General features: G+C 45.8%; 1 protein-coding gene and 1 long non-coding RNA gene across 4 annotated transcripts; one reads left to right on the top strand and one right to left on the bottom strand.

The window, feature by feature from the left end:
• Positions 1-16,223: 16,223 nt before the first annotated feature.
• On the bottom strand, positions 16,224-69,073 carry BOD1L1 (biorientation of chromosomes in cell division 1 like 1). 3 transcript variants are annotated; one of them, XM_053217562.1, is made up of 28 exons: positions 68,713-69,073; positions 62,343-62,467; positions 57,440-57,630; positions 56,343-56,957; positions 56,010-56,159; positions 53,732-53,898; positions 51,832-51,943; positions 51,029-51,167; positions 50,271-50,343; positions 42,301-48,286; positions 39,970-40,034; positions 39,014-39,098; positions 35,102-35,145; positions 33,547-33,607; positions 32,165-32,235; positions 31,462-31,534; positions 30,147-30,220; positions 28,430-28,514; positions 27,992-28,065; positions 26,951-27,026; positions 26,717-26,751; positions 25,610-25,655; positions 23,778-23,827; positions 23,596-23,680; positions 23,029-23,182; positions 20,273-20,413; positions 16,691-17,514; positions 16,224-16,627 (listed from the first exon to the last, which is right to left on the bottom strand). In XM_053217562.1, the coding sequence occupies exons 1-27, from the start codon at positions 68,941-68,943 to the stop codon at positions 17,397-17,399; spliced, it is 9,126 nt and encodes a 3,041-aa protein (XP_053073537.1). In that variant the 5' UTR covers positions 68,944-69,073; the 3' UTR covers positions 16,224-16,627; positions 16,691-17,396. The 3 variants fall into 3 exon arrangements, with proteins under 3 accessions (XP_053073537.1, XP_053073539.1, XP_053073538.1); XM_053217564.1 differs by lacking the exon at positions 68,713-69,073 and adding an exon at positions 63,229-64,894; XM_053217563.1 differs by lacking the exon at positions 20,273-20,413.
• LOC106975648 (uncharacterized) lies at positions 63,454-65,582 on the top strand. Its single transcript, XR_001430339.3, has 3 exons — positions 63,454-63,542; positions 64,538-64,632; positions 65,271-65,582. It is a non-coding gene; the product is annotated as an uncharacterized LOC106975648 (long non-coding RNA).
• Positions 69,074-71,215: the final 2,142 nt, after the last annotated feature.

The raw sequence follows: 71,215 nt of genomic DNA, 5'->3' as shown, positions 1-71,215 counted from the left end.
AGCCTGGGCGTGTGGTTAGTAGAAAACATTGTTATCCCCATTTTATAGGTTAGTAAACTGAGACGGGGTTTAAAAGTGGCGAAATCAGGATTCAGTTCTGACTTTGTCAAAAGCCAATCTGGTTGGGTTTTCTACCCTAACCGTTGTCTTCTCAAACCTTCACATTTATTCTCATTAAACGTTTTCCATGGCATTCCCTACGCATTTCTGTGCTACTCATTCATCAGAAAAGGAGCTCAGAACTTAAGGAAATCACAGAAAGAATCCAGGCAGGCAAGTCTAACGATTTTTTCTGTCCCGGGCATTTGGAAATAAAGGACGCTAAGGCCTGCACATCTGAACCTAAACCTTGTTGTATACAAAGAAAGAAACACAGCATTATCATTATAATCAACAAACTAAACCGTGCGTAGAGGGAGACAGCCAGGTGATGGAAGTTGGTTGGGTTCAGAAATAGGGGACCTGTGTTTGCTCGCCGCTCTGGGATGCAGTGATACGACCTCACGAAAGACACTTCGGAACTTCGTTTTCCTACCTGTAAAAAGTCAGGACTGGAGATCACCTCTCCTGTTGAAAAAGCCCTGGGCGGACTCCCGAACCCGCCCGGGTACAGTGGAGGACGGGCGCCACCTAGCGGGCGCCCCTGAGGGATGTGTGGCGTACCCGTGTAGAGACGGGCCGGGATAAGCAGCTTAGGCAGGAAGAAAATGTTGGCTTCACAAAACGGGATGTCTTTGCTCCTAGTTTTCTGTTTCCAGAGCCTCACGTTGTCCGTGATGTAGTAGCGGGGGTGTTCCATTTTAAAAACTCACGCAGACGCGTTCGGGACCCCCCACTGAAGACTTTGCCACTCCAGGCCAGGGGAAGATTGGAGTCTGGAGGGACGTACACGGGCCAGTTTCAGAATCGAAGTGGTTGCAGTGGGGAGAGTCCAGACACCTCCTGGCCTAACAGCCCCTCCATCCTCTGTGCTGGCTCCGCAGGCTGCCTCTCCAGAGTGCTGGCTCCAGGCTCCTGATGGATGGTCATATAGAGCACACGCTCTCAGTGTGTTTAAATGGTGCGGTAGGAAGGTTTTTCTGTTTCTTCGGAAACTTCTTCAGGACACTAATTGGGGATATTTCGCCCTAAACATCGGAAAGTTCAGGCATTAAAACGAACCCATCTTGTCCCTCAGGTTGTATTTTCTCATTTGGGTTGTCGGTTGGGCGGTGGATGATGATGGTGATAATCTGAGGAGTGGGGAGGTTAAGTCACAGGAGCAGGTTTGAGTAGATAAAGAGGAAGATGTTATGTGCTGCTGCTTGGTCGAGTCTGAGATGCTTGTAAAATACAAAGTCTTCTGGGGGCGCCGGGGTGGCTCAGTCTGTTAAGCATCCAACTTCGGCTCAGGTCACCATCTCACGAACCTCTTTGTGGGTTCGAGCCCCGCGTCTTGCTCTGTGCTGACAGCTGGAGCCTGGATCCTGCTTCGGATTCTGTGTCTCCCTCTCTCTCTGCCCCTTCCCGCTCATGCTCTATCTGTGTCTCTCAAAAAATAAATAAATGTTTAAAAAATTAAAAAATACAAAATCTTCGGGGCCGCCTGGGTGGCTCAGTTGGTTGGGCATCCGACTTCAGCTCAGTCATTGGGTGTGAGATTCGAAGCCAAAAGAGATATGGAGGAAGAGATTTTTAGAGGGAAAAACTAGTGCCCAGGGCACATGGTGGGGAGAGTCGGTGAGCTCAAGGCCCCGGACACGACACTCCTGTGGCCAGAGTGAGGGGGGAGGGGCAGGGTGGTCAGAGACCAGACAGCACAGAACTTTATAAGCCACAGTCAAGGGGGTGACCTTTATTCTAAGCATGATTGGAAGCCACAGGAAGATCGGAGGCCCAGAGCTAACTGAATATGAGTTGCATCTGGCTGTTCTGCAACGAAAAGATCCAGGCGGTGGCGAGTGGAGAATTGGGGAGAACAGCTAGAAGCTAGTGAGTCCCTTAGGAGGTGCTAGAGATAGAAGAAGAGGTGGAGGGAAAAGCCAGATTTGGCATCTGTCCTGGTGGTATGGTTTTTCATGGGTTTTATTTTTAAGTAACCTCTACCTCCAATGTGGGGCTCGAACTTACGACCCCAAGATCTAGAGTCACCTGCTCCACTGACTGAACCAGCCAAGTACCACAGGAGTGTGTTCCTTTCACTGATTTCTTTTAAAAAGTCATGGTAAAATGATTATAACATACAATTTACCACCTTCACCATTTTGACGTTGGCAGCTCAGTGGCATTTCCGTACATTTACGTGGCCGTGGGACCATGACCCCCGCCCATCTGCAGAATGCATTCTTCTTGCAGAACTGAAGCTCCTTGAACCGTACTCGTGAAATAAGCTCCCATTCCTCGGTAGCCTCCATTCTACTTTCTGTCTCTACGCATTTGACTACGTTAATTTCTTCCTGTAAACGGAATCCTTCCCTATTTGTCCTTTGGCGACTGGCTTATTTCACTAGCGTATTTCACTGGCTTATTTCATTAGCATAATGGCCTCATGTTTCATCCATGTTGTAGCATATGTCAGAATTTCTTTTCTTTTTTAAGACTGAATAATACCCCATTGTATGCATATATACCCCATATTAAACAATTCATTCATCCCTCAGTGGACACTTGGGTTGCTTCTATACATTGGCACCATTGTGAATACTGCTGATATAAACATGGGCTTACAAACGTCTCTTCAAGACCCTGGTTTCAGTTCTTTTGGGTATACACCCAAAAGATCATATGGTAACTGGATCATATGGTAACTTGTGTTTAATTTTTTTGAGGAATCCCAATGCTGTTTTCCATAATGGCCGCACCATTTTACATTCCCATCCACAGTGGCCACGGTTCCAGTTTTTCCACATTGTTGGCAACACTTTTGTTTCTTGTTGTGTTGTTTTTGCTAGTAGCCATGCTAATGGGCAAGAAGTGGCATTTCACTGTGGTTTTGATTCTCATTTCCCCAGTGATTAGGGACATTGAGCTTGTTTTCATATGCTTATTAGCCGTCTGAGTATCTTCTTTGGAGATGGTCTGTTCTCGTCCTTTGCCCATCATTGAAGTGGTTGGTTTTGTTTTGTTTTTTTCGTTATTTTTTTTAATGTTTATTTATTTTTGAGAGAGAGAGGGACTGAGTGTGAGCAGGGGAGAGAAGGTGAGAGATAGTCATTTTGGACAACGGGGAAGGAAGATTCCAGGGTAAGGTAGAACAGCTGGGCAGGATTGAGGGAGTCTTTGAGACTCACATGCCTACACCAAAATTGTGACCGGTTAGCACAGATGTGTCCTTCTGTCCAGCTACATTCCCCGGTTCTGGGTAAAACAAAACAAAACAAAACAAACCCAAAAGCCAAAGAATGAAAAGAAAAAAGAACAAACAGGTAGACTGGTAAACAGTTGGGCTTCCCGAGGTCGGGGTGTTGCGGGGCCGTGAACAGAGAACAAGACAGCTGGGGATTTCAGGCTCGGAGCCACGGAGTCGAAGCTGGATCAGGGCAAAATGACGACACGAGGAAGGTGATGGATAGATTTAAGATCGACGGCTTAGAAGTTCTGGAAGAGTAAGACGCATGCTGGAGCATGCGTATCAGGGATATGAGTTGGAAAGAGCCATAGTCACAGATTGGGGAAATTAGTCAAGACTTCAGAGGTACTCAAGTTGTCAGTGACACCGAAGTCAAGGGTGACGGCGTCCGGTGGAGGCGTTGATCACTGAGGGTGCTCTCCGGCCTTATTTCCCCCAATATTTCTTATTTCTTATGTCTGCCGTGATGTTCCCATGAAACCCTCCAACCTTGGCTCCTGTTTCTTCCACCTACCCGCCATCTGCCCTGTTCCTCATGGTGGAGATCCCACTGACCCACAAAGTTGGCAAAGAACACGGAAGCAGGAAAATGTACTTTTTTTTTTTTTTCAAAGATACTGTCCTCCACCTGCCAAGCTCAGCTCACGTATTGCTTTAGTTCGGAGTCCTTCTGCTCCCCTCCCACCCGTACCTGTTGTGACCTTTCCCTCCCGGAAACGAGGAAACCCAGTGCTTTGGAATGATTTGCTGGGACACCTGACCTGAGCACTTTGTCTTTACTTAGAGCAACTCGTCTGGGCAAATTGCCGCCCAGCGATGATTAACAAAGATACTTCATTCGAAAGTGTGGCTTTTTTAGAATAGCGTTTCCTACATTACAGTATTTGATACCCTTTTCACATTTTTTTTTACCATCTGTAGCCACCTGTCATCATTAGTTGCTTAATAGATTTATTTAAGTGACTACTTTTAAAAACTCTTTTTTTTTGGTTTATGTATTTATTTTAAGAGAGAGAGCTGGGGAGGGGCAAAGAGAGGGAGAAAGAATCCCAAGCAGGCTCCATGCTACAGGTGCAGAGCCTATCAGGGGACTCAAACTCACAAACCGTGAGATCATGACGTGAACCCAAGTCAAGAATCAGATGATTAACCGACTGAGCCACCCAGGTGCCCCTAAATGACTACTTTTTAAACTTGAAACGGGGTGCCTGGGTGGCTCAGTCAGCAAGCGTCCGACTTCAGCTCAGGTCATGATCTCACGGTTCGTGAGTCCGAGCCCTGTACCGGGCTCTGTGCTGACAGCTCACAGCCTGGAGCCTGCTTCGGGTTCTGTGACTCCCTCTCTCTTTGCCCCTCCCCCACTCATGCTCTGTCTCTCTCTCAAAAATAAATAAACATTTAAAAAAATTAAAAAAAATAAACTTGAAAAAGATTTATTTTCAAAAGAACCTTTGTAGAAAGAGCATGTATTTGGATATAAGTATGTAAATAAATGGGGCACTGGGAACCTCTTGCCAAGTATAATCTGAAAAAACATGGAATGCCAATAAAACAGCATTAGTAAACTAGCTGGGTAGAATGGGATGCCGAAGACTGGGGGCCTGAGGTTGGCTCTCTTACAGGAGCAGCTCGTCGTGTGCTGGAGAGACAATACAACGTACAGGCGTCAACCTGAGACTCTCTCTGACCTAATGAAAAAGACTGAAAGGGAGTTGACCCAACAGAAATGTGCAGGTACGTTCTCCAAAGACACGTACCAGAATGTCCATAGCCTCGTGTTCTAGTTTCCAAAAACCTGGAAACCACGCAAATGCCCATTCAGAATATCATGGATAAATCACGTATGATGTAATCCCAGAATAGGATTCTATGCAGCAATGAAAACCACCAGTCTACAGCCACAGGCAGCCATGGGGATGAATCTCATAAACACAATGTTTGTTTGTTTGTTTGTTTGTTTTTCTTTCCTTTCCTTTTTTTTTAAATTTAAATTTTAGTTATCATACAATGCAATATTGCGTTTAGGAGGAGAATTCAGTGATTCATCACTCCCATACAACACCCAGTGCTCATCCCAACAAGTGCCCTCCTGAATGCCCATCACCCATCTAGACCATCCTCCACCCATGTCCCTCCATCAAATCTGGGTTTGTTCTCTATAGTTAAGAGTCTTGTGATTTGTTTCCCTCTTCTTTCCCCCCACTTTCCGTATGTTCATCTGTTTGTTTCTTAAATTCCACATATGAGTGAAATCATGTGGAATTTACCTTTCTCTGGCTTATTTTGCTTAGCATAATACATTCTAGCTCTATCCATGTCATTGCAAATGGCAAAATTTCATTCTCTTTGATGGCTGAGTAATATTCATATATACGTGTGTGTGTGTATATATATATATATATATATATATATATATATATATATATTCATGTCTTCTGCCCATTTTTTTACTGGGTTGTTTGTGTTTTGGGTGCTGAGTTAGATAAGTTCTTTATAGATTTTGGATACTAACCCTTTATCGGATGTGTCATTTGGGAATATCTTCTCCCATCCCATAGGCTGCCTTTTCGTTTTGTTGATTGTTTCCTTTACTGTGCAGAAGCTTTTTATCTTGATGAAGTCCCGATAGTTCCCTTACCTTCAGTGACTTAAACACAGTGTTTCAAATGACTCCCTGTCGCATCCCCAGTGCCTGGAGGCGGGGGTGGGGTGGGGTGGGTGGGGTGGGGTGGGGTGGGGTGTCTGGCACATCATAGGCCCTTGGCAAATATTTATTGAGTGTATGGTCTCATTTGATCCTCATACAACACAATGAGACTGGTGGGACAGGAATCAGAATTTCTAGTTACAGATGAGGAACCTGAGACTCAGAGGAGCCAAGTGGTTTATTCAAGGTCATCCAGAGCATGGCCACTGCATTGGGATGCCTGCTCTGTAAACGGGTTAGTTCTCCATCATCCTCAGTTACATAGCTCTTCCCCTAGCTTTTTAACACAAATAACATATTTCAGTTTCTTTTGTTGTTGTTAAATCATCTTCTGAGGCCCAACTTGGAGATGTTTATTTCCATTATGAGATATTTTGGACCGGGCTTTGAAAGGGAAAGGGCCAGAAGGCTGTGCTTTCAGAGAAAGGGGTGTAGGGTGGGGGAGAAAGCTCACTGGGGAGATTTATGTCAAAGAATTACAGCGAACTGTCATTCTGTCTGAGTAAGTGTGGCGAGGAACAGGAAGGGCGAAAACAGGATGTCGTGGTAGCACGTGGACTTCATGGAATGTCAGATGAACAGATGGGCCTGAGCTGTCCTGGGAACTGTCAAAGGAATAAGCTCGAGGAGGCTTTGGAGAAATCCCTGCACAAGTGCAGGTGACCTGGGCTGGAGACACGTGCTTCTTGTAGGTCAGAAAGGATTCTTAGCGAAGTACACAAAGGCAAAGCAGTGGTATCTTCTGTCTAAGCTACGACTCTGCAGTCAGTCCAGATTCAGGCCGGAAGGAAGTAGGGTTCCGGGGATTGGAGGGGGGACACATTTATTGAGACATGGATTTCACTTAAAGGTTAGATTTGCTTTTTTTTAATTTCAAGAACCCGAAACAACTAAGTGTATCCTTTTAAACGCCAGTCGTGTTTACTGGGGAAAGAATTTTTTAAAGGACCAGAGGGCCCCCACAATGACAGGGGTGAAATGAACAACGGTGTCTGAGGGCAAACAGGGACGCGTGAGCCAAAAATAGGAAAAGGCAGGTCTTGTTGAATACTTCTTTTCGGTTGAAAAACTGTTGACTATTTCAAGTAAGGCTTGCGGAAGACTGACAAATTGGTTTCCGCAAATAAAAACAACTCTGAGTTTTGATGATAAACTCATTTTGAAAAGATGACAAAAAAAAAAAGCATTGCATGGATTCCGCGAGTGGTCATAGGAAACACATTTATTAAAAGCGAGCGGAGAGGCTGATCCGTCAGGAGATATAAACTGAGTCAATGAGGACACAGACTTCTGCAGAGGCTTTGAAAAATGTATTTGGAGTTTCCGCTTTAGGAACCATGGCACAGAAGGAATTTAGCAAGGCCCTACTGCAACGAAACGCCCAGATGCTAGATGAATTACATACCGGGATTGCAGACGTCAAGTGCAAGCAGACGTCAAGTGCATTGCTGAGCTTGCTGGAGAACGAGGGAAATGTACAAGCCGCCCGTTGTTCCTGGGTGCAGAGCAAGGTGTGGGGGGGTGAGTCGTCAGGAGTGTGACGTGTGCCAATTACTAAGCTACTGTTTCTTCATCGCGGAGCCACGCCTCTCGATGCTGCTTCGTGGCATCGGGACCGGCCATCTGCAGCCCCGGTTTCTCCCTGGGCGGCTGGCTCTCCACCGTCTGTCAGCTGGAGGCACTAAAAAGAGACTGAGGCCGAAGCCGGGGAAGGGATTTGCTGCTTCCTGTTGGCTCCCTCTACCCTTGCAACGTTTCTTCGCCGCAGCGGTGGCAGCTGATGGGTCACCGTTGGCTTCAGTGTCCGATTTTTCCTCAGTCTCCTGGAACGAGCCCCCCCTGTCCTGTGTCGGGCATGCCAGCACCACCCGGACAGCCTTGCTGCTGAGTCTGAGTCCCTGAGCTCTGCAGGGCTTCCCCTCCGTCTTCTGCCACACTCAGTCTTGTCTTTGCGTTCCCCCAAGCCACGCTGGGGTGACGGTTGCTTTCTGAAGTTACTCTGTATTACGTCTGTGTGTCCCCCTTGAGCTTGTTAGTCAAAGCCAGTTCCCTATATTAAATGATTTATTACAATAACTGATGTGGGTTCTCATATCTGACTGGACCGTGATGAAACAGGTCTAAAATGATTTGCTGTACTGCTGGTGGGAATGCAAACTGGTGCAGCCACTCTGGAAAACAGTATGGAGGTTCCTCAAAAAATTAAAAATAGAACTACCCGGGGACCCAGCAATTGCACTACTGGGTATTTATCCAAAGGATACCAAAATGCTGACTCAAAGAGGCACATGCACCCCAATGTTTATAGCAGCGCTATCGACTGTTGCCAAATTATGGAAAGAGCCCAAATGTCCATCGACTGATGTGGTATCGGGACCCCCCTCCCTCCCCCCACCCCCGGTGGCTCAGTCGGCTAAGTGTCTAACTCTTGATTTCGACTCAGGTCATGACCTCACAGTTCATGAGTTCGTCTCATGCTGATAGCGTAGAGCCTACTTGGGATTCTCTCTCTAAAAAAGAAAAAAAAAAAAAAAGAAGATGTGGTCTATATACACAATGGAATATTACTTGGCGATCAAAAAGAATGGAATCTTGCCATTTGCAACAATGTTGATGGAACTAGAGTGTATTATGCTAAGCGAAATAAGTCAGAAAGAGGTAAATATAGTATGATTTCACTCATGTAGAATTTAAGAAACAAATCAGGTGAACACAGATGAATAGAAGGAAACAATAAGGTAAAAACAGAGGGAGGCAAACCATAAGAGCCTCTTCAATACAGAGAACAAACTGAGGGTTAATGGGGGTGGGGGTGGGTGGGGAATGAGCTGGATGGGGGATGGGCATTCGAAGGGCACTTGGGATGAGCACAGGGTGTTATATGTCAGTGATGAACCACTGAATTCTACTCCTGAGACCAATATTTCACGGTATGTTAACTAACTTAAATTTATAAATAAAATCAAAAAATAAAATGATTTGCTATAATGTAATACGAAGAATATGATTACCATCAGGCCTTTAGTCCGATACTGAGAGATGCCCTGAGAAAGGGATTAGGTGACCTGGAGCTAGAAATTTCCAGGCAAACAAGTGATGGCTTTTGCTAGAGACTTGATACTCACAGAATGCTTTTAGCGGGATGTAGCTGGGCCCTCCAGGATCGCTTGTAGCAACAACACAGCAAACAAACGACCCCCACCCCTTGGAATCTGTGATTTATGGGCATAGCTCCCTGGAAAATGTCACACAGGCTGTGTCGCCATCTGGGGAGGGATGTGCCATGACTGAAGCGTCTTCCTTCTGTGTAAGCAATGGAGCTGCAGGTGGTTTTTAGAGACCTTATCTGCCAACGTGGGTACGTGCATGTCCTGGCCCAGACCTCCATGCTTGAGTTGTGCCCAGCAGCTATGCGTGTGCTTGACGTTGTTACAACCCTTGACGCTGGGCGAGAGCTCCCATTTATGATGAGTCTGACCTGACAGTTGGTCCTTTGTGTTCTTACAGAAGAACTTTCTCAGAATGTTACCGGGGCTTTGTCAAAATATGATGAAGGTGTGTGATACAGGTCTTAGGGGATCCGAGGGACGAGAGCGGTGAAGGGCATCCCCAGGGCAGTGGTTACAGGACCCCAGGACGTGAGGGCTGCCAGTCCACACTGGAGAAGTGGAACTCAAAAGACTGATGGGTAGAGAGCTGTTTTCAGCAAGATACCTTCCGGCTTTAGACTGGGAGAACTTGGCCAGATTTCTTTGGGTACTTGGCTTGCCTGGATCTCACACGAACACAGCCCTTGCTTTCCTCTCTGCACCCCCAATGTGAGACGCAAAACATAAAACTTGTAGAAGAATAGCTATTTGATCTCGAATCTCAAGACAATAGTTAACTACAAAATGAAACTTATACTCAGTGACGTTAAAATTAAAAACCGTTCACCGAAAGGAGCGCAAAGAAATGAAAAGATAATCTACACGATATGTGCACATGCGTGTGTGTGTGTGTTTGAGAGTGTGGTATTTGTGACACATATACACAAAGATTATTGCCCCCAGTACTAGAACTATATATTTACATCTTAAAAAAATTTTTTAATGTTCACTTATTTTTGAGAGAGAGAGACAGAACACGAGCAGAAGAAGGGCAGAGAGAGAGAGACAGAGACAGAGAGAGCAAGAGGGAGACACAGAATCCGAAGCAGGCGCCAGGCTCTGAGCAGTCAGCACAGAGTCCGACGTGGGGCTCGAACTCATGAACCGTGAGATCATGACCTGAGCTGAAGTCGGATGCTTAACTGACTGAGCCACCCAGGTATCCTATGTTTGTATCTTTATATAAAAATATATGAAGAACTCTCACAAATCAATAAGCAAAACACAAAGATCTGAATGGGAAGATGGACAAAAGGCATGAACAGGCATTTCTCAGAAGAGGAAATGAGATGGAAAATAAACCCATGGAAAGATACTCCTTCCACCTTCTGGAAACCAGTGCAAATAAAAACCCCGGTGAGATATTTTACCTCCACCAAATAGGCAAAAATCACGAAGTCCTCAACTAAAAGGTCAAGAGAGGGAAGCGTACAACCGGAGGACAGGTGGTAAACCCGTTTGGGAAACACTTGGACCTTACCTCGCAAAGCTGAAAACATGCTTACCTTAGAGGTTAGTGGCTGTGCCCCTGGGGCCGAAAGCTGGGCATGTCTTGAAGTGGAAAATGGGGGTACGCTCATCTTCTGGCCGTCAAAGTTGTCGGTCTGAGCTGGTCCTCTGGTTCGCAGGCTGATGGTCTCCCCAGGCAGCAACCAGCCTCGTCCTTCTTCAGAATTCTGCCCCTGCAGTAAATGTAATTTTTCTATGCGTACAACGATATGAGTAACTTTGGGAAGGTCTGCCCACAAAATATTCATAGAATGCTCATGGAAGCATTGTTTAACCCAGGAATGACACAAAGACCAGTAACAGGCAACTAAATGGCTTTAGTACATTGTGGTAAAGTCTTTCACTGGAATCCTACACAGTGGTGAAAATGAGCCAACTGGAGCCACTGGAGATGACTTTTATTTATTTATTTATTTATTTTTTTCTTTCTTTATTTTTAAAAAAATTTTTTTAACGTTTATTTATTTTTGAGACAGAGAGAGACAGAGCATGAACGGGGGAGGGTCAGAGAGAGAGGGAGACACAGAATCCGAAGCACGCTCCAGGCTCCGAGCTGTCAGCACAGAGCCTGACATGGGGCTCGAACTCACGGACCATGAGATCATGACCTGAGCCTAAGTCCGACGCTTAACCGACTGAGCCACCCAGGCGCCCCTGGAGATGACTTTTAAAACACGGTGTGAGGGGCACCTGGGTGGCTCAGTCGGTTGAGCGGCCGACCTCAGTTCAGGTCATGATCTCGCGGTCCGTGGGTTCGAGCCCCGCGTCGGGCTCTGTGCTGACAGCTCAGAGCCTGGAGCCTGCTTCGGATTCGTGTCTCCCTCTCTCTCTGCCCCTCCCCCCGCTGACACACCGTCTCTCTCTCCCCCTCAAAAATAAATAAACATTAAAAAAATTAAAAAAAAATTCTCTTTATGTAAAGTGTAAAAATGTTCACAACTTGCAATGTTGTTTAGGGTCGTATGCGCATGTAGTAAAATGATAAACTTGTATTTATAATGGTCGTGGTAACCTTGTGGGCATGCTGGGAACTTCCAGGAGGTGTTGGTATTTATGATTCTGTGTCTCAAGCTGAAGGGTGAGTAAATGAGATTTTAAAGAACAATTCTGTCAATGGAGTCTGCTTAAGATTCTCTCTCTCCTTCTCTCTGCCCCTCCTTCACTTGTGCACACTCTCTCTCGTTCGAAAATACATACATACATACATACATACATAGATACATACATAAATGCATAAACAAACCCATTCATGGGGCGCCTGGGTGGCTTAGTCGGTTGAGTGTCTGACTTCGGCTCAGGTCATGGTCTTGCAGTCTGTGAGTTCGAGACCCACATTGGGCTCATTGCTGTCAGCATGGAGCCCACTTTGGATCCTCTGTCCCCCTCTCTCTCCTCCTTCCCAATTGTGCTTTCTCTCTCTCTCAAAAATAAATAAACATTAAAAAAATTAAAAAAAATTCTTTATAGCATATGTACATACATCATATATATGTATATACACACATATACATTATATATATAATCTTATAGCATATGTATATACATATATCCATACTTATGTACTATGTATATTATCTAAGACATATGATATTCTTATTATATACTTGTATATATCATATGTATGTACATATATTTTATATATGTATATATAAAAGCTCTCTATCCTTTTGATTGTAAGAAATATTCCATAAATACGTAATATTTTAAGAGTATAAAAATGTAGATATGTAAAATCTCATTTTCGTAAAAAATCTACCTATTTCATTAATTCAAAGGCACACTTTTGCCTCCCATGTTTTAACACCTCTGGAATTAGAAAGTATCTTTTTTTTTCAAGTGTATTTATTTATTTTGAGAGAGAGAGAGACAGAGCGAGAGAAAGAAAGAGAATCCCAAGCAGGCTCCACACTGTCAGTGCGGAGCCCGACTCGAGGCTCCATCTCCCAAACTGTGAGATCGTGACCTGAGCCGAAATCAAGAGTCAGCTGCTTAACCTGTTGAGTCACGCTGGCACCCCAGAAAGTATCTTAAAATTGCTACTGATCAAGTGGCAGTTAGGCTACAGTTATCGTCATGTGTTCTCGTTTCTAACTACTGATACTGCTGTGAATGATGTGCATCATGGATTCTGTGTGCTTTGATTTGAAACATCATTTAAAGTGTCTTTTCAAAGATTGCATCATGATTTGGCAATAAAACAGAGGTAGTGTGTATTCAGAAAGTCCCAGAAACCTGGCAGCAAGGAATACCTGACGTATCAGGGAGGCAGATACTGTGTTGGAGGAAAAATACCTGTGATTTCATCTTTTCTTGCAAAGTAACCACCAAGTTCTGTGTGAGACAAGAAAGGAAGGTATCCCAGAGCAGGTGAGGCTGTTCCATCTTGTTCCTGAGCTATTTTTCAAAAGATTATGTGGTGGATTCCCAGGCACACAGCTAACGGTGGGAGGAAATCATCAATCCCTTTCATTTCAAAGCAACAAGTGGATATGATGGATTCATGCCTCTAGTGAGACTATGATGAGTGTCATACTCTCAGTTTTTTCTTTCTTAGTATATAAAGTAATGATGATGCATTTTATAGTCAATAGCATCTTAGATTTCATGAAATATGGCATATGAGTTTTATATGTACGTAAAAAGAAAAGTCTGGAGGAATTGTGTATCAATCAAAGTAATAACATATCTGACTTGTGGGCTTACGAGTGGTTTTTTTTTTTTCTATCTTTGCCTCCTGTTTTTTAAAATGTTTATTTTTTGAGAGGCGTGGGAGAGAGAGAGAGAGAGAGAGAGAGAAAGTGCAAGTGGAGAGAGGCAGAGAAAGAGGGAGAGAATCCCAAGCAGGCTCCGTTTGAGGGGATCGATGCCACAAACCATGAGATCATGACCTTAGCTGAAATTAAGAGTTGGAGACTTAACTGAGCCACCCAGGTGCCCCTGCTTGGTTTCGTTTTTAATTTTTTCCACAACCAAGACATTACTTTTAGAACAAAAATGCTACTATTTAACAAAATTCAGGTTTTATATCATTTGTTTAAAAAGGTCAAGCATACAACTAAGAGGGAGCGAGGATGCTCCAGCCTACGTGTGTCCGCGGGTCACCTGGCTCCTGCCACAGCAGACACTGTCACAGCCACACTTGTGGACGCTGACGAGGCTCACGGCATCTTGGTTCCAGTCCCAGCAACACGTAGTGTGTGTGTCCTTAGAAGTCAGTGATGCAACCTGAGTGTCGCCTCTCCTTGCCATAGAACAGGGGGGGCCGATATCCTTCACAGGGCTAAGAACCGAGTGGAGTTTTCAGTTTTGAACCTCATCAGTTTCCGTGGACGTTGAATTACGTTTCTGGGTGTGCAGGTGTATGTGTGTGCGTTGCGGTGCGGAAACAGGGGTTTTAGGTTTAGTAACTTCCGGGTTAAATAAACTAACCTAATTTCTTGGAAATTTATGTGCACTGCTGATACATCCAGTGAACTTTCCAGAAGGGCCGCAGGGTGAGGAAGCCTCTCTTGGAACTAGTGCTTTGTGTGATGTGAAGCTATTGAAACAGTTATCGCTTCCAGGAACTTTCTGGAAAGCTGACCTGGCGGTAAAGATGGCATCCATCATGGCCTCCAGTTCACCCTGCTCGTCAGCTTCTAGAATGCTCTCTTCTCTAGGTTCTAACCTTGCTGAAAACTCGCCTTATACTTAAAAGAAAGCAAATAACAACCTCTTCCTCTGGTCTGTCAGGAGTTAGTCCTTCATCTGGCTTCCCTCTTCCCCCTTCCGGGTCCTGTGCCTGGACAGCAATCTCTGTGCAGCACAGCTGTTTCACTGATGTCACCCTTCAACACCTGGGTTCAGACTCGAATCCCTGGTGCCAGGCCTGGTGCAGGAGCTTGTCAGATACATATTCCCCAGCACGGTGGCTTCGATGGGAAGACAGGCCCTCGATTTCCTTCGCCTCAGGGAGGTGTCAGTGGATGGCGAAGAACGCCTTATTCTTGACTTCATCATAATGATGGCTAAGCAGTAATTCGGGGAAACGTAAAGTGCTCTTGCACATAGGATGAATAGAAGACACGAAAATCACAGAAAGCAAGCAAACCTTTCGGCATTTGAGTTCGAATCGTCAACCGCCAGTCTCAAATCGGTTAGTAGGTTGACCAGTCGCTCGATGTCTGGGCTCCACTACAGGATGGTCCTGAGGTCGGTGGGCCTGCTGTTGAATTCCATCAGTGGCCCCCTCCCACGGGGCCTGGCACGGAGAACCCCGACCTGGGGGTTAGGAGAGTTGAGTCCCAACTTTGCCACCAACCCACTTTGAGATCTTGCCGGGAAGAGGAACACTAGATGGCCATTCCTAATTGGGGTGCTTAGGGCAGGACATCGTTAGTAGGTTGTAGTCTTTAAAAAGCCTAGGTGGTGGTGGTGGGGGTGGGGGCATAAACGTGCAGAGGCCTCAGGCAGGGAAGGACTGTGGTCGTGCACGATCAGCTTTAGCTCAAGAGGAATTAGCCACATCACTTTCCACCAGGGGATTTTTCTGCCCCTTCGGGAAGTCTTGCTGGCTTATTCCAGCCCTGTCTCAGCTCCGCGATGTGCTGGTGTTCATGTTGCTCGCGGAGGGGCAGAGAGTGGTGGGGACAGTGGTAGCTGGGCGGAGACCAGGGGATGGCAAACACGGAGATGGTCTGTGCGGGTCTCCAGGGGAAGCTACAGGCATTTGGCGCAGACGTTTCTGTGGAGGCGAGGGCGGTCTCGTCCCCCTGCAGAACGTTCAGCGTTCTGACCTCCTCCCTTCTACTAAACGCCAGCAGGACTGAATCATCGTGATGACCGAGAACTGCTCCCCTGTAGTTCCGGTGCCCCATGGGACGGTGTCCCCTCCCTACCTGGCTTTTAGAACAACTGGAAGCCACAATGGCCTAGCTGAGTTCCCACCAGAAAACTGCATTTCCCAGTGCCGATATTTAGCTCCAACTTTATAAAGAGGCAGCACTTCCTCCTGGTCCGACGACTCTGTCGCTGTCAGGCCATGCCCAGAACGGCTGTGACCCAACCGCATACGCAGGTTTCGCACTGAGAATGCAGTTTGAGGTGTTTCTGGTAATCCAATCTAAACCCCACAGTGCAGAGACTGTGGCTCCAGGACTTTGGGGCCTTGGAATCAACTCTGGCTTCTTCCCTTGACTAAGAAAAGCCACTTTCCATTTCTGAGCTTTGGTTAAATTCATCCACTTAAATGAAAACGTGTAACTCTCTTGTTCTTGTGTCCAAGGTCCCTTCCAGATCCAACATTCAGTTCTACCAAGGGGCCACCACGGACTCATATTTGAAAGTGAAAATGGAACAGTATCTCCAACACCAAGTATTTGAAGAGAAGAAGTGTTTTTCACAGGAAGAACATTTAAAATACGGAAAAAAAAAAAATCTTACCGCTCAAGTTTTGGAAACATCTTATAATTTATATATAAAATCTTGTAAGAAACCATGTAAAATGACAGAAATATCCACCTTACATTAAGAGTCAAAAAAAAAATTCACACACACTGAATGTAAATTTTAATTATAAAACAATATGAACAAAACATTTTAAAATAATCTCAATTATTTGGCAACTCATCACATCCATTGCTAGAGACAAATTTGATCTTAAGAAAAATTTAATCTTATGAAAAAACTTAGGTTGGACAGTTTGTTCATATGGGAGTTAAAACATGTTTAAAAAAGAACCCGGCGATAAAGCCAGTTTCTATCTTGAAATCACCGTGTATAAAACAACATAAAATCCTGAAGCTCGATAGACAGGAGTGACCTAATCTCAATGCATTTCTCGTCACCGAGAAAGGACAATATGGAAAGAAAATGGGTAGAAGCCTCGGAGTAGCACAGAGGGGAGGAACGAACACCGACAGAGAGGTTTTTGCTGCAGGTGACGGGATGTAGGACCTCACACGCCAGTCGGGCTGGAAGGAGAGCCACAGAGGCGAGCATAATCTAAAAACAAGGTACATTCTTAAAAAACAGTCACAGCTGTGAACAGAAAAGCAATGCAGACCCTTTCTGGAGCTAAACTACTTTACTGGGATACATGCGAGAAGATTCTGTATTTCCTGCCGGGTCATATTCATATAGTTACAAGGCAGGCAGCATCCTAAAACATCTCTACTGATGACTGCATAGCATTGAAACCCACCCCACCCCCTTTTTTTTATAAAAAAAAATAATAAAATAAAATAAACAGATATATAGTAAAGTTCACAGATAAGTTTTCTCTGTAAAATAAATAAAGTGTTCATTGATTAGCATCATACATAGAGTAAAATACAACCTATTTTTACATGTTTATATACTGTACACAGATTACCAGTAGGCAGCCTGGTGTCTGATGGCTGGAAGGGTTCGCATTAGTGACGTGTCCCATCGGGAAATCCCAATTTCACATGTTAAAATATACAACTACTTTGTTTTGAGTTCAGATACAAAGTAAACTTATTTTCCTTTATCTGAAATAAATGTACATAATATCTTCTATGAACAGTAGTTTATAAAGCTGTTTAAAACAGAACAAGAAAAAGCTTGCACCTAGAAACTCAGAGCACATGCATGTCCTTTCCCTGGTTTAAAAAAAAAAAAAAAAAAAAAGCTTATGGCCCCGAGGCTCGTCCCTCCTCTCTCCGCGGTGTCCTCCACAAGCCAGGGGCGGCGGCGGCCAGGATCACCGCTTGGCCTTCTTCGAAGGGGCTTCTTCCACCCTCTGCTGGCCTCTAGTTCGGGCTCCGGGGGGGCTGGCCTCCCTCTTGCGCTTGCTAGGAGGGGAGAGCTGGGCCTTCGATCTGCAGGAAAGAAAAGTCAAGGCAGTGATGAGAGCTGAAGGGAACGGCTTCAGTAACTTGGGAGTTCTTTAAACAAGGGGAGGTTTTGGACTTTAGAGCCAGGAGGAGAAAGCCCGGGTCACGTTTCCACAGGAAGAGGCGGCTCTAGGGGGGAGCAGTGCTGACTTGTCATCTGCTGACCGCCTCATACAAACGGCACGAGGGCAGCTCGGAGGCCTGTAATCTGCTTCCAGCTCCCTCACGCTCCGGGTGCCCACCTGGGTCCAAGCACTTTCTTCTCTGGGTCCTAGTTCTTCTGTCTACAAAGTAACCTCCTCCACGCACTGCCCCGAGTTGAGACGGCCAGCGGGACCCCAGCAGGGCTGTCCGCTACGTCTGGGCGCGGGCCTGATCTTGTTTCACGGGCCAGTTTACAGAGAAGGGCTGGCAATGGTAGAAAAGGCACCGGAGGGGGAGTTCGGGGCAGGTGGGGGAGGCGCACATGGGTGGCTCAGTCAGTTAAACGTCCAACTTTGGCTCACATCACGGTTCATGGGTTCGAGCCCCCCGTCAGGCTCTGAGCTGACAACTTGGAGCCTGGAGCCTGCTTTAGATTCCGTGTCTCCCTCTTTCTCTGCCCCTTGCCTGCTCATGCTCTGTCTCTCGCTCTCAAAAATGAATAAACGTTTTTTTTTTTAAAAAAAAAAAAGGCACTGGAATTTCCTAAGAGCATTCTGGCCAATCTCTTCGCTCTCCTGTCTGCCGTGACAATGATCTGTTGGAAACCCCAATGAATGGTGTCACTGTCCTGTTTAGTATTATATGGATGTCCCTGTTGACTATCTGATGGCTTTCAAGATAAAGTCATCCCGAGAATTCAAAAGTCCTTTACAGTTAGCCCTTGACTTCTACACCACCCTGGGCTACGGTCCTGCCGAAGTCCTGCCGTTCCCAAACACGACATTCCTTTACGTTTTCGTGCTTTGACATGTGAATTCTTGGAGAATCACCCACACCTCCCATCTAGCACACGTGTGCGTTTTTAGGCCCCAGTTCAAAAGCAACTCCTTCCGGGAAGCTGTCGTCATCACAGAGCAAGCTGCTCTCTTCCAACTAGAGGATACAGACCTCAATAGGAAATGCCACTGGCATTGCTTCTATTAAATTTTGTTCACGAAAATTTTGTGTCGGTGATAGAGGCAGAACGTGAACACAGGTGATGCTGCAAAACCGTTTTGGCGTGGTTGGGGCCAAGGAAAGTTGAAAATCACGTCCACGCGTCCAGGTCCGCTAGGCTGCTTCTCCAGGGCGGCTGCTGGGTCCAGTACCGGGTACGCAGGCACGTGTCCGCGCCTGTCCGTGGGCTACCCGGGAAGGAGAACACCACGGAAGCCAAGTCTGCAGGGGCGGACCAGTGGGGCCACACCGACAGGAGAATGCGTTTGCTCTATCGTTCTTCTGATGGCACAGGGACAGAACTCAGACGGAGTCAGCTGCGCTTGTACAGGACGTGGTTCCGGCGGGCCCGCATGAGCGAACGTCCACCTCGAGCCAAGTCGGGGAAGCCGCCGGCCACTAAGTGAACACCTATTTGCCGGGCAGCCAGTGTATGCCGGGCCTGTGCCCCAAGCCATGTGGCGGGGAACGGCAGCTCTCGGTCAGGGTGCTTCTTCCCGGCCGGGGGGGCTCGGTGGGCCCCCCAGGATGCAGTCTGTGACCAGCGGCACCAGCATCACCTGGGGCTGTTGGCAACGCAGACTCTCGGCCCCCCCACCCCGCAGAATGGCAATCTGGCAATCTTCTTCCTGGCAAAAGTGTCCATGATTGGTCTGTAGTTCCGCTTTGGGAAATACGGACCAGCCTTTCCTGAGATTCATCCCCTCCCTGATGAAATAAGGGTAAATACTACATCCCACATAATGAGGATTAAATGGAGAATCTATGTGAAAGGCGCCTGGCCCTTTAGTCCGCTTCCCTTTCCAGGACGTGGGGATATCAGCGCATGGACACATTATACACACCCGTATGCTGTGAGAAGCAAACTGTCGTGGGACAGGTCGCGACAGCCTTTGTACAGCGTGAAGAGTCTTCTATCTTTGGTGCTATGACGTACGGAAAGTAAGACACGCCCCGCATCTCAAGGAAGAAGCTTACAGTCCGAGGGGGACCCACTGCCATCCTCCGCACAGCAGGCGAGAGGTGCGGCAGGAAGGACAGCAAAGACACCGAAGCAGCGGGGAGGGGGGGTGCTCCTGAGGAGGGAGAGTCAGGATGGCAGTGCCTGGCTTACTGGGGGCTGGTGGCAAGGGCGCTGGAGACCCAGCACAAGCCAAGGCCAAAAGCCTGTGGGAAGCGGCAGGACGAAGGGGGCTATGGACGGTGGGGGCTGAGCCAGAAGCGGCCGTTTTGCTCGTTACCCCATCGCCTCGCCAACGCTCCGGCTAAAACACAAATGGTTCTGGGCTATGAGATGCCCGACCATGCTGTGCTGGGTTAGCCAAGCACTCAGACCCGTGGCCACCTGGGAAGAAACACGCCTCGCCCTCGGCCCTGGTGGACGGGAGCCGGCAGGGAAGGCGCACAAGGGTCAAGGGCAAGTCCACGTAGGAGGGCCGACATTCCTTCCACAGCCACTCCAATTCCTTTTGGAGGAGGTTTCCATTTGGGAAACCAATGATCCCAAAAGACAGATCTTAAAGGAACTTGGGAAGAAAACATTATCGTACCAAAAATAGGCTCAGGGCATTAAAAAAGACTTGGAGTGTAAGCAGGGACTTACCTTCCTAATGGGGGAGAGTTACTAACTTTCTCGCTGGCAGATAACTTCTCTTTTGCTAATTTTTGGCGATTTCTAGAAGAAACTGTCTCTGGGCTGCCATGTTTGGATGCTGCAGGTGCCGATGGCTTGCTAGGATGCTTTCTGAAACAGATTACAGAAACACCGGGCAGTGGTACCCTCAGCACTCCAGTCCTGGGGCCTGTCCCGAAAGGACAAGGCTCCTCGTGGGTGAGTCAGAGAATGGGGACTAAAAGCAGAAAATGGTTGGTTTTCTGGACCGATGGTAAAAAGTGGACCTGATGTCGTCTACCACGAACTGCCCGCACGGCTCTGGATTTGCTTTGATTGTGTGGGAGGTTTTTCCATGATTTAGAGGAAGAGGAATCTGTGATAATAACAAATACACTGGCTGACAAGACAGCAATCCCCACAGTGCTCCCCGCGGGAGAGTAAGGGCCCAGAGTCACAGAAGTACAAGTCACAAGGCTAACGGATGAGGCCCTGGGACTGGGCCGAGTAACGGTCTGCACAGGTAACAGGGGACCGGAGAGCTGGCTCGCCAGGAAGCCCGGGAGAGAAAGCTCGTGTGAGCTGCTGTGCGGCTCCAGCGGAGAACGGAGAGCCGGGCGCACGGCTGGCTGCAGCGCGTCCCTACGAGATAAGGTGGGGCAATCCTCTCCCGGGTTCCTTAGCCCACACGTTGTGCAGGACACGTGTGCAGAGCAAGTGCTCCGGAGTGACACAGAAACTCTGGGGAACACATGGATGATGAGGGGGTTCAAAGTAAGAGGACACCTAGAAGTTGCCCACAAGCGTTTAGGGAAATGCTGGAGAGAAGCCCCCGGAGCAGATCCAGAACAAGGGCAGACGCCTCTGGGAGGCCAGCTCCTACTGCGCACAAGGAATAGAATGCCAAGCAGGGCTGGCTTCCCCGCCCCCGAGGACCCCGCCGCGGGAAGGCCTTCCGAGAGGAGCCGCGGGCGCAACAGGTTAGCAGCACTAACCCACCGAGACCCCGGCCAACCCCCAGCATCTGGAATTAACCAGAGCCAGAGCCCTGGAACCAATCAACGGATGCCAAGGAATCGAAACTAAGACAAGAGAATCCCTTTGTAAGTCAGAAGCCCTGAAGGCACATTAAGGAGAGCGCTGACAACCTAGGCGATCACGGAATCCGAAGTCGAGTCAGGTTTGTTTTCAAAGAATGAATTCGAAACACCTGACCGCTACCTGCAGACGCTCACTCAGAGACCACAAGAAGGCCCACAGACTGGCCGTGAGGCGGGCCCAACTGTCCCGCCGGAGGCGGTGGCCCTGCAGTGGTTCTGAGCCCGATGCAGGGGACTGCGCTCCACTTCCCGCCCTCTCCCACGCACAGGGGACCGGACTCTGGCTCTTCTGCTTATCTGAGCTGCTCCAGCTAAAAACCAAGTACGAGGCCACCCGCCACCTCTCTTCACCATGCGAGTTCCTGAAGTCTTGTGGCTCTGAAATCTGATTCTTGGAGAAACCAAACTGTGGCGCCAGTGGCTGCTGATGAGTTAAGTATGGAGTGATCAGAAACGGTGATTTTGGAGCACCTGGCTGGTTCAGGCGGTGGAGCGTCCGACTCTTGATTTGGGCTCGGGTCACGATCTCACGGTTCGTGGGTTCCAGCCCTGTGCTGGGCTCTGCCCTGATTCTCTCTTTCTCTCTCCCTCTGCCCCTTCCCTGCTTGCTCTCTCTCTACCTCAAAAAAAAAAAAAATAAGCATTAAGAAAAAAAAAACCAAAAGAAATAGGTTGATTTTAAGTCTTCACGTAAACACACGTCACTATTACTGCTATATGACGGTGACAGATATAATCAAGTGATACTCTTGAAATAAATGTTCCTGAACTTTTTGCTGAATCTTGGGTAATGAAAGGACAGAAGATGATACCACAATTAGCGGCTTGTGAATCACCTTAAACATGGAAAATACTCTCGCTTTAGTAGGTTAATAAACCATAAAGTGATGCAACAGGTCTCAAAACGTGCCCTGGGGAAAAGAACACTGACTGATACTAACAGGTGCGGGTGGGGGTATAACTGGCGAATAACGTCTGTTCAGACAAAGTTCAACAGGTTTCTTTCCTCTAGGACCACGCCAAGCCCTTGATATTCTCATGTGCACTGGGACTCCTGAAGGACAAAGAATTCACTGGCACTCCCAAAACTCACTTGCCCATGGCACTCTGTCTTCCAGAGGCTTCTGGCTGACCCAGGGCCTGGGAGAATGAACTCTGGGAAACATGAAGTAACTTAGGTGAGGAAAAAATGGTCACGTGCGGGCAATTTCCCGCGGTCAACCTGGTCCGGGCCACCGGCTGCACGCGCCTCACCAGTGACGGGTGTGCCCGCCTCCTCTCTCGCTGGAGCTGAGCCGGCTGCAGGCGGGGCCTGTGTGCGCGCCTCCCTTCCCCCACGGGCCCAGCACGGAACCCGAGACACCGAGTGACGCTCAGTAAGGAGCTGTACCGGGACCGAACGGGTTCCACCAAACGGGCTTTGGGACCCTGGCAAAGACTCGAATGTGAGGGTGGAAGGAGGGTTTCTCCGGGAACTGCAGGGTGCGAGGGCTGAGAGCGCGTGCTCTCTGCTCAAGATGCAAGGAAAGGGCACAGCTTACACCGCGGCACGAGGGGGTCAATGAAAAGAGAATCCCGCGAAACCCGAAGCTGCTTTCTGATGGGAGAAGCTGGTGAAGGCCTTTGGAAGCTCTCTGCCCCCGTTACCTCTGAGCCTCGGATCTGGTGGTGGACCTCGTGGTGGCTCCCGAGGGCTCATCCTCTTCCTCCTCTTCCTCGTCCTCCTCAGACTCCGGGTCTTTCTTGTCCTCGGTGGCTTCAGACACTGATTTCTGGCGTTTCCTTTCTGGCTCTGAAGATTCTGCTCAAACAGAAGGGTAACACCTGGATTCTACAATTCCCCGAGACACTTCCAGAGGAGAGTCATGGCGCTTAGAGCGTAGGATATGAGGGACTTGGAGGCAGAAGAAGCGGTTTTCCGTTTCCTTTTGTTTCAGCACTTGCAACTCAGAACTGTTTAACTTAATCTCAAACACATTTGCGATAGTTTACTTAGGCAGTTCACAGCCAGCATTCACGAAAAATCCACATGTACTCAGAAAAGCATCTGGGATGTACCATTTCTGACATGGGATTAGAGCCATTTCACACATATTTATGTAATATTAATACTAGCTGTGCCCCACTGGATGTTCCCTCATCCAGAGAAAAACTCTTAAAAAGGTGATTTTGAAATGGTAAGACTCCGCAATTAAGAACGTGCCAGAAACATACCAGCGTCCTCTGACAGAGTGAGCGAGCGCTTGGGCTTTCTTCCTCTCCGACGCACGCTCGCTACTGCTTTTTCTTCACCATCATCCTAGAAGCAGTAACGATAAAGTGAAAAGGGTGGTTAACTGAACATTTACTAAGTTTATTCCTAAAGGATGGACCTTGATGAGAAAACTGACACTTACATTGCTTGTACTTCTTTCTTGTGGGGTAGTGGTTTCTTTATTGGACTCATCTTTAAGAAAAGGAAAATCTCTGCATTAATACTTGGTGTAAAATCAATTTTCAACAGTCTGGCTTGTTGTCTCCGAATGTACCAGTGCTGATTAATGCCCTGTTACCCCAGCTGTCACCATCTTGTATCAGGCAAGCGGAGCTCGAGTCAGAACACCCAGCAGAAAGTACATCTGAATCCAAGTCGAGACCTCCAAATCTGTGCTTCAGACCCGTCAGAGGTCACCTGCGCCATCTGGGAAAATTATTTAAATTCCCCAAGCCTCAGTGTTTCACCTGTAAGCTGAGGACCTGGCTTAGCCCACCCTTTCAGCTCGAATGCTCTGAACCCAGAAAAGGAGGAGGAAAGGGACATCTGGGACACCTCGGGACACACCGGGAGCTGCGCATCAGGACGAGAGACCTCACAGAGACCTCAGTGTAGCTCCCTCTCTGTTATAATCCCCATTTTACAGTTAGGAAAAATGAGGCCCAGGTAACTTGATGTGAGTAATTTGTTCGGAGTCACATCACAAGTGCATGCTAGCTGGAATGCTCTGACTGTAAACAGTTATATCGGAGCAATGAGAAAAGCACATATTAGAGGCCGATTTTAGGTTGTGCGTGCCTGGTCTTTACATACATGCTTCCTGTAGATGTTACAGCTTTCTGACGGTGTATCTGAAGTTTAGTTTAAGGCGCTGTTTGAAGTTATTAAAGTTATGTAGATGGAACAGTCACGTCAAGAAGGCTGGCAGTGGAGAAGCCTGCCTCAACCGGCCATCGTTACCGAGACTCAGAAAATCGCTGCCAAACCACTGATCACGCAGCTCAGATTAGACTCTTTGGAGGGGATTCAAGTTATAAAGGTTTCTTGTTATATGGATTCAAAATATTATAAAATTATGAATAAAAACTGGTTAAAAACCAAACATAAGAAGTCCCCTTTGTAAAAAAAAAAAAAAAAAAAAAAAATAACAATAATAATCAGCCAACCTTAATTTTCCAAGAGACAAGAAAAACCGGAATTTGATCACAAGATCAAATGTGATCAGTTAAATGCGGAGAAGTTTTTAAATCACGTATTTGCTTTACCTTGCTGAGAACGTGTACTTTCCTGATCTAACCAGCTGTTTATTTGATCCCAAATCGTGGTCACATTCATCTTTTTGCCTGTGCCAATCCTTTAAAACCCACCAATGGGCCTTGTTGGTTTTAAGTACAAAGTTTTAAACCACGAAAGTAATATATACACATTGTACAAATTCTGGAAAATGCAGGTAACGAAAAGAACACGGAATGTTCCCATGATCCCACCACCCCGGGCCAATCACTGTCAACATTCTGGAGTATTTTTCTCCTTGGAACGAGGACCAAAGTAACGGAAGCAATTTTATCTCTTGCACTCTGCCTCTAGAACTGCACAGGCTACTTTCAAAACTGTGTGCGAACAACAGGCTTTTGAATATCCATTCCTATCTTCCTGGTACGAGTGCCCAGTCCCCAGCCTGACCCATCTCTTCCTCAAACATACCTAGTAAATTATGGTTTGGACACGGCAGTGTCGCCCCTATTTTACTTTTGGTTGCCTTCACCCTCCTCTCTGGAGGCTTCCTCAAGAAGCCTGAAGCCAAGAAGGGCTCCTGTCACAAGAGAGGCCAGTAGCAAGAGTCTCCCAAGGGCTACGAGGGCAACTGTTGAAACCCACTTCACTGAGAAACAATGAAACTCTGAAACCTTCCCCCATAGGCGGCCGCCTCCGCTCTGTCCCTAGATCCCGTGCAGAGCAACGCTCGAGGCATACCTGCTTGTGTTAATTTTGGTTTGCTGCCAGGTGGAGACTGTTCTACCTAAATTTAAACAAAGAAACAACTGAAGTCAACAGTTAGTTGTCACCACCAAGAAAGTCAGCAATTACGTAAGGAAGGTTCAAGATCGCTACGACGTAGGCAGAATCTGTGGAACCTGTCTCCTGTCGTTGGCTAGGTCTACCAAGAGAACATGGATGCCGTGCTTGTGAACGCATGGTCTTTCCACAGGAGGACCGGGGCTGCCACGAGCCTCGTCCCCGGCCGCTCTGCCGCTATGCTGGGAGAGGAGCACCGGAGGGGACGTGGCATGGCCCACTGTTAATATTCCCCAACTCGGGCAAACCATCTTACACGTTGTAAAGTGCATTCACACGTGGCTCCTCGGTCCTGCTGTCTTCTAATAACTCTACTGAGAGAAGCACGGCAGGTACTGTTACGGTTCTTTACATCCAAAGACACGGGAGTCTCTGGAGGCTCACATCACTAGCCTAGTGCACAGCTCTGGCAGGAAGTGGCAGAGTGGAGACTCCAGTTCCATTTGGTTTTGTTAAAACACTGGACGTGTGTTTGTCCTTCTAATAACGCTGCCCTTGAAGCTCATGCAGTGAAGTCTTGACGCAATGATTTTGTTGGACGGTACACGTCAGGGCCAAAGACAAAGAAAAGATAAAGTATCGCTGAGGATTTTCCTGCACTGATATCAGGGTGCATTTTATCACGAAAGGAGCTCCATAGGGAGTAGTAACAGGTGAGACACAGTGAGGGTTTCCATAAAGAAGCCATTATCTAAAAATCACATACAACAGCCATTTTCTACATCTTAATCAAAGATGACAAGAAGGTAAGTCCCTACGTAATTTCTATATAACCAAACTTACACGTGAGGGTGGGATCGGACTGAAAAACAGTATGTTTACGTAAAGTTACTGGTAACTGAAATGTTACTTAAATGGTTATTCAGGATTCTATTTGAGGAACTCGTTCAATGCTTTCCAAATATTAAAACAAAGTAAAGTGGTTCAGAACACGAATGCTGCAGTATATACTATCCAGGTCCAGAGCAAATGCTCCCAGATTTCTCACGCGCTGCAATTACTCACAGTGACAACACCAGGATCTGTTTTGCAATCTTCTTCTAAAAAATACAAAAATAAAAATCTCACTTAGAAAATCAGTTTGAAAATATCTTTTTTTTTTATTTTTACATAAGCTCTATGCCCGATGTGGGCCTCAAACTCACAACCCTGAGATCAAGAATCTGACGACTGAGCCAACCACGCCCCCCTGGAAACGCCTTTCCTGTGAACCGAGAACACATGAAAATAAATACCTACTTGTTTTTAACACTGTTTCCACGGGGTATTTACGGGGTCTTCCTCTTTTCCTTTTAATAATTACTGGCTGATCCTCCTAAGGGGGGAAGGAAACAAAGAGCAATAAAATTTTGTTGTTGTCTCCAAATGAGATTTAGAGTTCTCTCCTAAGACGCAGGTCTCAGATCCCAGCTCTGTCACTTAAAAAAAAATACCTGGCTCAGGGCTCCATTCCCAGTCGTGCATTCTGTCACCTTGTAAACACGGAGAGCTGTACTACTAATTCATGGAGTCCTGGGGATTAGGTGATGAGCTAACGGAAGTGAGTGCTTAGTGTCAGCTTTTACTTCTGCAGTCGACGTATATGTGCACTTAAATATGGATTCAGTCCTAGTCACTTGTGACCAAATGTTATCCCTTATAAAAAAAATAAAGCAGGCCACTGATCTTCTCATACACAAGTGTGAGAAAACAAAGAGAACTATTCAGAAGTTGTATCAAGTCAGGCAGACTTGGTCACAGTCATCTGGATGTGGCTGGTGTATAGGTTGTTTCCCTTGATTTATGGGCCTGTCTCAGGCCAGCGGGATTCTGCCTCCACCGCACCCCCGCCCCAGGCTCTGCACATCCCCCAGAGTAGAGGGGGATGTGGCTGGAGGTCGGCCTGCCCTCCTGAAAGTGGGTCCCATTCAGCACTCGCTGTGGGCCTTCTGTGCACCCGGCTGTGCTGTCCCCGTTTTGTCCTGTCTAGACTCCAGGGCTCAGCAGTCCTGCTCTCTGACCTAAACACTGAGGTACAGCTCTGGGCTGATCCTACATGGTCGTGACAGAAATAGGTCTCTTAAAACGTTCGGATGAAATGAAGTGAAAATGAAGAGAACAAGATTAACCACAACGACACCGATGATACAATGCGCGGCGTGAAACGGTGGCCCAGCGCGCTGAAAAAACGAACGACCTCAAAGGCACCTGGCAAAACCTTTCGGTAATCGCCTTCAACGCACTCTATCTCTCGTTGGTACTCGCGTATCTGAACAAGAAGACAGGAAGGACACTGCTTACCTCCTGAGATTTCACCGTGTCATCGTCATTCTGCTCTGTCTTTTCGCCAGCAGCTTCCCCGCCGCTGTATTCGTCTGCAGAAAGAGCACAGCTCAGTTCACTGCTGGGGACCCCGGGCAGCCGCGTCGCCACCACACCCGTCCAAGTGGCCTACGCAGTCCCAGTCACCGACGCGCGCACACGCCATCCTCAGGCCTATGCCGCCCAAGTTAAGGCGCTGCAGTCTGGCTAACTGATAAGCATACTTTGGGTAGAGTTAAGATCCAAATTCAAAACTATTCCCAAGCCCTGGGGCTATGAAGTGTGAGCCACCGGATTCTCCGGGAAGGACAGCTGAGTCATCTGCAGCTGTGGCCAGCGAAGCCTGGGGACAGAGACGCTGACACTTGGAAGGATTAGTCTCTCCCAACAACGTATCTAAGTCTGTGTATCACTCACCTTTTTCGTCCGTGGCCCGTGAGGCAGTGCTGTTCGTCTTAGAGCTCATTTTAGATAATTCTTCCAGATCTCCTGCGTTCTCCTCCTATGGAGAGGTTGAACAAGACCAGAAGCTTCCTCACCCTGCCTCCTTTTGTCCTTCCCAAAGTTTTCCTTTCTATTTCAAAAGGTATTTCCTAGGAGTTTTTGTAGAAGTTTGTTGCACAATTTTTAAAAAGTAACTGTTTTTGCTGCTAGTGAGGCTATACCAAAAGATACAAATTCCCAAGGTAGACCCACAGGAGATAAGGCTAGACTCTACAGCAACAAGGCCATTCTTTTTTCCCCTGCAAAACAGAAATCACTCTTCCTCCCTCAGGCTGGATTTTGTCTTTTTGTGAGAAACTCCAGAGAAGAACTGATAGGAATTTGCAACAGATTTCTTTTGTTCGTTGGGAGGTGGAGGGGGGGGGTAGGGGGTGGGGTGGGGAGGGATAAAGGGGAAAGGGCCTGCGAGAATCTGGGGGGATCCAGCTGGGCTGATTTAGAGCAATGATCTCGCAACACATGAAGTCATCCCTTAGGGGCAAAAAAGTTTTGAGCAAGAAACATCGAAATGCTATACTGTAATACTAACACAGTACGTAAACAAAACCACATAAATTAAAATATAAAATGGGAATTCTGTCTTACAACATTGAAAATATTATCGGTATGTGATTTTTTTTAGTGAAAATGGTTGGTATCTTTGACCTAAATTTAACATGAAAAAACTTACATGAAATTGAAGGGAAAATATAAAGGTACCCCTTCAACCTGGTCTCTCCAAATCTAGGTGTACTGTCTCAGGATTCTTGTTTAGCACAGGGCAGGGGGAGGGATGCGGTTAAAGTCCTCTTTCTTTCCTTCACCATGACCAATTGAAATTCATGACATTACATGGCTCCCTCTCTGGTTGTTAAAATGCTGCCATTACTTTTTATTTAGTTCATTGGTCACTGGGAGAAAAGAGAGACTCTGAACTGGTTTTACTAAGCTAGAATTCAACTGCATGTATTGATATAAGTTGACTTCAATACTTCTGGAACAAAGTGGAAAAAATAAATTAGGGAAAGAGAGAACAGGGAGACGGAACTAGTTTGGAAGAGACAAAAAGCAGTACTGAGTCTCAGAAATGGAAGCGTGCCCAAGAAGAGGTGTCGCCAGGAAATGCAGAAACGGGGGCCTGGAGAGCAAGGGCAGAAATACAAATTTGTGAGCCGCCTCCCTGAGTCCTCAGGGGAGAATAAGACCATGTGAACGAGAGGCAGTGGGTGAGGCCAATCCTTGGACTACTTCTATTTTAAGTCCAGGAAGTAAAGAAGAAGGCAGAATATTGAATTTTTAAAATAACGTGATGCGTCACTGTATTTCAATGTTTTGGTGCAAGCACATCGGTAGCATATGACACTTTGGAAGAAAACACCTAGAAACCTTAAGTAAGTGAATATGACTGAACAGAAACCTCAGCAATGGTTACATATAAACTGTGATGTTACTGCCCTTACAGCTTAAAATGATAAAGTGCAGTATTTGTTGTTTTGCAGGATCCTAAAAAATATACCTTTTATGATAAAGTGACTATTAGAGATACATGAAGTAAAAAGGATACGAGAATGAGAAAGAAGATCATAATAAGTATTCACAGTGATGTAATTAGGTTGCCCCAAAACCTAAAATTAATATGTGGAAAAAGTACCTTTGTATCTTGTGGCTCAGTTTCAGAACACTGTGCTGTTTCTATTCTGGAATCTAGGACATCTGGATTTTCATCTGTAAATCAGTTTGGACAGAATCACAAAGGGATAAAAGCTAAATGAAAAATGAAATGCATAGTTCTATTTTAAGACACTTTAAGGCTTCTTTTTTAGTCTTGTGATATAGTGAACCCAAAAGTTACTCTAAATGTATTTATGTCACGTGACTTGAGCACTGAACACTGATGGTGGCCCTGGCAAAACCAGGAAAGCAAAATATAAAAAATAAAACAAGAAATCCACAAGTGCTCAGATGACACCAAAAAAGCAGCAGGTTCCATGGAAAGGGCTTAGGGCACACGGAGTTCCTGGAGATACGTTAGCACCCTCAATGAGTTACCACCTAGAAGGTGTAGTTTAGGGATTAAGACCACGGGCTTGGGAATCAGATTTACTTGGTGGGAATGAAGTCATCGTCTCGCCAAACCTTCACTTACAAATTCATTTACAAAATGGTGATGATGCCTAACTCACACAGTTATTATGAACGTGTATAAAATAACATGAATGGTGCCTAAAACATGAACTCGAGAATTAAAAAATAATTACATGCTCCTAACCAAAAAAGGAAATTCTTTTTCACATATTCTTTCTCACGTATTATTTAATAAGCATTTATCGCATTTCTATTTTGTGTCAGGTATCAGTCTCTGTACCATCCAATACGGTAGCCATTAGCGACACGTGGCTGTTGAAATTTAAATTAAAATGGAATGAAATTATAAATCCAGTCTTCCGTTCACACTGACGGCATTTTACTGCTCAACAGCCAGCCACATGTGGCTCTGGCTACTGTACTAGACAAAACAAATGCAGAATATTTCCACCCCTGCAACAAGTTCTATTGGATGGCACTGTTACAGACCGTGGGAAAGTCAACAATATGAAGCACAGAAGGGCCACTGCATTTAAGCTTCACTAACACACTTCACGAGCTCTGTGGGGCATCTGTTTATGATATAAAATAAGGAAACTGGTGGCCCCTGGCAGGGTCCAGGCACAGGTTACAGAGGGACCCATAAAACCCAGAGTTTATGTCAGTCCCAGTGATTGGGTCTTCTGCATGTAGTTTCTAGATCAAGTCCAGAAAAATCCTTGAGGTGCCAAGCCAGTCTGGACATAAACTGGACTCAAGAGTTGTAAAGTAAGTAATTATCACCCTCAAAAATTTTCTAGGATGTTTGCCCAGTATTTTGGATGTAAAAGTAATATGATCTTCAAAGATGTCTAAAAGAGGAACATATATATTCTACATACCCTGTTCATCTTCTGAAGAGGGGTAATGCTTCTTTCTTTTTCTTTTAGGCATCTGCCTTTCTTCCTCTTCAACCTGGAATGAAGAATGACTATATTAAAGGCAATACAATCTGGGACCACCTCTATTGAAATGACAGCACATTATATTAGCTTCTAGCCTCTGAAATAAATTTTCATGCAATTTTTTTTTTTTTTTTTTTTTTTTTTAAATCTAGGATAGCATTTTTGGCATCTAGATTTGGATGAGACTTATTTTGTGAGCCTGAGTCTTTTTTTTTTTTTTTGGATCTGAATGTAAATCCATACGAAACATCTAAATCTGTTTCTGGTTAGATACTGTAATCCAACAACTCTAAAATATGTTCTTAAAGAAGTATTTCTCATTTTTACCATCCCTGAAGTCCAGCTGTGTCTTACAATCAATGGTATGTCATAAATGAATCGGTAGGGCTCTTCTCCTCCTCAGTGGCCCAGGAAAGAGCCAAGGAAAGGCAGGGTGTGAAGTAACACTTAACCTTCCTGACTGTACAACGTGGACACATCCCAATAACTACTTACACAACACAAGAGCATAAACAGATAAAAGGGATACGGAGATTCATTTAATTTTTAATACATACAAAAAAGTGAAGCCTTTCTCCGTGCACCGGTGAAAACACTAGGTACAAACCGTGAAATACTTGAGTTTCTTATGAAAACTCACCTCTTTAGGATTTGCTTCAACACTGTGATCTCTTAAGGCTTCTGTGTTGTCTTTTCTGCCATTGGACATCTCTGATTAATAAACAACAAAAAAGAAAAAAAAGGTTAAATTATTCATTCCGGTACTTATTTGAGGGGCGTGCGTGGCAGGGGGAAGGACTTCATAAATCTTTGCGACGGGGTCCTCACGGCAACTACGTCAGGTAAGCTCCGTGATTTCCATTTGTAAAATGTGACTAAATGGGTTTGTGGAAGGATGAAGGTCACTGGACTCTACACAGAGTAGCGCCATTTTCTTCCGGCTCACGTAGCAACATCTTGTGAAGACGTATCCAAGGAAAACAAGTCCTTGTTTCACAGTCCTCCGATTAGCGAACATTCCTGAGTCTGATACTACTAACTATGGGAGACGATGTGGAGCTATAATTGGTACACCACCTGGGGACACTTGGGCACAGTCTGTGAAGCAGAGGAGGCGGCCAGCCGCTCAGCAGCTGCTCACCCAAGTCACAGCCACACGACTACGCGCTGGGAAACAGGTACAAGATCCCGCACGGCAGCACTCTTCGTAATTGGGAAAAGTTGCTAGAACCCAAACGTCCACCAACCAAAGCAAAACAGGATGAAGGTGGTCTAGTCCCACAGTGGAATACTAATGTGATTTCAATTCTATCTGTAACATTTTTTTTTCCAAAAAGCCGATAGAGCAGATATACCAAATTTTAAGATATGACAAAAGTAGGTGCTGAGTATTTGAGTGTGTAGAATTACCGCTGCTTTACTTTGGTTTGAAACACGGTACATAACGTGTTACAAAAATACCTCTTTCCCCATTCTTGGAGTAAGGTGCCCACAGCAGGAATCGACTAAAGTCTATGTTCTGCTTGAGAGGAGAATAGTCCCTCTGCAATTGGCAGCCTCCATAGGTTTCGTGGAGGCCTGACTCCCGGGAGAAGAGCCACATAACCGTGACACCCCTGATCTACCAAACTGGGACTGTCTGTCTGAAGGCAACACAGGTACTTAGCACAAGTACTGAGCACAAGTACTAGGAACTGCTCTTACAGTACAGACCACGGGGAACTATGCGTTTTGTGTTCCCGCCGGATTTAAGTCCACTGTGAAGTTACCGGCAAAGTTCTAGTAGCTATTTACGGCAAGCCACCACTCACTTATCTGCCAGAGGGCCTTGAACAAACACTGGACTTCTCCAAGCCTCAGTTTCCTCAGCTACAGAAGTGATGCTGCTAACACCTACCAAATGATATGACTTGAGTAAGAGCGACTTTGTGAAGTAATTAGCATAGGGCCTGACAGAAGGCCCTCGACAAATGGTAACCACAATCAATACTAACGTCAATAGTACGAAATTCATTAACTTACCTTCTTGGTTATGAGATTTGCCATGAATTTCTTCATTTGTTCTGGAGCCTGAATTTTTGACCTAAACATACCATAGGAAAGGTTATTTATGGATTGTGTCACCAAAGTCTTAAAGGCAGAGAAAACAAATAAGGAAGATAGTGGGCACAATCTGGTAGTCTGTGGGAATGCTGAAATGGACTAGAACACATGCTCAAATTTCACCCAGAAAAAAAAAAAAAAAGTTCAAAAACTAAACTTCACCCAGAAAAAAAAAAAAAAGTTTAAAAAATAAATTTCACCCAGAGGCATAAGAGCAGAGTGCTTTTGAAGAAGTTTTGGTTTAACAAATTATCATCCCACTGTGTTTACTCTCCTTGTCTTTAAAATGGTTATGGTAAAAGTGTAAGAGGTAAGAAGAATTTTCTGATTTCTATGAATTCTCTTCCCATCCAGTGATCCCTCATGACCTTTTTCCCCCTCTTTATTTAAAAATGCTGAAGGATTCTGTCATTCTGTCATCATCTCTCTCTGGCAAATCTTGTCAATTGTGCTTTCATTTTTTTAGCTGAGGGAAGTCTTAGAATACCCTACAACACTCGAAATCTTAGCTACAGAACTTTATGAATACTTGGAAAGGACAGTGATGCCCTCACTGGGGAAAGGCAGCTGCCGGGGGGCCTCAGGGAAATGAGGCGGGGTGGAGGCCTCCACATTTGGAATCCTTTTGGAGGATAAAGCTGAACCAAACCCAGTGGGCTTTTTTCTCTTCCTTCTCACTCAGCTGACTGTGGAGGAGTCTTCAGCTACCATACAGGATGTTTCAAAGGGGTGAAGTTAGCCCTCTGATATCTGCTGGTGCGAGCTCCCCCAGTTCTCTGGGGGCACTGGCAAGAATGTGTCTCTTTGCAACTTGCAAGCATTTTACAAAATGTTCTCTCCTGGTAAGATATCAGGTCCCTTGTGCGTTAAGAGAGACATAAAATTTCTTCCCAGCACAAAAGGGATTATGACAGCCACAGCTGGGAAAGAATACGTATGCACGACAATCACAGTTGAGTATCTTCAGAAAAGCTCTCCCCAAACATAAAACGCCCTGTAGTTTTCAAACGGTTTTGTCCACAGCACCAGGATAATTTCAGACGCCGCAATCCACTGATCAAACTTGCTACCATTCATAAAAAATAGAAAGTTCATAGTTCTTTGAAGGATTGCATTAGTAATTACCAGGTGAGTTTCCTAGTCTGAGGTACGCAGGCCTTCTTCTGTTTCCTTAAATGCTTCAAGACACTGGTCTAAGGAGTCACTAGCACGCGGTACTGCTGAATTCAGGGAGACCCTTTCCTTCTGAGGAAAACAACTAAATTTCACGACATCAGGGGACACAGTTGAACGCTGGCTGGCAGTCAGTGCAGCGAGAGCAGTCAGTGTGCTGCTCTCGAGTGGAGAGCACATTACAAGCAGCCTCCTGTCTCCTAAAGAATGCACAGGACTGCCCTTCTGCGAGACGCCCCTATACATTTGCTCTCAGAACACCAGACCCCACGACAAAACCCAAACCATGACGGTGACTTACGTTAAGTGATTCATTCACTGAGAAAGGCTCCCCCTGTGGTCCAGCTGTTCAAAAACAAAAATGAGAAATAAGGACACCGAATACGGTTTCTGAACCACAGAGAAACAAATTGAGAACTCTCTAAGGTAAGGTAGGGGCTATGCCGCTAAGTGGCCTAGCTGCCTTGTGAACTATGAGATTCTGACCAATTGTTTTCTACAATTCGTGTCTGCCATTATGCCAGAAAACCAGGAATTATTGTTGTCTGCATTTTTATAATAATGGCAGTGGTCCATCAAATCGCTGCAGCTATTTAACTATGTTGGTGATCTGAAGCTTAGAAGAAAGGGAGACCTTTGCAAAGTGACACGGGTTCATTTAAAAATAATGTCATCAAGCAAAAAGTCAGATTCTATCCCTTCAAACAGCAATGGTCTATTTATATTCTCTGGAAACTTGAAGTACAAGGTCTACTGTTTCTACTCAACAATGACAGAACACACATTTTTCTTTTAAACAACTTCCTTTTACGTAAGTAGATCTCTTATTGAATCGTACCTAAACACAGTGAAGTCATCTGGATTATACTGTGGGAAAAAAGACTTCAGAATCCAAAAACGTCACCTTGACAATTAACAAGGGGATGTTAATTATTTGTACTCTAACACATACAGACCAATTTTAACTAATGCATCTGGGTTTTGGATAAATTAGTCACTTTTTTTTTTTTTTAACGTTTATTTATTTTTGAGAGAGAGAGAGAGAGAGAGAGAGACAGAGCATGAGCCGGGGAGGGACAAAGAGTGAGAGAGGGAGCCATAGATTCTGAAGCAGGCTCTGGGCTCTGAGCTGTCAGCACAGAGCCTGACGCGGGGCTCGAATCCACGAGCTGTGAGATCATGACTTGAACCGAAGTCAGACGCTCAACCGACTGAGCCACCCAGGCGCCCCAGTCACTGTTTTTAACATGTCACCATGAATGGCTTCTCAGGTCTTGGGGTGATCCCCGAGGACTATTTGATACTTCTGCTTATAAGGCTCTTGAGATCACATACTCTGGAGGCTGTGCCTTCAGATAGTTTTGCCTTGGAGGGTCCCTGTTCTGACTACTCTGGACAGTCCTGGGTGAGGATCCACACACACCGCTCATAACACACCGTCCTCCTCCGTCGCCTTGTCTACCTAATGCACACCTGCTCATCCTTCCGTAATTTGGCTTCAACTTAGGGGGAGTGACCAGCACTTACGGAAATTTAAACCTTCTATATTCTTTGACCCTTCGATTCTCTTTCATGGAAATACTTGGGGGAAACACAGAACTATATGCCTATGAAAGTTCATCGCAGCTTTATTTATAATAGTAAAAACCATAAAAACTGGAGACCACTAAAGCTCTAACAAATGGGAAAATGCGTTACAGACTACTTTCAGCTGTTAAAACAAATGAAGTCAATCTGTATATGCTAACACTGAGTTAAAAAAGAAATTACAGAACACTACAAATACTATGATTTCATCTTTGTTTAAATACAGAATTGTATTTAAGGTGGGTATCATGAAATGTGGGAAACCTTGCTATGCACTTCTATGTATCTTACTTTCTATAATTAAAGGGGAGAGAGAGACTGGTTCAGCTTAAAGCCAGGCCCTCCCCAAGGCCCTCCCAGCAGAGCTAGCCCCACCGGTCATGCATGTATTCTTACACAGAGAACCTTCCTCACTGGCAGTTACTTCTGCAAACTCCCTGAGCACAGGAACCACATTCTCCACCTCCATTTCCTTGGTACTCACAAGGAACCCCGCTTACTAATGTTTGTCGGGGGAGTAATTTAAAGAGCCAAGGTCATCATAGTAAATATAACAGCTGCTCTCCTAGCCCCTTCTCCAAGAACTCAGACTGTGGTCTCGGATACTACGTGCTTCCAAAGACACTAACTCTACTCTTAGCCCAGGAACAGAGAGCACTTGATTCACTTTGAGTCAACCAGCAAATCATATTCATCTGGTCATAGCAGTTAGTTCAGAGTGGACAAAGGTATGTAAGCTGAAATCAGAGTAAGTCTCAGGATTTTGGCCAGGAATGACAGGACAACGATATTTCTCTGAAGGCTCACAAATGAGAAAGCAATTATCTCTGTTGGGGGCTGAGGGAAAGGGAAGAAATTGGGTCTTTGGGGACCTCATCATGCTCCGAGATCTTGCTCTGCCTGAACTTTGCAGTTGTGTGAATACTATGGACTGGATGTTTGAGTCCCCCGCAAATTCATATACTTAAACCCTAGTCCCCAGTGTGATAGTATTTGGAGGTGAGGCTTTTGGGAGGTTTCAATATCATGAAGGTGGAACGCTGTGATGGGAGTGGGGTCCTTGTGGAGAGCAGAGGAGGTAGGAAATCTCCTTCTCTGCAGGCATACATGTGAGAACATAACCAGAAAGAGAGCCCTTACCAAGAACCTGACCATGCTGGCACCCTGAACTTGGACCTCCAGCCTCCAGAACCATGAAAAATAAGTATGTCGCTTCAACACTCAGTCTATGGAATTCTGTTCTAGCAGCTGAACTGCCTAAGATGCTGAGCGCACACATTCCCCATAAACATTGGTAGGGTTTCTGTTACTTGCAACCAAAATCGCCTTGACCGTTCTACGTGGCTTATATGGACATTCCAACATTTAAAAACAAACAAAAAAGAACAGACTTAAATTTGGTCACATACTCTCAAGTTCCTAGTATCTTTTTCCCTGGTTGATGTGCAAACCAGAAGAGATGTTACAGTACTGATTAGAAACAAACCAGAAATAATTGTCCATTGTCACCATTCTCATATCTATTTCCCTAACCCAGTGATTCTCGAAGTGTGGTCCCAGGACTCCTAGGACTCCTGAGATCTTCCATCAAGGGGTCCACAAGGTCCAAACTATTGTCAACACACTAAGATGTTATTAACTTTTTAAATTCATGAGTCCACAATGGAGTTTTCTAGAGGCCATGTAATGTTCCCAGAATTATCTGAAAATGCTATTAAAAGCCAACCATTTAAGTGTGATGCTGGGTTTTCTTCATATACTTCAATCAAGACAGCATCAGCAATACACTGAATAAAGAAACAGCCCCGAGTAACCAACTGCTTTCTATTAAAGCCAGACTTACAGAGATTTGCAAAAATGCAAAACAACGTCACTTTTCTTGGCACATTTTGCCGTTTTGGAAAATGTGCTATTTTTCATGAAAAAAATGTTACTTGTGCTTAACCTATAGTGAGCTGGTGATATTAACTCAGTTTTGGTTTCTTATTTGATAAATGCCAATGGGTATCATCCACGTAACAAAAGCTGCCTGGGATCCTCAATAATTTTTAAGAATGGAAAGGGGTCCCGAGACCAGAGTTTGGGAGCTGCTGTAAATCCTGGGGCTCTCTCCTACGAAGTCTGCAGTGGACCCTGGAGACAGCACACAGAGACCGGGAGGAGCCTGTGCGTGCCGGGAGCAGCTCTGTGCTCGCTGGGGCCCAGCCAGAGTCCAAGGGACAACAAGCAGAGCTTTGAAGGGATGCACGGGCTTTCCAGCTTTTGGAAAGGACCTGTGACAGCATCTTCCGTGGCAGGAAGGTGCAGGGAGCCACGTGCTGGGGAAAGAGCAAGAGTTTGCCTCCTTGCACACTTACTTGGTAAGAAGAGATTTAAACAAGTACCTTACATGAAACTGACAAAGAGTCAGTTTGATGAGAAACTGTATATGCTAAGATAAGAAAGAGTATACGCTAAAAATGAAATAGGAAAGAACTCTCTCCAACCTATTTTAAAAAGTGAGAGGAAAATTCATATAGCCTGTGTTTTATAATTATGAATCAGCTATTGATTTTAAGCTGCAACAGAAAGTAAAAACTGTAGACCAGGAAAACAGTAACATGGACAACCACTTAAAAGGGCTTACCTGCTCCACTTGGCTGTCTCCCATGCAGACTTTCTGGTGCTGCTAGAATTTCCTGGGTTTTCTCTTCCTCTGATGGTACAAATGTCTAAAAAGTCCAAAGCACCATAAAACACTAAGTTAACTGAGGTTCTGACGACAAGAAGGCAAGACTAACCTCAAGGTAATGAAGGCATCTTGCATCTTGTAACAATATAAAAGACCACGTTCAAGTCTGTGCAAAATTGAAAGCGAACACATGCCAAACTTTGAAAACGAAAGTCAGTCTAATCTCATATTTCATCCATCAGTGGTTGCCCTGTCCCCTTAAAAGTGAAACGCCACCATAATACGACACACAAGACGACCCCCCGCCCCCATCACGTCCCCTCCCTCGTCAGGCCTCCATTCCCGCGCCACTGCGGGGTCTGGGGCTCACAACTGCCCTCCTGCTCCACGTCCAGAACATACTTCTTTGCCTGCAAGGCTCTTTTCCGTTTCGTTCCCCTCTGGTAAACCCCTACTCTGCTTGTGAACCACCACTCAAATGTCTTCTTTGCAAGCCCTCCTGTCTGCGCACCATTGCTCCTGCTGGTAAGTTGACCGTCCTCTGCACTGTGCATCGTTCCCGTGCTTACTGCTACCTTGTCTCACACACTCAGAGGGGGCCGTGAGATCCGGCTGCAGAGATTCAAGTCACATTTTGGACATGGAACGCGTAGGAACTGGCAATGGCTTAAATGTAGGGTGACACCGAGAGACTGCGGGTGACTCCTGGTTTGAGTACATGGATCTGATGATGGCACTACGTGTTGAGATTATTAGCTTTCCTTGCACAGGACACGACCATGACAACGTGTAAACGTCCAAAGTACAGTGGGAACAGGAGCCGTGTGATGCTGAAGGACGCACACGTCTACGCGTGGTGAGATAGTACTTACACCACGTGCAGCCCAGTGGAACTGAACTGTCAGCCATACCTCAGTTTTCAAGCTGCCTTTCAGTGCCCATCCTCCCAAAACACTCGACGGAGATTCTTCAGTGCCTAAAGAAAGCCAAACCGTTAACCAATTTAAGAATTTGCTTGCAAAAAAAAAAAAAAAAAATGCTGAATCAAAAGGTAACAATGTTGTTCCCTAGCCTGCCGTGATCCCTTCCTCCGCTGTTTTATTTTGCTGTCAGTAGAAAACAACAAAAGGAGGACGTGTGAAAAATCGTGGATGAAAGGCAGGAGTCGTTTGCTAAGTTTGGGGGTGAAATCGTTTCTCGCTGTTAAGATGGCTGCCCAGAAAGAATAACAGAAGATTATTTCTGGAGACGTGATATTTCCAAATATTTTTCTACAGTGTTCTGCATCAAGTTTGGCCCTAAAAGAAAAAACTCTGGGCCGCTGAGCTATATTCTCAACAAAGAACATGTTTATGAACAGATTCACTTTGCTTATTTCACCCTGACACAGCAGAGTTGAAAATAAAGTTAGGAAAACGGGAGGCAGAAGGAAAGAAAATGGCATATTCTCTGGTAAGACTCAGTCCTATCCCTGTTGTGATCCTTCCTCTTTCACCCTCGTCCCTCTGTGACTGTGGTCTCCAGTTCTTTCATCCACCCGCACAGAAGCCTCCAAAGAAAATCCTTCCTTTCTCTAAGAGGATGCGGGCTTTTCCTTGCTAAAATCTCTTCTACTGTTTTTTCTTTCTAACGTTTATTCATTTTTCACAGAGACAGAGCACAAGCGGGGAGGGGCAGAAAGACAAGGAGACACAGAATCCGAAGCGGGCTCCAGGCTCTGAGCTGTCAGCACAGAGCCCGACGCGGGGCTCGAACCCACGAACCATGAGATCATGACCTGAGCCGAAGTCGGCCGCTCAACTGACTGAGCCACCCAGGCGCCCCAAACCTCTTCTATCTTGTTCCTTCAGGGAAACAAAGCAGGGGAGAAAGGAGTAGCAGACTGTAGCAATGGTTAATGCATAAAAAGTTGCAGAACACTTGGGGCGCCTGGGTGGCTCAGTCAGTTGAGTGTCTGACTTCGGCTCAGGTCATGATCTCGTGGCCTGTGGGTTCAAGCCCCTTGTCGAGCTCTGTGCTGACAGCTCGGAGCCTGGAGCCTGCTTCGGATTCTGTGTCTCCCTCTCTCTGCCCCTCCCCCACTCATTCTCTCTCTGTCAAAAATAAACAAAATTGGCAGAACACTCAATTTTCCCAGGCAAAAAGCAATGGAAACATTTCAAGTCCCTTATTTCAACCCTTGGAACACTTCTTAATGCCCCTTAAGTCCCTATAATGAACAGGACTCAATCTGTTGGCCTCAGCTTCCTGAGGCTGTATTTGATGACATCTAAGGGCTGTTGCAGTTTAAAAGTCCAGAACACTCTAATGCACACACCCACAGAAAAGAAGTCGACGTCCCTGACTCCCTCAGGTCCAGCCCACGACGTCCCTTTGAGTTCCCACAGCATCCAAGCACCTGCCATCAGAGCGTCCCTGCCTACTTAAAATGCAAAGCCGGATTCACAGCTGCTCCCCTTCCCCAAAGTCCAGCACAGTCGTGGCTGGCACAGGGTGTCCCAAGTTGGATGGCACAGTGAATGACTGAGCCTAAAGGTTACCCCTTTGAAAGTTACCAACTGTTTCTACCAACATCTACTCTCTGAGATCTGTCAGGAAGGAAGGAACACGTTTCTTTTTGTCTTTCAAATTCCAAACCAGAAGCTCACTTTACCTGAATGAAAAACTCCGTTAAAAAATACTGTGCTCCCCTGATGACAAGTAGCCAGCCGGACTGAACTGACACTCATCGCAAATCTATAGGACGTTAGATGAGGGCTGAGTCGTGTTTGTTTTTGCACTATTATCCGCCTTTTATACGATGGAAAACTAAGGCTCGGAAGTAATTTTTTTCTAAAGGGCCCTAAGTACCATGCAAGTTATTTAAACTCTCTGAACCTATTTTCTCATGTGTAAATGGAGTGATAAGAAAATGCTCACTTCACAGGGCTGTTGTAAGGTAGTGTTCATTTTGACAGAAACCCGAGGCTTCAAGGTTTAGTAGCTTGCAGCAGTCATGCAAATCACACACGGGTGGCGACCTCCCCTCCCCCAGCTTCCTGCCTCTGCTCTCCTGGCACATGAGAAACGGGTCTAAGGTTTTAAGTTTTTAAACCCATGGTTCTGAGCTCAATCTTCCTACTTGAGAAGTTATTTTGTGACATCCTGGAAGCAAAACCACCTTTTGAAAAATGGTTTTAAACATACTCTACGTGCAATCACCTTTGTAAAACGCTAGTATGTGCAATTAGGGAGAGTCTCACCTATATCGTGCAAATTCTCCTCAGGAGGAACAATGACCTTGAGGTCTCTTTCCTCCTGGAATGATTTCCTCATGCCACTACCATCTCCTGCTTTCTCACTGGACCCTTGGATTGTCCGTCCGCCGTTGTGGTCACTTGTCACGGTCAAGTCCTGCTCATGTCTTGGAGCCGACGGAGCTACAGCACAGGCAGCTGGAAGGGGCGCCCCGTGGGAAGGACCAGTTTCTGACTCTCGGCCATTAACACATTCACTGGGGGTGGTTTTCCCGGGGTCGGCCGGCCCACAGTGCCCAGGAGAGGGCGGCTGTGCTGCAGCGTCTGGGACAGGAGGCACGTTGTCGGCCCTCCCGGCACCGGGACTCACTGCCGGCAAACAGCGGCTCCCGAGGGAGGCGTCCCCGACCGTCCGCCCCTGTCCATCCTCGGGTGCGCCCGCTCCCCTCTGCTCGCCCCTCCCTGCCCAACAGGTGTCATGCCCTGCCGCGGCGGCCCCCTGGCCCCCCCGCCCTCTCTGAATGGAGCTCGGCCACGTGCTCCTCTCTGCCACGCCAACCAGGGGCGAAGGGCTCTCGCTCCGTTCTGTCACTGCCGGTGGCACCTCGCAGGGACGGTCCTCGGGGCCCATGGCTCTGGCCCCTGGCGGCGGCGCTGGGTGTGGAGGGCTGTTCGCGGCCATCGGGCTGGGCGTCGGGGCCTCGCCCCGGCTCCTCCTGGCCGCCGAGGGGTCTTTTCTGTCGGTGACGCTGGCGGTCAGCGGGCTCTCCTCGTGCCTGTCGAGGCCGGCAGGAAGCAGCACGCACTCGGCCGTGCTGGTGGAGATGATGGCCGTGTCGCTGGAGTCCTCCGTCCTTGCAGCGGCGGGCCGCTCATCATCCCGTGGGACAGCGCCCCGCATGACCGCCTCGCGGCCTTCGGAGGTGCTCGTGGAAATCATGGCGGTGTCGCCGACCTCCTCCGCTCGCACGGCCGAGGGGTGGCCTTCCTCCCGCGGGGCGGCACTGGACACGGGGCCCTCGCAGTCCTCCCCCGAGCTGGTGGAGATGATGGCACTGCCGTCCTTCTCTTCCAGGGCGGTGGCGGGCCGTGCGCCTGCCACGGAGGCCTCGCGCTCCTCCGCTATGCTGGTGGAGATGAGCGCGCACTCGTCCTTCTCCTCCTTGCTGGTCGAGGCAAGGGGGCTTTCAGCTTGCGTGGGCGCGCTGGGCATGGGCACCTCGAAGTCGTCGGCGCTCGCCGAGCCGGCGCCTTTGGCGCTCTCCTCCGCCGCGGCCGCCGGCGGCTGACTTTCGGCACACGCGAGGGTCGTCGCGCTAGAAATCGGCACCTCGAACTCTTCGCCGATGCTGGTGGAAATCATGGCACACTCGTCTTTGTCCTCATTTCTCACGGCAGCCAGCTGGCTCTCACCTGACACCGCACTGGGCATGGGGGCCTCGAATTCTTCCCCGTTTATGCCGGCACCTTCCCGATCTGCCCCACCTCTCAGTGCGCTTGAATGACCCTCCCGTACATCAGCAACTGTGCTTAGCTGAAGGGTGCAATCGTTTGTCGTGCTGGTGGAAATCAGCAAGCCTTTGCCTGGACTTTTGCCCCCAGCTACGCCAGCTGGGTTGGTAATGGTGTCACTGGCTGTAGTGGCCAGAAGGCCATCACACTCTTCATTTTCCCCAGAGGTGATGATTCCTTCGTCTTCCTTCCCACCAGGCGACATGTGCCCAGCTTCACATTGTGGGCCTGCACCCGACTTGAGTGCCTCGTAACTGCCCCCCACCAAGCCAGTGGAAGTAGTGGTGTCATCCACTTTTTCCTTCCTGGTGAGCAGACTGTCACTGTGATCTGAAGCTGCACTGGTCATGGGAGCCTCGCAACCTCTGGGAACTGGGGCCACGTCACCCTTCCCTGAAGCTGCACTGGTCACGCTGCTTTCCACGACGCCTTTGGCGCTGGAGCAGATCTCCGGATCTTTCATGCCCTTCTCCGCACCGCTCAAGCTGTCAACACTGCTCTCGTTGGCGTTGGTGACGGTGGCTCCGGCCTCAGCTCCCACGCACCCTGCCGCAGTACCAATCTGACCGTCCCCTTCTTCGGCACTTCCGCAAATCGATACCCCCTCGCTTTCCTCCTCTGCCCCGGTGCAGGTGGACGCATGCCCGATTTCATTTCCCCTTCCGGTGCTGGTCACCACACCTTCACCTTCCTCGTCCTCCTCTTTTGCGCCGGTGCTCGTTACAATGCCTTCGTCGTCACATGGGCCAGCGGCGACCAAAGGCACGTTAGTGGCTTCTTTAGCTACCGTGCTGTCCATTGCGCTCTCTCCAGTTTCTTCTGATTCAGAGCTCAGAGCAAAGCCCTCGCTGCCCTCTTCCGAGCCTGTGCAGCTGGCTGGCCCCTCTCCATCTTCTTCTGTTATCCCAGTGCTGGTGACGGCACTCTCACCTTCCGTGCCGTCATGCACAGAAGCGTCTCCGTCCTGGGGGGCGCTGGTTCCTGGTGGCGTGTCACTGCCCGCCAGGGCCACAGCTGCGCCTGTAACCACACGCTCCTCCTGTCGCTCTGCGCCTGTGACGGAGCACATGACAAAAGCAGTGCTTCTCCTTTCCGCGCCGGTGCATGTCACAGTCCCCTCGGTTTCCTTTTTGGGGCCCGTTCTTGTCACATTTCTCTGGAACCCATCCACCTCCTCACTGCTTAAGGAGCCCTCCCTTACTTCTGTCCCAGCACTCGTCACCGCGCCATCGCTTTCAACCTCACTGATAAAGGTGACAGTTCTTTCTGCCATTTCCAACGCACTACGTGAAGAGCCGTCACACTTCTCTTCAGAGCCGGCGCTGGTGACAGCATCATCCTTCTCTTCTGTCACCCCACTATTGACATTGTCTTCAATTGTTACTGCGTGAGCAGTCACGGGGTCTGCTGCCCTTTCTTCGGATTCGGCCATAGCACACTCTGCACTCTCTCCCTCCTTGGTGCTTGTGAGGAAGGTTTCACTTTCGGCAAACCCTTCTGTGACAACGCCTCCGCCTTCTTCGGCCGCCGCGAAGACAGTGCATTCGCTGGCTTCTGCCCCGACGTGAAGGGGACTGTTTCCAGAGCAGACACCTGCTACGAAGCCTTCGTCTGCCTCAATGCTCATGCAGGGCACAGCCACCTCACCCTGTCCTGTTTCTGAGGACGTGGTTGTAGCATCCCCCGCCTTCACGGTATTGAAGGGAACACCTTCGCCCTTCCCTTCGGAACTAGTGGCAAAAGAAGACTTTTCTGCTCTGCCAGGCCCGGCAGTCACACCCTCAGCATTTCCACTCCTTTGCTGCAAAACTGGGGAAGCGGCATTACATCCAACACTGGTGTCCACCTCGCTGTTTTCAGTCCTTCTTTCAACATCAACTGATGTGTTTTCTATTTCACCTGGGCCACTACTACACTTGAGCACAACTGTCTCGGCAGCTTTGTCTGTCCGCGTGCCGAGCACTGGGTCAACAGTGACGCCATGCTTTTTGCCATTTTCTTGCACAGCTCTCACTGTCTGCTTTGAACTGGGCTCTGTGCTTAAGTCACTTTCTTTCCTGGCCACGTCCATCAAGCCATCTTCTGCGTTAACACTCTCACTTTCCATCCTCGTGTCAGTTAACTTGCTACCAACAGGCATGTTTACTTGTCCCTGCTTACTGTGCAACACAGTGGGCTGGTAACCTTCTGGAATGTGTCTTTTGCTATCCACGCTTGCTTTTGCCGGTGTATCTACTGTGGAAACTGCCCCACTTTCTTTGCTGTCACCTGTCATAAGGACCTGTGATTCCCCAGCAGTCAAACTTGTGTTAGGAATACCAGAGCGCTCCACAAGTGAGGGGCTGGCTGGGTCGCCTTCTAAAACAGTCCTCCAGTCAACCAAAGGAATTACGTCCGAATCAGGAGACTGTTTTGGAGGCACGACAGTTACTGAACTTAAGGATGGTGAAGGATCTAAATTTGGGGAATGTACACGATCAGCATCTCCTTGGGCAGCATGTTCTTCAGGGGGTCTGGTTGTATTTTTCAAATTCTTTTGTGCCCTGTCATTGTCGGACGGGGCTCGAGGAAACGGTGTAGGACTAGTTTCGGAGTCTGTATTTGTTTCATGAGTTCCCTGGTGAATGGGTTCTTTCTCCCCAGGGTTCAGTTTGGACACAGCACTTTGGATATGCACTTTCTTGGTCAGGGTGCTTTTATGGTCAGCGTGCTTTTCAGAATTACTAACAACTCCTGTTCCACGTCCTGATTTACAGGCTGGAGCTGCTGTTTTTGAGTCTACTGTGGAAGTTCTTAATTCATCCTTTAGAACCGGGACTGCGGTTTTTTGTTTTGTAACATTTTCAGAGTCAACGTCTTGTTGAGAGATAGTATTGCTGTTGTCTTGGCTTTTAGATGCTTCAGACACATTTTCAACAGCTGGCTCGGACTCAATTTCCATTGGCTCTTGTTCAGGCATTGATGTGGTATCACCACTCCTTTTTGGTCTCTGAATGGAGGAACTACTGGTGGTGCCCAAGGTGTTTGCTGATCTTTCTTCTCCTTTGGTCATTTCTTGGGATAAGCTTCCTCTTCGGTTTTCACACAACTTCCTACTCAATTTCTTTTCTATAACCGAACTATTCCCTCTGGCCTTGTCGTGATTACTGTCAACTTCTTTACCATCTTTGTCATCCGATTTATTTTCTTCCCTTTTTCTCACTTCCTTACTGCTATGCTTTAAGCTTCTGCTTTTGTGCCCATCTGATAACTTCCTCTCAGGTCTGGAGGGGCCTGAATCTTTTTCAGCCTTACATTTCTCCTTTGCTAACGGTAACTTGGCTCTGTGACTCGAAGAGTCCTTCTGTACCCCGTGTGAAGAAGCGGCACTGTCCGATACAGCTTCTACACCAGTTTCCTCAGAAGGTTTGTCTTCAACTTTAGACTTTCGCTGTCTATCTGGGTTGATCTCTTCTGCGTTCTTCTCCTTATCTGGTTTTGGAGTGGTCACTTGTTTCGCGACACTTTCTTGTAATTCCGGTTCAACTACTTTTAACTGCTTGCCTTGACTTTTTGGTTTCGACTTTAACAAAAGCTTCTCTTCCAGTAGGCTCTTTGTTCTTCGCTTCTCCTTGTGAACCATCTCTTCTGGTTTCGAATTACTATCTACATTAGTTGGGTCCATATCACACTTGTCCTCTGAATAACTGTCACTTCTTCTCTGCAATGGGATTCCGTGTTGCTTTGAACTCAGAGAATCTTTCTGAACTTTAGAATCACTTGATCTTCTTGATTTGTGTTCTGCCTTAGTTTTCTCGGCTGAAACATGTCTCTCTTTTTTGTTGTTTTCTTTACGAACATTCTCATCTGTTTTTATAATATATTCAGAAACTGGCTTCCCATCTTTGCCTAAAATTGATAATTTCCTCTCATTCTTATGTTTACTTTTTCGTTCAGTTTTATCATCCAAAGACAGTTTTGGTTGCTGACTTTGCTTTTGAGTATTTTCATCCACTTTTAAGCTTTTCTCAGAAGAGTGAAGCTCTGTCTCCTCACTCGTTTTATGCAGACTGTCACCTTTATATTTATGTTTCATAGACACTTTGTCTTCTGACAGAGTCTTCTCTTTTTCAGGCTTGTCCTTTGAGGACTTTGCCTCTTTCTTAGGTAGGCTTTTCACATGTGGTGTTTCAGAATCATCTTTCTTTAGATGCTTTTCATTTTTAAGTGTGCTCTTCTGTTTCTGGGGCTCTTCAGTGCCAACCTCTGACCGTTCTGCCTGCCTCTTCCCATCTCTTGCGTCAGCCTCTTCCTGTGCCCCTTCCTCCACGACGGGGGTGGATGTGCGTCTTCTGTGTTCTCTCTCTATCTTGGATTCATTTTTGTTTTCATCAGCTGAATGCAACGACTCGGAAAGTCTTCGGGCAGGTTTACTTGGTTCGCTTTTTGCGTGAACATGCTTCAGGTCCTTTGAAGAGGACACTTTTTCCTTTTCGCCATGCTGTAAAAAAAAAAAAAAAAGGTAAAATATGAGCAATACTAAAATCAAACTTAGCATTTGGGTACCCCCGATATGCTGACTGCCGTCACGTGTTACATGTCACTTAAGCTCGCCAGCAGCCTGTGGTAGGTACTGGTGACCCCACTTGGTGCATCGGGAAACCAAAGCTCAGTGGGAATTGATGACCTTGTCCCCAGGCCAACGACTTCAGATGAATTCGTTCGCAGTCTAGGGCTCTTCCCACTGCACCGCAGAGATCTGTGCAGAGACCAGCTATCTCTCCTGAGACCTGTCCCTGCATTTGGGAGGCCTCCTTGAACTCCAAACCATTAAAGCTCACTAACACCCAGCAGCCACTAATAAACATAAGCTGCATGAATGAGAGCTCAATGTTCTTTTCAGTTCCAAAACATGATGAAGACAATTTAAAAATTCTATACTGAAATGAAGGTTTCTTACATTTTAATTTAGGAGCCTGAATGATTTGTGGAAACCTCATGAATTCAGGCTCCTTAAACGCCATTCTAGTTAGGAAGTTTCAAATGCACACAAAACCTCACTGTAACAGTAACCTTATCACATATCAAGCACGTGTATGTTTATGTATCCGAAGGAAGACAATGATAGACCAGAGCATCCGACCCTTCCTCCCTGTCCCACAGTATGGCACCGAGTACATTATTAATGTTAGTCAGTGAACGCAGACCACACACACTACAGTCTCATTGACCACTACCTATAATTTCTCATTCAAATAATGAGCTGAAGTTCTCAGAAGATCTGTGTTTCTGGGTTAGTTTATCACTGCAACTTCTTACAATTTAACACAAAGATTAATGCACTTCTACAGATTCAGGAGTAGGACACAGAAAGATCTTAAAAAAACACTTTAAAGTGAAATTCCTCAAAGAAAGAACAAGGATTTTATTGCCTAATTTTACAGTAAGCTTCAACCAGTTTATATGAACAAAATTTTATGAAGTCATTTTTAAAAGAAATTTATCACAAAATGAAGTTAAATATTTTAAAGTATGCCATTAAAACATCAGGATATACTTATAAATATGCCTCTAATTTCTGAATAAAGAAATCAAGATTATTAACTGGCTATGAATAAATAATCACTAAATTATTAGTTTTCCCTTGGAAATGTGAAGATAGTTTCGGTATAGGGGTGCTTGGCTGGCTCAGACAGTAGAGCGTGAAACTCCTGATCTCAGGGTCGTGAGTTTGAGCCCTAGGTTGGGCGTGGAGTCTGCTCAAAAAAAAAAAAAAAAAAATAGTTTGGCTATAGAATTATAAATATGGCAGAGTAAATAAGGATTTGAGTCCAGTGAAAGCAAAAGTTTATCCCAAGAAAATAATCCAAACAGGGGGAAAAAAATGTATTCATTAAACATACTTTCAGTACTTACATTTGTCAGATCTTGGAAGTAATCTAAGTGCTCAACTATAAGGGAATGCTTAAGTTACAGTCTATCTATTCAATACAACCCTACACAGTCATTAAATATAATAACTAGAAACTTACACGGTAACATGAAATGAGCAAGAGGGAATGTTAAAATCATTTTGCAAGATTACACCCACTCTACAAAATTATGTACATTTGTGGAGGAATGTAGGAGAATGAAGTGAATAATCTGCCCTGGAGAAGGGATTTTAGCTACCCTCTTTCTTTTCCATTATCATTACTGGCAATTTTGCTATTGCTAATATAACAAATGAGGGTGGGGGGCTGGGGAATGAGGGAAAGGAAAGTAGAAAAGTAGCTATTACTTGGATAAAAGATCACATGAATCAACTTGGTCAAAATGAGGAATTCAGGTCATAATAAGATGGGGGTTCAAGAATGCTGAAGGTGATATATTTTTTATCTAACTTGGAAAAGATCAAATTGCATTCCAAGTTTTACTCCAAAGGACTGAATGGCCTTTATCTAACAAAAGAACATTTAAAATGGGTTTTATTAATTCAGACACACCTCACTTGTCTTGAGAGTTTCTTTGGAATCTTCTTCACATTGCTGTTTCTTTTTAGAATTCTCTTCAACATTCCTAAGTGGGAAGAAAAAGTCATATATGAGCTTAATTTGAATAAAATATAAGAATTTCTCAGTAAGATTAATTACTGGTTCAGCTAAATCCAAGTCTGTGACAAATGTACATAATGCAACTTGACTGTAGCCTATGGCTCATGGGCCTTCAGGCCACTTTCAGAGTCTCTTTGGCTTTCTAATTCTTATAGAATTCACTATGACAATGCAATGACAGATAAGCATTTGGTTCAGCCCTCTGGTTTACGGGGAGAAGCATGAGACACTGTTGAAGGGAATGCCTAGCAAGACTAGAAAATGGATGCAGTCACTATAAATAAGTGGTTAAGTGGCACTGTAGGGATACTTCCTGAGTATTCTAGAGGGTCCATAAACTCTGAAATTCTCAAAACAACTGTGTGTTTATACACATGCATTTTTCTGGGGAGATCCGAAACTGCCATCAGATTATGAAAAAGTTCCGGGCCCCCCTCTCCCCAAAACATTAAAACACACTACTTTACAGTAGAGATACTAACACAAGGAATGAGGATATAGAGAGTTCTGAACCCCCATGGTTCTCATAAATGTGCAACAATGACACACACTTTCAAGGTAAGGTTCTTTACTGTCACTGCCAATGCCTCCCTTCTGAAAGTATGCCAGGGGAAAGTTATAATGGGAGCACTGCCAGATAGAACGTGTACCTTGAATCTTTCTTTCTTCTTTTGCTTAAGGCTACCTTTTTCTCTAATACTTTCCGCTCTTTAAGGACTTCTTTAATTCTGGGGGTTTTCAGTTCCAAAGTCTTTGTTGATGATTCTTCTGAGTCCACACTATTTTTGCCTAGGAAAGAAGCAATATCAATAAGCTGTACTTTAGAATGGAATTTATAAACAGTGTAATATTTATTTTTCATTGAGAATTTCTGATCAATGTAAAAGTGCTGAATGGCTTTAATATCCTTAAGTTGTACTAGAAGAAAAGTAATATTTTAGATGGACAAGTCTTAGCTTTTTTATTTCAAATGCTTATGTGTGTGTATTTTTTTTTTTTTTTTTTGTATGCTACAAAGGATCAGTGCCCAGAGAAAGTTCAATTTTGTTCAATGAAATATTCCAGATAAATGTCTGACACTTTAGTAAACAAAAAAGCACAGATTAATTCCACTAATATCACCAGCAAGGCTTGATTACTCACATGCAAACAATCCATTTTCCAGTGATAATTCATTCCACAATGGCTGGGAAATAAATTGCTAATGAGAGCTGTATAAGCTGGTACCTGACAGAATGTATAACTTAGATACAGCAATAGAATTTAAAAAGTGATACATCAGAATAAAAAAAAAAAAAACACCTTCCATATTTAAGAATACTTGTTTTAATACAACAGCTTTATTGAGATGCAATTTAGATCATTTTATATCATCTCATAAGTAATATGAATATCTAGAAAATAATGGAGTATACAAGATAATTTAAAATATTAAAGTTAACACCTCCTATACCTTGACTCTTAGCTTTTGAAGACTTTGTCTTTTCTGCCTTCTGCTTTCGTTTTTCTTCAAGTTTCTCTCTATTAATTTGCCTTCTTAAAAGCCTCTCTTCTTTTTCTTTAGCCTAAAACCACAAAATATTCACAATTATCCTGACCAACTATTAGGCAAAAGCAAAAACAATGAAAACAAGTATGTTTACCCTTCAAATATTCTTACAAAATAATGGGCTTTGCAAAGGTGCATACACATTATATAATTTGGAAGCTACCAGAAGAGACAGATCAGAAAATTTTCCATTAGTCTTTCAGATTGCCATTAGTTTAAGGAATAGGAAAGGTATCATTTTGGGAAATGGTGGTTTAATAAACCAGTTACTTCAATGAAAAGGCTGGCTGTGAAAATATATATGAACATCAATGTACATCATATGTACACAGGCAAATCTCCTGTGTACAATAATTTTTAAATTATTCTTAAAAAAATTTTTTTTTAAACATTCATTTACTTTTTGAGAGACAGTGAGCAGGGAAGAGGCAGAGGGAGAGGGAGTCACAGAATCCAAAGCAGGCTCCAGGCTCTGAGCTGTCAGCATAGAGTCCGACGCGGGGCTTTAACTCAAAAACTGCAAGATCACGACCTGAGCCGAAGTCAGACGCTTAACCGACTGAGCCACCCGGGCACCTCAAATTTTTAAATTATTCTTAAAGGAGAAACTGAAGTGCAGATTCAAGAGACAGGCTAGTTCTACAACAAATATGACTTGTGGGTTATGCTCTTGGGACCCAGGTTTTGGACATGGGACTTTCTGCTATCCTATGTTAAAAAAACAAGGGGCGCCTGGGTGGCTCAGTCGGCTGAGCATCCGACTTTGGCTCAGGTCATGATCTCATGGCTTTTGGGTTTGAGCCCCACATCGGGCTCTGTGTGGACAGCTCAGAGCCTGGAGCCTGCTTCGGATTCTGTGTCTCTCTCTCTCATTCTGCCCCTCCCTCGCTCATGATGTGTCTTTCTCTCTGTCAAGTATAAAAAAAAAAAAAAAAAAGAAATTAAATAAAATAAAAAAACAAGAATCTGGTCATCGTGGGTTACGCCCCCCACCCTTTTCCAGCCAGAACTCCAAGGCTCAGAGGGCCAAAAACCCTAAGCATTGGTATAACCTCTGATGAAGCAAACTTCTCAGAGACAAGCAACTATCAGCGTTTCCACCTCCTTCAAATGACCATCGTAGGTAACAGCATTTCCTCGCTCTAAGATGTGCAGCTCCATATTTTAATGTTTCTAAAACCGTAAGTCATCTTAAAAACGACGTACACCTATGATAAGGTAGCAAATTTTTTTCTCTAAGAAGCTGTTAATCCAATGACACATCTTGTACCTAGGACATTTGTAGACTGCACTTCTCTCTTTTTGAAATAAAAATTTTTAATGTTTATTTACTTCTAAAAGAGAGAGCGAGCGCATGAGCGAGGGAGGGGCAGAGAGAGACAGAGACAGAACGTGAAGCAAGCTCCAGACTCCAAGCACAAAGCCTGACATAGGGCTCGAACCCACAAGCAGCGAGATCGTGACCCGAGCTGAATCGGACACTTAACCAACTCAACCACCCACCTGCACTTTCCTCTGAATCTTATGTTAATGGCTGCACATCCTATCTTTGTATGGGCTGGATCCACACTTGATTCAAACATTTCCATACTGTGAAACACTTGTTGCCCGGTTTCCACTATTAAGCATAATGACACAAACACCTACGTCACACGTTTATGTCTGTTCTGCCTAAATGACAGGCTGCTGAAGACAGAACCTCCATGTCATGGTTCTGTCTGCTGCCCAGTACCTTGCACACAGACTAGCCAGGTCTGTCAACCTGATGTGACAGGTTAATAGCGACAGATCGAATCTGACTTACAATAGACTGGCGTCGTTGTTCTACGGTAAGTTCATCATCAGAGTCGCTATAATACTTTGAGTAAAGATATGGTTTGTGAACATAAGCGTGCCGCACGCTTTTTGCTTTTCCTTCACTGGGGTCGCTGTTTTGAGTTTTTGTTTTGTTCTGCTTGTTCTTCTCCTCATCTGGAAGAAAGCCAAAAGAAAGAGGAGTGCTTCTGTGAATTACCAATGAAGTCGACACCATGCTTGATCAACATCAAGCAACAAAAGCAGTTATCAATATAGTTCAAGTGCGTTTGTCAGCCCAGTGGAAAATATCAGGATGCAAAAAAATCAGAAATAAACATTTTTAAAGGCTATCATCCCATCCATATCGAAATTTACTTCTTCCAATGAGCTTCTCACACATAAAGAAGGCAAAAAAAAATTAGACCCTGTCACCATTCAGGGTTCCCTGACAAATACTTAATTCTCATTAGTACGTCAGTAGACTTGGTACGGACGTGGCTTTGCCACTGTAAAACTGAACAAGTTCATTTGAACCCACACTTTAAAGTAGGCTTGAGATTTTTTTTTAATTTTGAGATTTTAATGACCACCTGAGAGTCTCTCACTACGCAAGAGGCAAGAGTCAATAATTGGCCCACACCAAGTATGTACTAAAAGCCCTCTACCCTAGGAAGGTGGGTATGTTTCCCACCACACAGCAAGTGAAGTAGAAAACCTGTAAACAAGGTCTTCATTTCTGCCACTTAGTACTCTCCAACCAGTCACCTTCTTACTTCTTGGATCTCAGACATATAAACCTAGTCCTGTCCAGGAAAAAACGTGGAAAGCCCCACAAAAGCACCTAGAATGAGAATTTTAGTCAGGCTTCAGAAAGTGGGGTACACACAGGATGAGTGATATCCATCATACACAGGGCCTATGGAACTGACCTCACAACGAGGTATGAAAAGCATACCTGATGTTGTTTTCTGGGCTGGTCATTTCGGTTTTAGGGGGATACTAAGGATGCAGACTGGGATGGACTGAAATTAAAAGGTGGAATTAAAAGCTTCTACTTTTTCTCCTCTAGGATTTTCTCTCTAGGTGTCCTATCCAAAAGCCCACGGCAAATTTACAAAATGCTGCTTACAAGTAGTTGCAAATAATATTTGATTTTTAACAAAGGTCATAAGCAGAACTTAATCACGTGATACAGAGTAGCACAAAGTGTTGGTCAGAAGCCCAGACCAGGGTTGAAACTGACACCGGAGCTCAATAGCTGCGTGACCCTAGACAGGACACCTTCTCTTGGTGACTCTCTTTCCTCACCTGGACCTACTTCTCAGGATTGTTGAGGATTACAGGAGCTAGGACACAGAATAGTACACAGTGCCTGGAACACAGTAAGTGCTTAGTAAGGGCTGGGTGAAAAACAAACTCTACAGAGAAGTACAGTCTTGCCCGTAGCTTCTGGGAGGTAATCTCTAAGTCTGTGGAATATCATGTCTGACACGAGTGTTTGTCTGCCTGGGGGTCTTGGGTCAAGCTAAATCAACTCACGGTATGATTTGGGTCAGTAGCTTTGGGCCATGGTATATCAGCTTGACCTCTGGAGGGGCTGGAGATTAAGATCTGACGTTATGTCTCCATGATGGAGCCCCAGTAGAAATTTTGGACATCAAGGTTTCTGTGAGCTTCCCTGGTTGGCGATTAGCCATATACATATTTCTGACATCAATGCCAGGAAGGTAATGCTCTCTGTGACCCCGCAGGGAAAGGGCTTCCGGAAGCTCCGTGGACTCTGGCCTGTGTGCCTCTTCCCTTGGCTGATCTGAATGTGTGTCCCTTCACTGTAATAAACCACAACCATGAACCGTAAAGCTCTCAGTGAGTTCTAGGAGTCCTCCTGGAGAATCGTCAAACCTAAGGGTAGGCTTGGAGACCTCAACTTTGCAAATGGTGTCAGAAGTGAGAGCAGCCTTGGGGACTGTGCTCCCCCAACAACGCCCATACAAACCCACAGACACCCACACCCACAGCACCGTCATATACACTGTCTCCTCTACATCTTCTAATAAACCTGTGGGATGGAGTTCAAGGATGGAGAACCAAGGCTTGTGGAGTAACTTACCAAGCTTGCTCAGACAGACAACCTTGGAGCTGGGACTCAGAAACACATCTTCCAACTACAAAGTCCCATGCTCTTGCCAGTATACCACACTGTCTTTCACGATATAGCCATGTGAATATACAAACAATGCTCGACAGGAAGCTTCCCAGAGGCGTTATTAAGTAAAATGCTTTACCGTCTGACGTAATCTCTCCTTCTTCCATGCTATCAGACATTACAACTTCCTCCTCGGTGTCTTCTTCAAAAGATGAAAGGTCACTGGTATGGACAGAGCTAACTGTGATGTCTGTAAGTCCATCCACATCAGAATCTATCAAAGAGCAATCTTCGAGGAGGAAATAAAACACAAAGATAAGTCATGTTATAAGAACAAACTCAGCACCCAATTCCTAAATTACGTTTAAAATACTCTGCATTAAATACAGGTCAAAAAAATTTGACCCCCCCCCCCCCAACAACTGACACTCTTTGATCTGTAAACTGTAGATTTTTGCAAGTTTTTATATACCTTCTTTTGTCCCTTCAATGGTTTTAGCTTTATTACTATTCTTTTCTGACGGGAGTTTTGAACACTCTACTTCTTTTTCCTTTGCTTGCTTTTCTTCTTTCGCTTTTTGTAGGTCCTCACTCCTTTTTGGGTGGTCAAACTTCTTTTCGGTCTTTTCCTTCTTTTCTTTCTTCCTTTCTCCTTTGTCATTACTCTCTGGTTTCTTTTCACCTTTGTCCGTTGATTTATTTTTTTGGTCAATGCTTTCCTGTTGAACATCCTTATTTAGCAGAATTGAACTATTACTCTCTTTTGTATGATTTTTAATTTCCTCAACTGGACAAGGGAGATCATTTAATTCTTCAGACTTGGGGGCTGTTTCCTGTCCTTCCCCTGCAGAGTCGGGTGTAGACTTTTCTTTGTCAGCCATGTCCTCTGAAGTTCTCTCTTTCTCAGTACTAGTGTCAGTGCTGGGCTGAGACGGGAGTTTTTTGGACACTCTCTCACTGGTCTTGGTGTTTGATGTTTCTGTTGAAGCTCTGGCTGCACTAGCTTCTTGGTTAAGAGAAGTTATGGTTTCCAAGATTGACATGGCGTCATTGGCTACATTAGCACTGGGTCCAGGCACTGGGACACCTTTGAGGGAAAGATGAGCGTTAGAAAAAACTTATGCAGAAGGTAAGCCCCTCTGATGAATCGATGCTACAAGACGCTCTCATCTTTATAAGACACGTATGCTGTGCAGACCATTCATATTCTTTTAGACTTTCGGATACCAATGCTAACACCAAGAACATTCTAAATCCTCTACTGTTCTAACACTGTGTCACAGGAAAGGCACCATGCAAACCTGAGAATAGTCTAATTCTCTTCGGTTATATTAATTATTCCCTCAGTTGAAACACACACACATACACACAGCCAACACGTCAGGAAAATGTCTACCATTTTGCATTAATCTCAAAAAGAAATGTTCTATCAGTTGAGGAATGTGATATTTGAAATAAATACAATTTCACTAGAGTAGCCAAGGAACAAAATTGATAATTATATCCCTAGCTTGATACCCAGTTCAAGAAGCAAAGCAAAGGAACTGACCAAGAGTAAAAGCAAAGCACCTTGTGTAATGACGGAAGAGTCTGGTTTCTCATCATCAGGGGCTGTGCTGCCACTTGCTTCCTCTTTGTGGTTTAGGGTGGCCAAAAACTCATGCACAGCTTTCTCCACCTGAGGTCTGAACGTGTGGTTGATCTTTGGATCCACAACCTGAGAAATAATTCGGTCAATACCAGACTCCAACATTCCTGATCTGAAACACAAAATAAGTTTTACAGAAAGGTAAAACACAATTTCATATGATTTACATTAACTGCTTGTAAATAAAATTGTACCTGTCACATATATGTTCAACCTGAAATTACCCAATCCACTCATCTCAATATATGGAAAGAATAGGCAATGGGGAGTCAGTTTCACACCAGGCAGCATTTAGGTCGATCACACTGCAAGAAAGTCTGTATACTTTCTGCCAGTGGTGTCGCCGGTGGAAACGCTAAAGCAGGCAAAACAAGAAACAAAACACCTTTACAACTAGACACAATACGGGGCGCCTGGGTGGCTCAGTTGGTTAAACGTCTGACTTCAGCGCAGGTCATGATCTCACTGGGTTTGTGAGTTCCAGCCCCACGTCGGGCTCTGTGCTGACAGCTCAGAGCAGGGAGCCTCCTTCAGATTCTGTGTCTCCTCCTCTCTCTGCCCCTCCCATGCTCATGCTCTGTCTTTGTCTCTCAATAATAAAAAAATAAACGTTAAAAAAAAAAAAAGAACTAGACACAATACATTATCTAGAGCCCACACTTCCAGGTGATGCTTACCTTACCCCAACCCTTGCCAGGGCATATGGGAATAAATGATCACTAAAGCTGAGTTCTGGGTATAAATCTATTGACTCCACAAATTTTTTTTTTAGCAGAAAAATGTAAGCCTTTTAGAAATATGAGAATCTCCAGGAAAACTGAAGAACATATACAGAGTGTAATTTCAACAAGCTTATAAAACAAAGAAAAGAAAGCAAACTTCAGAAAAATAAAGAAAAACTTAAGACTTCTCGTTTTCTTTTTATTACATTATCTTCCTGCTGTAAAAACTGATGATTTATTCATTCAACAATCAGGTTACGAGTGTCTTCTCCATAACAGGCACCATGCTGGGGATCGGTCTGTTACAAATCAGACCTGGTTTCTGGTCTGGCGGGAGAGACAGACACGATTAAAATACCAGAGGGCAGGCACTATAAGACACCGTCTACTCTAGGAAAGAGGGGAATAGGGAAGTATTAAATATGTTTAAGGTGATCTGGGAATGCTTCACAAAGAGAAGACGCTTCCACTGAGCCTTGATTTCCATAGAAGCAAAGAGGAGGAAAGAGCTGAGAGAAATACACGCAAGAGACGGGAGGAGCAAAGGGGGCGACACAGACTGAAATGTGCAGAAAATCACAAAAGCGTGAGTAAAATAAGAGGATGTGGATTTGTTTTAAGAAACGCACCTACACCTCGTTTCTTGCTAAAACAAAACAAAACAAAACCAAGCACCTGAGGAGCCAACGTTTCTGGACAGTATTGGATGAGCCGGGGGCTGTCTCTTCCAGCTTCTAGGCCTCGGCTCTCTCCGCAGAACGGGGGAGCCATCTCTCCTTACACTTGACAATGCTATTTTTGAGTGCAGCTCTTTCTGAGTGGAGGATGGATTTGATTTCCATTTCCTGAGGTACCTTGCAGCCTTGTGATACTATAATTCTACTTATGTGGGCCATAGAGAAAAATGAGTCAACACCGGACAAAGTAGGTAACCTTCTTTTTAAAGTTCTAAGATAAAAAAAAAAATGCAAATCCTGCACACATCGTTACATCTTTGAGGTGCCTTTAACATGTAGCAGGTGTAAAAGAAACAAGGACAAGCAATCTTAAAAATGTTTTCAGGCACACTACAAAGGCACAGCATAAAAAATAAAACCCACTCACCCTAACATCACTGCTGCAGCCGATGTTTCTCTGCCTCTATTCCAGGCCCTCATCTATTTCAGTCTAGTCTCCCGTGAGGTCAGCTCTGATCTTAAATCAAAGTGGGGGCCATCCTAATGAACACACTGCTCTTAGTGGGCCCACTCTAGTATGGTGTGGTCACAGCAGCCTCACCAGAGGGAGATGCTACAGCCTTGGACTCAAGGGCAAAGCCGAAATGCCAGTAGGTAGTATTTTCCTGATTAAAGCTACTTCCTTTTCCTTTCAAATTCTGTTCAGTTAAGATCATTATTTAGAGCTATCTGGCATTTTAGATTCTGTTGTTCAAATGAATGCATAAAAAGAACACTACTGAGAGGTGCCTGGGTGGCACAGTGGGTTAAGCTTCTGACTCTTGATTTGGGCTCAGGTCACGATGTCACGGTCGTGAGATCGAGCCCCACGTCGGGCTCTGCGATGAGCATGAAGCCTGCCTGGGATTCTCTCTCTCTCTGCCCCCTCCCACTCGCAATCTCTCAAAATAAATAAACATTAAAAAAAATACCACTGAGTCCGAAGATCAATTATTAAGTTGAACCATTTGAAATTGCTGTATTTTTGTCCTACAAAAATGGGAATTGTAGACGGTTCAGGCTAATGGTCAACTGAATATTTCTCAAAGTCTTTGTAGGAAAAACTGTTTGAAATTGTATGTATAGGGACTGGTCCCTCTCTACAACAATAGCTGGACAACTACTGTGGTATCTTTCCTTAAGGAAGCTTGAAAATGACATACTCACGTGATATGTAACTTTACTCAATAAGAGAATATTTTAATTAATGGGGCATCTGGGTGGTTCCGCTGGTTGAGCATCTGACTCTTGATTTCGGCTCAGGTCATGATCTCATAGTTTGTGAGTTCGAGCCCCGTGCCGGGCTCTGTGCTGACAGCGTGGAGCCTGCTTGGGATTCCCTCTCTCCCTCTCTCTCTGCCCTTCCCCAGCTCATGCTCTCTTACTTTCTCAAATAAACATTTAAAAAAAAATAATAAATAACATAGCTAGCAGAGAATTTACAGATGTTAGTCTAAGAAGAGCAATTCCTAAATTATCCAAGGGAAGCTGTTTGTCCTGTTATAAAATGTCTCTAGAAGACAGGCGCGTGGGTGGCTCAGTCGGTTAAATGCCAGACTTCGGCTCAGGTCACAATTCAGGGCTTGTGAGTTCGAGCCCCTCGTCCGGATCTGTGCTGACGGCTCAGAGCCCGGAGCCTGCTTCAGAGTCTGTGTCTCCCTCTCTCTCTGCCCCTCCCCTGCTTGCGTGCGCTCTGTCTCTGTCTCTCTCTCTCCCAAAAACTGAATAAACATTAAAAAAAGAAATTTAAGTGTCTCTAGAAGATAGTTCCCAAGACCCAGGCTGGTGGTCACAAGAACCCTTTACTGCAATGTACAGCAACCCCTCACTAAGCATGATTCTGTGAAAATGTCTTATAAGGGGGCTATTAAGAATTGTTAAGTGCTTTCGATTTTACAGGGGTGAGAAAAGAATGAAGGACTGCTTCCCTCCTTGATAGGTTTTGCCTGCTGAGGGATAAATACAATGCCAGGAAATCTGCCTATTTCGGTCGCTCAACTTTTGAAAAAAAAAGAATGCACCTCCCCCACACCGCCCCAGTAAAAACTCTATGCTTCCAAAGGGATGTAATGGCTGGTTTGAAAAGGGGGGCAGCTCCACCCTCTGTAATCTGGAGTGCTCTGTAGAAGCGAGGGCAGGCCCCGACCTTGCCCCGAGGTTTGCCCCACCCCCACCCCCACCCCCTGCTATGCCGGCTACTGGTCGGAAAAGCCTGGAAACGTTGGCAGCCACAGACCCTCGGGTTTTCAGGAAAGTCTTTGGCTTTTCCCATCAGGTATTAACTCTGCAGCCTTCCCTGGTGTCTTTTGACATCTCGGGGACTGTTTTATAGGTTTCGCAAACATCCTTTAAAATGCAGACAACAAAGCTTTTGTTAAATTTCCCTGTCTCTTATTCAGTAGGAAACAGTCAGGGCCCCCAGGTTCCAGGTGTCTAGTATTACGTGTGGCTAAATGGGTCTTTGAGTCAGAGTGTGAAGCTTTGTTTGTGGGGCTTCCCCGGGGCCTGCACACCAGGTAGGCTTGCAGGGTTCCTACCCGGTTAGAGGGTTTGAAGAGGTGGGAGGTAGAAGATGAATTTGCCTAACTATTTAAAAGTCACATTTCATTCTAAAAGATGAGCTTGAACGTAAATATTTGTCAAGAAAGGAAGACTGGGCACTCTTTAAATAACTCAGTCACCCCTTCCGCGGGGAGGGTGACGCAGGGATACGAGGTCTGGGTCTTCCTGTCTTAGCAAATATTTATATTCAAGAACAAGATGGTATTGTAAATCTGCTTTTCTGGGAACAAATATGATTTTTTTTATAGGTCCCTCTAAACACTCCAGCTCTTCTCATTCTCTTTATCTTACCCAAAATGGCTCTGACAGGTCCAAACACACTTTCCTGCTTTTTTTTTTTTTTGGCTATATCATCACTAAGAAGCAGACTTAAAAGTCACAGTAAAGTGCAAAAGAAAAAAAAAAAGAGGGGAGTCGTATTAGAAGATAGGAGACATGGCCTCAAATTAGGGGAAATTATTTTAACTGCCGTGATCTAGAATGCCTTTTTTACTTATCAAAGCAGAATAATAAAGCCTGATCTTTATGGGATATTCTGGCACTTACCAGCAATTAACATTATACCCTAGTATTTTGTTTCTGGAGTCACATTGGCATCCTGGTCCTTCAGGTATTTCCAAAGGTCTGCAGAAGTCAGACTGCTAAAATTCATGGGGAAACGTGAAGCGATTTGAGCCCCCTCTAAAACTGCACTGCGTCATCCTCGAAACAGCCAACCAGACGTGATAAAATGACATCTAGCTTCCACAAAATGGTCTCTGCCTTCCACAGAGCAGACTGACGCCTTCAAGCCTGCCTAGGGACTCTGGGTCTGGAAGACTTACTTGAGCACCTGCTGTCTAATGTTGTTTCTCAGCTGGTTCTTATTGAGGTGAGGACTCCATGTATGAGTTGCCAAGTGGTTCGCAACAAAGCTGTCAACCCGTTGTCTCAGGTTCTGATAGGCAGGCTGGGAAGTGGGGGGGAAAGACAAATGTTAAAAATCACAAGTGTTACATAACATCAATATTTCTAAGTCTCAGGAATTTGAGGATGCTTAACAGCGTTAACGTTTTTTACATTACAGCATCAATGTGGCCACAAGGTTTCTCAGCTTAGGACCTTCCTGCTTCAGGATAACTGAGACATGCAAATACTGCTTATTTTGTCGAAGCCAAGATGTTTGGAGATAGGAGGACACAAAGAAGAAAGACATACCTCTCACCTGTAGACAAAGGACTCGAAAATCAGATACAAGTAACTATCTGGGTTAGATTAGCTTCAGATGATCTGGAGCCAGGAAAGGGAGGGGAGCAGAGGAATAAGTCTTTGCTGAGGATGTGGCATTTGAGTTGGACCCTCCGAGTTTCACAAAGCAGCTGGTCATCGGAGACGCAGGACTTGCACATACAGCCAACAATAGAAGCAGTGCAAGTGGATGAGAAAATGTGGGGTCAGGAGCATCTGGGAGCCTCCAAGTTGGTGGGGGAAGAGAATATAAAAAAGCAGAGATACGAGGTTGCAGACAGCCTGCGGCCATGGGCTGGAGGGCTCTGGGGACGTGTGGACGTCTGGGATTATGGGGTTGAGGACAGGAACTCACTGCACGTGAGCAGAGGGATACGCTATGGCTGAGCTTTCTGCCCAGTAATCTTCCGACAGGGAGAGAGTAAAGAGACACATGATATACTTCGGAAAGGAGGCAGTAACTACAGCGATGAAGATGTGTACCGGGGGAGCGGAAACGGGCTGAACCAACACTGCAAGCAGGCATTCGATCTAACGTAAGCGGTGGTCCTCAACCAGGAGCGATTCTGCCTCCACCACCCCCACCCCAGGGCACTTTAGACAATGTCTGGAGACAGTTTTGGTGGCCACAACTCAGGGAGCTGCCACTGGCATCTTGTGTGTTGAGGGCAGGGATGCCGCTGAGTGCCCTAGAGTGCACAGGGAACCCGAACAACAAAGAACGTTCCAGCCCAGAATGTCAACGGTGCTGAGGCTGAGAACCCCTAAGTTAAGGGAAGCAGGAGAGAGAACACATGGTATGTCACTTTTTGTTTTTAAGTTTATTTTTGAGAAAGAGAGAAAGAGAGAGAGAGAGAGAACAGGGGAGGGGCAGAGAGAGGAAGACGGAGAATCCCAAGCAGGCGCCACTGTCAGCGCAGAGCCCGATGCTGGGCTCCAACTCGCAACCCGCGAGAGAACCGTGAGATCGTGACCTGAGCCAACATCAAGAGTCGGACGCTTAAGTGACTGTGCCATCCAGGCACAGACTTAAGTGACTGTGACATCCCCGTATGTCACTTCTTAAAAGGACATGCCTAGGGGTGCTTGACCACCCTATCAGGACTGCACCCCTCCTTCCTAGAGCCTGCCCCCCAGCCCCCACCACTCGCGGTCTGTCACGTGGCTTTTCATGTAGGGGAGTGAGAGTCCCTGAATGGCCATACGGCTTCATCTGCTGTTTGTGGCTCCTAACCTTACCCTTCAAAGCCCGTAGTCCAGTGAAACATTCTCACGCCTTCAATCTTCTGTACCTACCATTCCCTCTACTCTCTATTTGGCAAACTTCTCGCCTTCAGAGCTCACCCTCATCTGTGATGTCACCCCTGGCTTTCCCCCATGTTCCTCCCATCCTGTGTACATACCCCCTTTCCAACAATGCTTGCCCTGTACTGTATTTTGGGGGGGGGGGGTGGGTATTTATCTCTCCACTGAAGAGGAAGCCGGGTCCTCACATTCCCTTCATCTTTGTTTTCACATAGCTTCTCACACTGCTTGGCAGATAAGCAATTAAAAAAGTAGCTGTCCGCGAAGATGGCCAGATACCTATCTCAGGCACAGATGATAAGACTTCATCCCTTTGTGATGCCCCCTCATCCCTCCCAATTTCCAGACTTTTCCTGATTCCTATTTCCTGTCCTACAAGAAACACTCAGGATCCCGTCTCACATCCCTCTCCATTTATCCAAAATCAACATGAACTAAAACGAATTCTTTCTCCCCACTGACTCTAAAACATAATTCTTGTCTCCAGTATCCCCCAATCCCAGAACCACTGGACTCAAACATCATCACAAAGCACTCAGCACTCTTGCTGCCCCAAACAAGCTCCAATCTGAACTACAACAAGTAAGTCTCCTTGTTGCCACATTCTCCTTTCAGTAAAAAGCCTAGTGACTTCAGCAATATTTTGGATCCCATTACTCCTCTGAGAAGCTTTCCTTTTCCTCTTTTCTTCCTTTTCCAGTGCTCTGCTCAAAAGCCTTGGAGTCATCCTTGACTCTTCCCTTTCTCTTCCACCCCACCTCCAAACCTTTGGCAAATTCTGTCCACAGTAGCATCAAAATACACTCAGAATCTGACCACTTTCCACCCCCTTTACCGCCACCCCTCTGGTCCAAGGTGCTCTCATCTCCTCTCTCGATTCCCAACCCATCTCCTTACTTCTGACCACTTGCCCACCTGAAGTCTATTTTTCACACAGTGGCTCGGGTTAATCTTCCAAAATTAGGGTAATCATATATTTATTGTCCAAACCACATCATGACTGAGCGTGAAAGGGACACCCTTAATAATTACACACCTAAACCCAACCCATCTAAAAGGGGAGTCAGACCATGTCCTTAGGCTCAGAAGGTGCCAATGGCTTCTCAGCTCCAGTAAAAGCCAATTTCTTACCATGGCGTCTAAGGCCTGCCAGATCCATGAAGGGAAGGGGGAAGGAGGGCCACTCCTATCTCACCTTCTGTCACTTTCTCCCTCACCAGGTCCTGCCTCAGGCCTTCCCACTGGCTGTGGTCTCTACTTAGAGCACTGAGCCCCACACAGCTGGCTGGATGGTCTCTTTGGTTCCTTCAGTGACGGCTCAAGTAACACCTTCTCGAAATCTTCCCTGGACAACTTACTGAAAACGAATCAGCAACTCTTCCCAACCTCACCCTGCTTTATTTCTTCCACAGAACCTATTACACGTTATCCCCTGTCTGCTTTTCGCTGCTGGGATGCAAGCTCCATAAAAGCAGGGAGGTTTTGTTCACTGCTGTATCCTGGCATCTGAACAGTGCTTTGTACATAATGAATATGTGTTGGGTGAGTAAGTTTATATACTCTGTCTTCAATATTCCTTTCAAATTTAAAAAGAAAAAAAAAAAAAAAAAAAGAGGCAATAGTCACAGTGACCAGGAGCCACTTGTAACCGAGAAAGTATACAAAACTTGGCCTTTATTACCTGGGGAGAAAGGTGCCATATTTATTTGGTTGGTGAGTTCTCTGCCTGGGACAGAAGGACAGGCCTCTCTTGATCTTCCCTCTTCACACTCTCCAGGGTGACCTCAGAGCCAAGGGGTCAGAAACGGCAGGGATCTGAGAACTAGTAATCTACAGCAGAGGAGCCTCAGCCTTAGTTAGATCGTGGGATGACTAAGGTTCTCATCTTTGGGTAGGAGGGCTGATTGGTTTGCTAAGGTCAGATCCCTCTCTTGGTTGGTTAGAGGCCATCATAACCCCAGGGCAGTCTGGAGGGTTTTCTGGCCCGCGGGAATGCCAGCGGACTTTAGTACTTCTCATCTTGCTTTAACCACACTGGGCTGGATGGTGGCTTTGCTCTTGGAGAGCTCCTGATAGGTGTCAAATGTCTTGATTCTTAAATATGCATATGACTGACAAGCCAGTTACTGCTATAACCCTATAGATTCTGTACTGCAGGTCAGAGTTTGACATAAAGCAGGTCAGTCTTCAGGGTTCAATTATCAAAAGCACCATACCACAAATGGTCTAAATTACAAGTTGTTCTTACAGAGGAGATTCGACGGTTCCCTAAAAGTGATGCTCCTTTGCATGAACAGGGGATCTTACGTCTACTCTGACCCACTCATCACATGGAGAGGAATGTTAGGCTCAAAAGAAAACCTTGGCTTCTGTAGGATTTTTGAGACTTTCAAACTTGTCATATGTATGTATATGTATATACATATGTATGAAAAAGGATATAAAATGCTACACAACAAGAAGAAACACTTTAAATCAGATTAAAATCTGCATAATCGTTAGTAAAGCTAAGGAACAGGAAGAGGGAGACACTCATGGGGGAAAGAGGAAAGAGAACCAGAACCAGGAGGCACAGAGGTAGAAGACAAGGAGGAAAAAGAGAGGAGGGGAGGCATCAGGAGTGAAGACAGAGGGAGAAAGCAAGCACAGGAGGGGTGAGGAAAGAATTTCCGCTGCACACAGGCATCCTTTTCCGTCAGGGAAGGGGTATTATTTCAGTTCTCTAGTTTCCAACATTAAAACAAGGGACCTTGTTCTGCGGCCCCTGAAGTCCTTGCAACTGGGTATTAGGTTGAGCCACATGTAACTGCCTACAGTCGACCGTTTCTGAATGACGAAAGTTGCACTTTAATATGCACGTGTACATTTTTTCTTGGGAGAAGGTCCTGTCTTCATTAGATTGTCCAAGCAATCGTCCTCCCTTCCTTCCCACCAATAAAGGTTTTCAGGCTCCACTTTGAGAGGATCTGGCAGGGGCATTACAAACACGTAACAATAACATTTAGTGGGGATGGGGGATGAAGAAAAATTTGAGCCTTAGGTGTTGCAGCGCCCCTTTAGCATATTCAAGTTTCCAATGTGCCTGCGCAAGGGTAACAGAGATATGGTTTCTCAGAACAGCAGAGTGAAATCTCTATTTGCCCGATACAAATAACCAGTGTCATCTACACAACACGTACCTGGATCTGTCTCATCTCCCTTTTTTTTTTTTTAAAAAAAGGGCAACAGACATTATTTTCAAAAAGATGGCTGTGCATATTCCCTAAAACAAAGTGAGAAAACTATATACTTCCTACACAGATGAACATCTCCAAGTATCTTGAATTCTCTGTGGTGTAAAAACCCCAACACCCCGAAAAAGCACATTCTACTTCTGGTCCACATGGTGGATCAGAGATCCCCAGATTCCCCAGAGGGTTTTCCCAGGGAAGACAGCAGAATCGTGTGCAGTTTCCATCAAATCCTGGTGGACAGAGTCACAAGGAAAAATCCGTGTAAGGATGCAAACACCCCTTGTCTCAAAGACATGAGGTTCCTCAGAAAATGTGAGGAATGTGTTGAGAAAACCCTCACCCCGTGCAAACTCCAATCTGAGGGACCCAACCAGATATAAGCCAAATACCCCAATTTCCTAATTGTTTCCAACTGAAGCTTCCTGCTTCAATCATTTCCAGAATTCCAGACTCTGTGTTCCATCCTCCTCACTGATTGCTCTATCCTGGTTGTCCACTGCTCATTCTTTGCAGAATCAGCAAAGTGTACTCATTCCGGCTACCACCCCCTTTCACTCTGACATTTGGTACAAAATCCTTCCCCTTCCCAGCCCCTAACTCTTTCCATGCAAGGAAGCACCTTGCTGACCTTTCCCCTCTTCCTATTACTCTCCAGAACTCTCTTCTTTCCTGTCCTTCTTCCACTTCAATCAATACCTGCTGTCACCTCTCCTCCAACCTTTCCTCACTGAATGGCTTGGTTCTCCCTATCCCCCTGCCCCTTGTCACTTCAGAGAAGTGACTTGGCCTAAGCCACCTTAATCAGGCAGTCAGCGGTGGAAACAAGAGTCTCAGTCTCTCTAGCCGACCTTTCCATCGTCCGGCTCTGCCTCCTTACCTCTGCACCCACGCACACAGTGACCAGCAATGCACAATGCTAATAATTTGATTCATTACCACTGGATTCCTCCAAAGGACACAGACATGACCCTTCCCGCCCAAAAATCTTCAAGAGAGCACGCAAAAATAACTTGGATACAAAGTAAACCACGAAAAAAAAAAAAAAAAAAAAAAGACCAGAGACGAAAGCCCTGTTAGCATTAGTGTTTCCAGACGAGTCTCCCGAAGAACCATGACTTAGTCTTGCTCACCACCATACTCCCCGCGTCCAAGCAGGGCAGGTGATTAACACGAGCCCGTTAAACGAACGACAGGATCGGCGAATGAATGAACGCACCGATCCTCACACAGTGCCCGGCCCCTAGCAGCCGCTCAAAGAGGAAGCGGCTGCCCAGGGAACCTGGGGAGGGAGAGGCGCGCTCAGCAGGGGCCCCAGCTGGGGAAGTCGAGGCGCAGCCGGCCGACGGACGAGTGCGGGACACTGCCCGAGAGGGCCGCCCTCGGGGTCCTCCCCTTCGCCCTGCCCCCGCAGCCCCCGTGCGCCCCGAACCTTGGTGTCCACGTCGGCCAGGCAGTCCCTGCGGAACTGGTCGAAGAGCCCCTGGCTCTTGAGGTGGTTCACGATCATGGCCACGAGCTGCGGGTCCCCGGCGCCGGCCCCCGCGCCGCCCGCCGCACCCGGGCCAGCCCCCGGGCCCGGCGGCGGCGGCGGCGGCTGCGGCTGCGGCGGGGGAGGCGGCGGCGCCGGAGGAGGCGGCTGCGGCTGCGGGTTGGTGGCCATGGAGGCCTGGGCCGGGGAAGGCGCGGGCCCGGGCGGGCGGGCGCTCCTGGGAGGCGGCAGCTGCACCGGTCCCGCCGCCTGAGGGAAGCCAACGGGATGTTGTTACGGAACCAGCGGATCCAGAGCAACCCCGGAAGTGAAAGGGAACCAGGGGAAGAGAGGAAAAGGAGGTGACAATAGCAACGGAGGCTTGGCGACGGGAGCCGCGAGGGGCCAGTTCCGGCCGCCCGCGGGCGCCCTCGCGAGGCGCGCTTGCGGCGGAAGCGGCGGCGACCAGGCGCTGCGAGCCGCGGCGTCGGGGCCGAAGACCAAGGTCAGGAATCCGGGGTGGTCGGGCGTGCGAGCCACGCGGCTCTCCGGGCCAGAGGGCCGACTGGGCGCCCGCGCGGCGCCGGCCGGGTTCCCTGCGCGGTGGCATTTAGGCCTGACGCCCTTGCTTCTCTTACACGGAGCAGTCGAGATCCATAGTCGTTTGTAATGCGAACCGTAGGTGCTTCCAAGCAGGTAGCTCCAGCCGCCTCCTGTCTTTCTTCCCCTCTCTCCCTCCGGTTTTTCCGTGGGCGTCCCCCTCTTACTCCGAATGTGCCCGTGGTCTGGAACTCGCTCCATCCCAACAGCACCTTCCTGCCCGTGAAGACAAGCCCCCAGGCTTTTAGTTTTAACGGTTTGTTATGGATTACTTTGATAGGAACAGGTAACGCTCCTGTAGCTCTCATGCAGCACTGTGTGCCCCGCATGGCCCTGAAAGCGTCTTATATGCATTAATTAGTTCAGTCTTTGGAACGACACTAAGCTACTAGGTCTTAGTACTGTCATCGGTCTGCAAATCAGGAAACGGAGGCCCTTGAGACGTTAAGTAAATTGCCTAAGGTTACACACCAAGCAAATCGCCCGATTCTAGACTATTTTTTAAAATTATTAGTACACAAAGTGAAATAAGTATTAACAAATTTTCGTAATTATTTAGTAGAATGCAGAATTTATTGGAAAATACATCTTGGTTAAGCGGATACTGTTGTTTTTACAAATTCATTTGTCTGTGGATGAATACGCTTCATTGTTGGAAGGAGAAAGGCTGAGCATGACTTCTGTTGTTATTTCTAGTTTTTATAGCTCTACGCCCTGAAAAACCGTGTTAGTATAAACAAGTACATACCTGTGAATGGAGTCTTATTATAACAATGTCACTCAATTCTTGATCTCAAAAAATTAGAGTTGATGACTTATGAGTTCACTTACTCAATTCAGCCTCCTTCAATTTTGTTGAAAGCAAAGAATTGAAAGCCACCCGACTTGCCAAAGGATTTGTGTATCTAGTCCTTATTGTTCCACTTTTTCAGTTTCTGGGAAATGTAATAAATAGGCTTAACAATATATCAAATGACTATGAATTAGACTTTTTTTTTTTTCAGTGAGATGTATCTTGTGTAACCTGACACGCTCAAAATTTGGGGAAAATCTAGACATTGTTCATTTTCGTAAGTGGCTGCAGATAAATTTTTTTTTTAATTTTGTTTTGTTATCGGATAGCTCGGTTTTGTTTTGTCAAGACTTTGCAGCTAATTATACAGCTCATTCCAGTTGAAACTTTGTCAAGCATGGAAAATGTTTGTCATATACCCTAATTAATAGCGCCCATTTTCACCATCGAACCAGCCAAATTGGATTTAGTTTCCGTGAGAAACACTTTGACTTCCTTGTTTCAGTTTAAATAAAGTGTCTTGCATTTTGAGGACTGTAAAGAAGACTGCGGACAGAAAAAGTCGTTGAATGAATTGTAAAAGATTTACTAAAAGCAATAAAGATTAAAATAGTGTAAGACACAATTGTTTTATCCATTTTCAAAATTAGTGAAAATAAGATGCAAATATGATGTTTCCCTTAGTTATCAACAGTGCAATATAATTTGCTAAATATATTTATATTATTTATTAAGTGTGTCTAGTATGATAAAAGGCATGGCATTTGGTATGTATGGGTGCTTGTATCACCAAACTTATTCAGCTTTAGGGGAATAACTAAGTACGAATCATCCATAAAATTCAGCAAAACTCCATGAATATAGTCAGTCATAGTGATCAAACCTAAAAAAAATAATAATAATAAGGCATTTTTGCTACTAAAAATAAATTGGTTCATTGGCTAGTAAATTTTTTGTTTTGTGAACATTTTAGAAAATCCTAAATATTTTCTATGTAAGAACTGATTATAATTTAAACAGATGATCCAAAAAGACCAGTGTCATTTCTTAAATGACCCTCCACCCACCCAA

The sequence above is a fragment of the Acinonyx jubatus genome, chromosome B1 (genome assembly GCF_027475565.1).
Source record: "Acinonyx jubatus isolate Ajub_Pintada_27869175 chromosome B1, VMU_Ajub_asm_v1.0, whole genome shotgun sequence".
NCBI lineage: Eukaryota > Metazoa > Chordata > Mammalia > Carnivora > Felidae > Acinonyx > Acinonyx jubatus.
This window is presented reverse-complemented; position numbering and strand designations above follow the sequence as displayed.

What these genes read in the sequence shown, in the direction of transcription:
- BOD1L1 (XM_053217562.1), bottom strand. Translation starts at nt 68,943, where the DNA reads ATGGCCACCAACCCGCAGCCGCAGCCGCCTCCTCCGGCGCCGCCGCCT. An exon ending in CAGATCCTGGTGTTGTCACT is followed by an intron (nt 25,656 to 26,716) that starts GTGAGTAATTGC and finishes GTTTAAATTTAG; the next exon opens with GTAGAACAGTCTCCACCTGG. An exon ending in AAGAAAGAAGTACAAGCAAT is followed by an intron (nt 23,681 to 23,777) that starts GTAAGTGTCAGT and finishes TACTGCTTCTAG; the next exon opens with GATGATGGTGAAGAAAAAGC.